Source organism: Magnolia sinica, chromosome 10 (genome assembly GCF_029962835.1).
Source record: "Magnolia sinica isolate HGM2019 chromosome 10, MsV1, whole genome shotgun sequence".
Lineage (NCBI taxonomy): Eukaryota > Viridiplantae > Streptophyta > Magnoliopsida > Magnoliales > Magnoliaceae > Magnolia > Magnolia sinica.
Window position 1 is genome coordinate 83,609,330 of NC_080582.1, and position 72,089 is coordinate 83,681,418.

The following is a 72,089-nucleotide window of genomic DNA, read 5'->3' on the forward strand; positions in this document are numbered from 1 at the left end:
TTGGTATGAATCATCTCGCTGTACCATCAGTGAAGTGTGAACTGACAGTGGGGTGTACTAACAAGCTAAAGAAAAAAAAAATCATCTTGCTATAATATTTGCCTCACTCTCGAAGTGAACAAATTATTATTTTGAAGTGAAATATGCGATCTTGCTCATCAGAATGATGTTCAGTCTGCTGATGCACATGATTTCATACATGTGGAGCCACGTCTGTGAACCGCGCACCAAACATTGATCAGATGGGCCAGCCCTCCATAAACAGTGAGACTCGAAAAATCTTCCAGATTGGAAGATTCTAGGCCGTCAATCAAAGGACTACAAATTCATGGTTAAGCAGACAATACAGCAAAGAATCGCTGACATTCAACATCTAAACAATTCAACGATCATAAGGCGGAGAATCTTCCAATCTGATATGGTTTGGGGAAACCCATCACAAGTTGATCGGTTTGGATGACCAAACATGGGCCGACATTAATGGAATCTCAAAATTCCTCCTGGCTACCCCCTTAGACCCTTTTCAGCTTTAGATGGGATCATGGGATACACTCCCAACTTTACTACTAAAAAGGCAAAAAAGAAAAGAAAAGAAGGAAGCAAAAAGATTTGCAAACATGTATATTTATAAACGACTAATACTTTCAACAGGGTCATATCAATGTAACAATTCAACTCTTCTTCATTGATATTTCAGACCTTGGGCTGAGTCCCAGCTCCATTTTCATAGTCGGTTGCAAGAACTTGCCCATACTCGCCTTTTGGGTCCTCCTCTTCTAAGTAGTCATCTCGGGCATTGAGTGTCAGCATTTGGCAAACCAACCAGAAGAGCGCTGCATCAAGGGCTAGAAAGGCAGCACCACCAAAAAGTCCAGTCTTTGCAGTGGGGCACCCTGTGTCAAGGTTGTGGTGGACATTCCGGACACGGTGAAGGCCTTCAGTTACGGATGCCCAGATCATCATCGCTTCAGCCAGCACAGAAACAGACCTGATCACAACATTGAGAAATAAACATAGTGAAAATACATAACAATCTTAGGATGTTTCAACATTTGTTGAAATCAATGAGTAATGTTCCTCTCGGTACAATACAGAATATAGAATGGGCTTTGAGAAATAATTAGATTTTTAGTGATAAGAAAAGTTTTTGCACAGAGCCCATATGCATGATAGTTATCTTTGGAAGGGAAATTGATGTCATCACAGTAGGAAGTTCAGCTAGTGAAGATGACAATTGTAACCTTACAACTCTAAAGCCTAATACCCGATTACTGCAGGGATAGACATCTTCATTACCATCATTGGAGTTGGCTTCAAGATTCCTCTTTCATTGGTCACATAAAAATAAGAGGAATTGTCATGGTTGCCTGGTGAAAGATAAATGAATGGATAGATATAAAAGTAAGGTAGTCAAATGATCTGTGGGTTGCCAACTGCTTGCACTACCTGACCCCTACCTAGTCACAAATCTTCTCCTCTCAACAACCCACAACTAGCGATCTTTATTTACCCCCCAAAAAAAATTTCTAATCTTTTGTATCTATTTCTTTCTGTGCTACTATTTTTAATTAATCACTGAATTCTCCAAAAAATTCATCGACATGGAAGTACAACCAGGGAATACAAATAAAAGTTACCAAGACGAAGCCAAGTTGGTCAGCTTGAAGAATTAGATGAAAGCACTTACACTGCAATAACAAAGAACACAACCAAGGTAGTGCTCCTGAACAAAGCATCAGTTGGAACAGATTTGCCTTTGTAGGGGTAGAAAATAGAAACCAAGCCAAGAATTGTAGAAACAAAGAGAGCTACAACAGATAAGCTCCCCAAAGCAACTGTTGGATCAGATGGATATTTGCAAATTACTACATCTTTTCCATGGATTGGAGTTCCAGCGGCAGGCTGCCAAGGAAAAAAAAAAAAGGACAATCAGGAAGCAAAAAGGAAAGAAAAAAAGGACAACAGTTCACGAAAGGACAAGTTACTGGAGTTCATTGATAAATGAAGAGCATTCCCTTAATAATTCAATATGCCATAACAATCCAAAACACAAATGTATATTGAAATCCATTCACAAACAACTCATGATCAATGTGATTCTTATTTGATAGAATTAATATGCAAATGAAGAGTACAAAAGCCCATAATATTCCTCGATAGAAGCATAGCATAAAATTAGTATTAAGTTTACAAAATCTAAAGCTGCACAGGAAGGACCATCCCTTCCGCAATTTATAGTATGACATGGATTTATGTGGTGGACAATGAGTGATGGCATCCACTTATACAAGGGACTAAGAATAAGATGCTTCAAGGAAGCTAACAATGATCCAAATGTTAGTAAAGAATTTTCTTCTTTGGTAAGTAAAATACTAGGAAGATTGATCCCCGTTCGGTAGACACCAAAAAATGAGTTCATCTCATTTTAGTTAACAGTAACTGTGTATTAAATATATTGATCCACAATACATAATTAAGAAAGTTAAAGACTATATGGCAAGGATATTATACAGTTTTAAAGAATACAATGCCAGAAAATTTGTTGACACAACATCTTTAACAAAACCATGGGGAAGCTTTTCTTTCTTGCCTAGTGGGAGTGCTCATACAATATTCATCAATTCAATTTATTGCGTGCTATGTTAAAAATACTTCATACTTACAATATTTACATAATAATACACTTCCAATAATATCTTGTACCTGTACAGAGTAGTTAGCAGATTGGATAACGCACCTTTTAAAAGATTCATGATCTTACACTTCTACTCGTAGCTTGAAAATTGAGTAATACACCTTTCAAAAGATTTCTGATCTTTTACTTCTACTTAAGGCTTTAGCTATACAATTTCGCATAACTCTTAAGGATAAAAATCTTCTCCACATAGAAGAGTATAAAGGCTTTTCAGAGGAGTTAAGAAGTAAAAGGAACTTCAGAAGGTATGACACATGCATGATACAAAGTTTAATAGTGCAAGTTACTAGCCATAAATAATTCTAGACAAACTTTCATAGGGCCAGTTTGGTAGACGCCTAAAAATGAGTTCATCTCATCTTGGTTAAACGTAATATGTATTAGAAATCATCTTGAGAACCAGCAATCAAGATCTCTATTCAAAATTATGATTAACTAAAATGAGATGAACTCTTTTTTCTTTTCTTTTTTTCTTTGGGAGGTTCTACCAGGCAGGACCTCAGTAATTTAGAAAATTACCTTTTTATTTTCAGCAATTACTCCAAGAATGAAGGCCAGTGAGCCAAATGTTGCCACAGCAAGAGAAATCTGCGCGGTCCGGCTAATAGCCATTGCTCCAGCAAACCTTCTACAACCACCAACATAGAAGAACTTATTGATATTAAAATGGAAGCAGCAGTTTTTCTTCTTCATCTTCTTCTTTAAGAAGAGATGGTATGACAATTGAGGCTATGATTAATTTCTTATGGTCATTTAGTTTACACTTTAAGGTGAAACACCTAGCATTAAAGAAGGCAATATTGGTAATATCAAGTAAATAATATCTACTCATGCTTGTATTTGCTAAATTTTCTGCTATTTATCAAATAAAACTAAACTGATGAAGGATGGATTTCATGATGATGGAGATTTCAGGAGGTGGGCATATCAAGCAACTAAAGAATCTTATATCGACAAATTAGTACAAAGGAAGGCATCCTATGTACAGTGAAAAGCTAATAGATGTGATGATTATACAACTAAACTTAGATGCTCTGGCGTTTATGCTACTTCTTTACCCACTGATTATAAGTCATGTTCATTAGATAGTTTAAAGCTTTTTAACTATAGAATTAGCAAGTTAAACTTTTGATAACATACAGAATTTCCTGCATGCAAGGCCCACAGTTCAGTGATCCAAACTATTGATTTGATTCCACATTCTCATTGGTTTATGGATGCCCTAGAAACCTCCAAGATTGGACAGTCCTGACACTTGGATATTTGGCACCCAAAAGTCAAGAACCAATTGAGAAAGCCCAAATTTTGAAGGATTATGATCATCCAAGGAGGTTTGGGGGGCACCCATAAACCACAAAGATAGCCATCAGAAAATTTATTTCCAAATGGAGGGAATTCTGTTTACCAGCAAACTGGATGAATGCTGATGAGCAGGGCCCCATCGTATATTCTTGTTTATTAATCTTCGACAGGGATGCAAGTACTTACAATTAAACTAACAAGAAAAAGAAGTAAAACTATGCAACTGTACACTCTGAAGCGATAGAAAATTGTAAGAACCAGTCACCGCGGCACTAGAAAAATACAAGCATCCCCAATTTTTGAAAATGGTATATCTAGAAGATATCCTGATGCAGGGATGAACATGATGAGGTCGATCACTGTCTTCCTGAAGGATAACTACTCGGAATCCCACGGAGCTTCTCTAGAATCCTCACAAACACTTCTCGAATCCATGAGGAAAGAAGGTAAGAAAGTAGAAATAAATTCTAATAAATTCGTAACTTGATTGATTGATGAAATAAACGAGTTCACAACCCTTTAAATGGGGATACCAAGTAATGGAAGAGAAATCAGAAGGAAACTATAACTAAAACTTCTAAAAATCGTTACTATTTATAGATGGTCAGCCAAAAATAGTAAGTGTCCTATTTGGCTTCACCAAGCTTTTCTCCTAATTATTCTAAGCTCTTTTCACGTTGGGTGAAACTCCTAAAGCCCAACCGATGAAGAGCAACCCAGCATAGCGGGGTTGGGTGGCTAAAGTAGCTCGTTCTACCCCAAAATCATATATTATACACCTGATAACTGATTCCGGATTACGAGATACGCCCAATCTAAGGTCTGAGGTCTGGATCACTTCTGTCATCGACCGGGCCTTTTCTGATCCATCTTGGCCATGAAACTGTCCGCGACCCGCTCAACATCCTATCCCAAATGGAAATGCACACCTACTTCCAAGCAAAGGTTTAAGTGACGAAATTTTCATTACAGTTGAAGATACCATGCAGCAGTGAAGTGATTAAACATGAGATTGGTGAGAATACAGAATTGCAACCAACGAAGATGACATACAAATAGCCTATAAAAACAGCAAAAAAACTAGGATTTCTAACTTAAAGATACAAGTAGTGTCATTAATTAATTAATAAATAACAATCCACTTAGATTTCTCTAAAATAGAGAAATCTTTAAGATGAATATTCAGTAACTGGCCATTCATCTCCAGACAACATTTCATCACATGAGGAATCCAACGGCACAAACACATCCTGCATGAGACAATCCTAGCCTTCACATCAGAGGCATGAAAGCATATGGTTATCACAAAGCAAAAAATCAATAGCAACGGCTATGATCAACCATAGGTGGTATCCACAAAATGAACGATCAAGATCACTAAGCCAAGGCACCACTTGGACAGCATATGCATCTTAGGGCGGAAGAACAAAATTCTACAGGAAAAAAAAAAAAAAAAACAGATCTGCCGTGTGGTGGACAATAGATCAATGGCCTGTATTGCTACTATCGATGGGACCCCCTTCGATCAGAGAATCCAAATCAGTTTATATATATATATATCAAACAAAGAAATCAAAATCAAAACCAGATTACTTTGAGATGATCAGACGAGGAGTCCTCGCTCGCTGTATCCTTGTCCGTCGGCCTTGGAAGGATAGATAGATACACGGAGTAGTAATATGGGAAGCGGATTGGCTGGTGTACCACCTATATAACTGGTGTAGATACGTGTCATGGCTTGTACGAACGGTTCAAAGGAGATCAAAGTTAGATGGCCCCAAAATGATGTATTTATTATATCCACACCGTTCATTCATTTTTCGGGATCATTTTAGAGCATTAGAAAAAAAAAATAATCATATCCAAGTTCAAATTGGCCACACCAAAAATAACAGCGAGGATAATGATTTTCACAGTTAAAATATTCGTAAGCCCACCATAACGTTTATTTTCCATCCAATCTGTTAATAAGGTCAAAAATACACGGATGAAGAGGAAAACAAATTTCATATTGATCCTAAACTTTTGTGACCTCCAAAAGGGTTTCAACGGTAGATGTTCAATCCCTTACTGCTTTTTGTAGTGTGGTCCATTTGATTTTTAGATCTGTCTTCTTTTTCGGCTCAAGCATTAAGACGAGCTCACAAAATGGATGGACGGTTTGGATAGAAAAAATACCTCATGATGTGACCCACAGAACTTGCTGCCAGTAATCTGATACTCGGGCTGAATATGATGCAGTACTCCCAACGGAGCAAACATATAACATGTTAAGTCAAATAAAACCGACTCACACTCCCAAGATCGGATTGGTTGAGTAAACTTTATCACTGATTGTAGCGGCCTCTTTTGGAAATATGGACCGTTGGATATTTTTCATTTCTGACCGTCCATTAAATCTCTACCAATCTGATAGTCAAATAATCAAATAAGCTTAATTTTTCTTTGACGACACATCTACACTGGTTACCATAATTTGGACTGTCTACTTTTAATAATCGTATGCCACGTGTGCAATTTCTATGTAATTTCAAAGTGCCTGTGTACCATCTATAATACTCTGCTAGACTATCAAAATGACAGAGGCAGATTCTGGAATCGCCTCGAATCATCTATTGTAGGCTGGGCTTGCCTGCCATTTTGATTTACGAAAGTGCCACCTCACATTCCTTTTAATTTTCTTTTTCCTCTTAAAATCGTAGCGACGCATCATCGCATGCTGAGAGATCCAGACCGTCCGTGTCATGGTTTTTCTGAGAATAACATGTATTGGAGAATCTTATCCATCCAGATGAATTTAAACGGCTTATTGTTTTATTCTTGATTTTTTGTTGGGTAGCTTCCAATTGGATATTGGAATCATTGGGTGAGTATGATTTTACGGTTGTGGACCATCTACAGTGGGTCAAGTGTGTTAAAAGGTCGGGATTGTTGCACCTGTATGACAAGTGTGCAATGGATGAGTCACCATTATTTGGGAATACGGACAGTTGGACAGCCATGATTACCGCTCACAGCCACACGTATGGCATGTGTATGAAACATCATGCACTGTCAGAGTATCGGAGAAGAGCGGGTCCCACTAGCCTAGCAGACTATTAATTAACGCCCTTTACCGTTTCTCACTTCCCTCTGAGGTTTCGATCTGTCTCATTTTTTTAGTCCATGGGGTAAAATTATCCGGCAAAGTGGATGGATGGTGTGGATGAAATATATAAACCATGATGGAGCTAGCAGTGGGCCCCACCTCGTCAGATACATCATAACCTGCATTTGTAGCCACTGCAAGCCATTACCATAGTAACTTTCAAGACCATGAATTATATTTGCTTAAATGGGCATTGTATAGTGTGTTGAATTAATGAGAATGTCTGTTTACTTCAACCAAGCAAACAATCCAACATATGGAAAGTTCCCATTCAGTCCAGTTTCCATGAAGACCAGTTGTGGACTTATCCAAAATTCAGGTGAGCCACACGATAGGAAACAGTGTAAAATCAACACCTAAAACTTCCAAATATTCACATGTTGTGGCCCACAAAGGTTTTGGATCGAGCTGATTTTTGACGTGTCACTTCATCCTTGTCAACTGCACCTGATGAACAGTTTGGATGACATATGCACACCATAATCGGGCCACATGCAAACATAAGAGAAGAAGATTCTTCCATTTAAAAATAAAATAAAAATACAATAACCACATAATAATCAAAGCTCTCATCAATTTTGATGTTATGAGTCATACACCCTACCTGTGCCAAAATGATATTGCATAAATACTAGCACAAGTCAAGTAGAAAAGATAAAAATGTCCCAAATCTGTTGGACCTTTTCTGTTTATTAATTTTTTTTTATATAAAAATATAGCCTTTTAAGTAATTTAAGGCGTACATCATTTATAAATTCTAGAATAGATGTTATAATCCCAACCTTACAATTTTATTTAAATAAAAAATGACTAAAATATCTATTTTTACTAATGATATACATAAGCAATGAAAAGTAAATTAAACTTCATCAAGAAATAAACAAAAAAATCATAAATTAAGGAAAATTAATACCACCAAAAGAGACATTTGTGCACCCAAAATTGAATTGCGGGTGCCATATTGTGTGGTATTTTGATGGGTTTATATGTTTGGCTCATTATAGAACATAGTACATCAACGTTAGGTAGTTCAGGTCCTCATCGTCTTTCTCTGGTTGGGAAATACTTACTTCGAATCTTATCTGTTGTATACTACCTTGTAAGGGGTAAGATCTTGTCTTTCTCTGGTTGGGAAATACTTTGAATCTTATCTGTTGTATACTACCTTGTAAGGGGTAAGATCCGCAGCATTGAACACATTAGAAGTGTTCACTTTAGGTGGTGTTGTTTCCGCTTTTGGATATTGCACCGACCAATCTTTTTATTCTTAACTTGTTACAAGTATCTGGTGCATAACTTTCTTTCTGCATGTAAACTACATTAGATCTTCCTATTCGAAAACCTAATATTTTTAGGTCGAGAGAATTTTAGCATGTGGTGCATCTCTTTGAAGATGAATCAACGAATGGTTGTGTCGTTCGGGATAACACTTAATTTGTTTAGGCCTTGATGTGTGGCCACATTAAATGTGTTGCATATCCTTGTCATCCGTCTATTTTTCCAGCTCATTCTAGGGTGCATGGGCAAATAAATGAAGCAAATCCAAATCTCCGGTGGACCACACTAAATAAAATAGTGGTCACTGAACACCCACCATTAAAATATTTCCAAAGTCCACTGTAATGTTTATTTGCCATTCAATCAATTGATGATGTGACATGAGGCTGGGTGAAGGGAAAACACAAATATAAGCTTGATTCAAAACTTTTAGAACCCAAAAGGATTTTTTAATGTTCTATTGCCACTATTGTGTGTTATACCTAAGAATTGAATCTTATTAACTTTTGAACTCATGTCGTAAAGGAGTTCTGAATGCTGTAACTTCTTCATCTTATGGAGTCACTCTTATCCAGCATAACTGTTCATGAAGTACATAACTTTGCAATAGGAAGTCGTCTTTTGGGCAAACTTCGTTTAAGTCTCTGAAATCCACGAATACCTTAATTTGTCCACTTTTATTTTTCATCGGGACAATATTTGATATTCGTTTAGGATATTTGACTTATCTAATGAAACCAACTTTGATCAATTTGTTTACTTCTTCCTCTATTAGAGGGTTTAAATGTGGATGGATGGAAGCTTTTGTGCTTGTTTGATTGGCCTTTTATCTACATTGCTATTGATGGTTTAAACCTAACATTTCTATGTATGTCCAAGTGAATATGTCTTTATTTTTTTTAAGAAGTTTACTGAAATTGGTGTCACTTGACTTGACTGAATTCCTTTACCTGAAATAATAAATTATTCTATGAATTCTTATAGTGGGCTCCCTAGATTTGTATGGAATGGAGACAATACATCATGATCTAGAGGTGGGCATCGGTTCGGATCGGAGCGGATTGGGTTCAACCCGATCAGATCCAAAATGGTAATGGTTTGACCCGAATCCGATCAGATCCGGAATCAAATCTGGGTCACTTGACCCGAATAGATCCGATACATGATTTGCCTGACCCGAACCGAGTCCGACTCGGTCAGAGAAACCGAGTCGGATCGAGTTGGGACGATTCGGATCTATGTGAATATAATTAACTTTTCATATAATGTGGTCCACTTCAACCTTTAATATATGTTATTTTTTAAGTCAAGACCTAAATTGATATGTCAAAATGGATGAACGGCTTAGATAAAATATATACATCAAGGTGGGCCCCATATGGCTCTGAAAGAGCATTTCACGTGCATATTCATATTTTCACTGGACGTTAAGACTTGCTTCTCACGCAAGCACATGCATAGTTTTGGTTTTTATATATATTAGTGAGTTGTGTGGGTTTAATCATGGGGTTTGTGTTATATCCAAACCGTTCATCCATTTGGTGACCTCGTATTGAGGCTTGAGATGAAAAATAAGACAAATCTAACTATCAAGTAGACAACACGAATTGTTTAACGGCGAAAATCATTCTCTGCTGCTATTTTTAGTGTGGTTGAGATGATCTTTTGATATTATTCATTTTTTTTTGGATAATGTCCTATAATGATATCTAAAATTATATTAATGGTGTAGATATAATAAATACATTACTGTGGGGCCCATGTAACTTTGACCTCCTTTGAACCATTTGTACAACTCGGAGCTCGAGGAGCATAAGTGCTCGTCTTCTCATGACACGTAACTACAGCAGCTCTGTCAATCCCCTATTTTTCTCAAAAAAGGAGTACTTCGATACTCTGGCGGAGTGTGATTGTTGATACGGAGACAGTAATAAATTACACAGGTGTTATATAGTTAAATAAAATCAAGCCATTTAAATATTGGCTCTAATTTAGATGGACCTTAACTTAAAATTACAGCTATTTATTTAAATTAATTTGTGATCTGAATGGAAAACAGGAAACGCCTCCTATCTAACGTACAAATGAGTGAATGACCACTAATCAGAAGTTATAATTTTTAAATGAAGTTATTTTTTTCCTGACAACCTATCTGCAATAGGTTCCAGAATTCGAACGGTTAGATTGACTTTGTATATGCCACCGTACACTTCCTGGACACCTACATATCAACCATCATAATGTGCCAGCGTATCAAATAGCTCCCACTCTTTATTCCTTTTTGAGAGATTTACTACTGTATTTCGGGTCGGGTCGGTTCGGACCCCGGACCGGATCTGGTCGGATATAGTGTTATTTGAGCCTGACTCGAAATAACATTGAATCTGGACGATCAGAATCGATCAGGTCCAATCAGACCGTCAATTCTATTTGAAACGGTACCGAGTCGAGTCCGGTTGGGTCGAATCCACCAGATCGGGCCCAAGTTATCCACCTCTATCATGGTCCCATGCCGTGAATGTGGGATACACAAAAAAGTCCAGACCATCTACAACATGAATGACTATTGTTTTCTTGCGAGGCCAACCATGTTGTTTACATGTCATCCAAACCATGTATTTTGAAATCCGACCACGGAAATGAGATTTTTTTTTTTTAAAAAAAAATGCTTCTATCATGGTTAAGTCAGCAATACCATATAAAAAACAATGAACATAATCATATGTGAAGAAACAACTTATATTAAATAATTTATAAAATATAAAAAATATAATAAAAAATAAATTAAATAACATTGAAAGAATCACCAATTTTACCTTTTTTCAGTTTAATAAATCACGTTGCATGTATATATATATATATATATATATATATATATATATATATATATATATATATATATATATATATATATATATATATATATATATTGATATATTTATATATTTATATATTTTCCTCTTTAAGATATATATTTGAAATTGGTGTTAAATAAGTTCTAAATTAATAATGTTATTGTATATATCTTAAAATTAATATAAGTTGTTTCGTGTTGGATAATCATGAGATATTTTGCATAAAAGAAAATAAATATTATGAAAAAGAAATGTCTGGAAAACTTCTAAATGAGAAGAAGGAAAAAAATGTTACCAAACACATCTCTTTTCAAGAAATTCTTAGTTCACATTCTTGATTTTTGAGGTTTTTATAAGAAGCAAACAAGCTTTTTGTTTAATGATATGTATTTCCGTAGCCTATTTATAGATTTCAAACATCTGCCTTAGAAGAAGTTAAAACTGCTTTGAATTTAGTGGAATTAGACAGGGAAAGTAAAGATGGTGACTATAATAAATATTCCTAATATAAGTTTGGAAAGTAAACGCAGGAAAGTGAATATAAGTGTGAAAAACAGAGATAAGCAAGGAAAGTGAAGGTGGGTGAGGTAGACGTGGAGAGTAGAGGTTGGTAAGGAAAGTGGATATGATCAATATTTCACTAAAATCTCATCACATTTTCATTCTTAACTCATGTAGTATCTTCGTATACATCTCAAACCCATGACTTCAGTATTAAAACACAATGTGGCTGTCACAGCTTACTCATGTATTTAGACCCTCAAAAATTCATCGTGCGGATAAATATATTTGATAAATAATACATATATCCACCAAAACTTATCTTTGGATTCCAACATCACGGGTACTTATCTCTCAAGTTTCTTTGGCCCACCCATAATATCCATCATCCAACAAGTGGGGCTAACCTTTAATACAGACTGTTCATTATGCTGGGTCCACCTTGGTCTTATCTTCAATGTGAACCGTCCACCATGTGGGGCCTACCTTCAATGTGGAGCATCCACCTTATGATGCCCAACTTTGATGTGGGCTATCCGTCATGCGGGGTCACATTGGATGTGGATTGTCCATCATGTTGGACATTGGACTGTCTATCTAGTGGATCTTGTTTGTAGATGGCAGAAAATCTCACAATGAGTAGATGCTCTGCATCACTGATGTAGAGCGGGTCGCGGACACTTTCATGTCCAAGATGGACTAGAGAAGGCCCGATCGGAGGCAGAGGTGATCCGGACAGTCAGAACCTTACAACTGATGTATCTCACAAACCGGAATGAATTACTTGACATACCATATATGATTTTCGGTAGGAGAAGCTACTTTAGCCAACCAACCTGGCTGTGTCGGGTTGCCCACACCGAATTTCCGAGATTCCATCAAATCGGTCAAAAGTTCCTTTTATTTTCATTTTTACTATTTATATTAAGTTTTAGTTTAATTATAACTATTCATCCTTTGAGCTCTAGGAGTTGTGTCCAACATTAAAAGTGCTTCAAAAAATTAGGAGACTACTATAAATAGTAATTTTACTATTTATAGTAAGTTATGAATTTTAAAGAAGATTGAGTTGAAACTTCTTCCAAATTTTAGTATATGGTTGTAAATTTGTTTTGATTATCTATCAATTAAATTTCAAATTTTTTAGAATTTAATTTTATTTTTATTTTCTTATTTTCTTCATGGATTCCAAGTATCTTTATGAGGAGTCCAGGGAAGCTCCGTGGATTCATAGTAGTTTTCCTCTTGACCTCACCACGTTCATCCTTGCGTCACTCACCCACTTTATTATCAAACAAGTTATCATCTCAAACATCTTTTAGAAGGTTACCTCTTCTTCTACTTTTCGAAATCTAAACTCTGTTCCCTGCGACTTACCTGCACCACAAATTACCCGCCCCCGCTCCATGACCACTCGGTCGATGAATAACATCTATAAACCCAAACAATTGCATTCCACAACCAAACATCCCATTCCAAATACCATTGAACTAAGTTGTGTGGGCCAAGCACTCCGTGAAACACACTGGAGAACAGCAATGTCAGAAGAACTCACTGCGCTCATGCGCCATGGTACATGGGAACTGGTTCCCCCACCAAATAACTGTAAACCAGTGGGTTGCAAATGGGTATTCCGTGTAAAACGCAAAGCTGATGGGTCTGTTGATCATTTTAAAGCAAGGTTTGTCGCTAAAGGTTATCATCAACGTCCTGGATTGGACTAGAAGGAAACCTTTAGCCCCATTGTGAAGCCCGCTACTATTCGCACTGTTTTGACAGTTGCTGTTATGCAAGAATGGCCCTTGAGACAACTTGATGTCAACAATGCATTTCTGCATGGCGAGTTAACTGAAACCATATACATGGTCCAACCCCCGGGATTCAAAGATGCCTCAAAACCTAACCATGTTTGCAGGTTAAATAAGGTCATCTATGGCCTCAAACAGGCTCCTCGAGCCTGGTACTCGACACTAAGATTGACAATCATGAATCTTGGTTTTCAAAATTTGAAAGCGGACTCCTCCTTGTTCATTTATCACCACAATTCTGTCTTGTGCTATTTATTGGTATATGTGGATAATCTAGTTATCACTGGCAGTGACATGCACTTTGTGTCTCATATCATTGACCAACTTGGAGTTCGATTCTCTTTAAAGGACATGGGCCAACTTCATTTTTTCTTGGGTATGGAAGTCATTTCTACTCCATCAGGTCTCTTCCTCTCACAACAAAAATATATTCGGGACCTCCTATCTAAAACCAACATGACAGGTGCTAAAGAAGTTTCTACTCCGCTGTCCACAAGCACAGCTCTAAAGTTGGTTGACGGTACAACATCTTTTGATAGTACCGAGTTTCGAAGTGTCATTGGCGGTCTTTAATATTTATCTCTCACCTGTCTAGACATTTGTTTCTCCGTAAATAAACTCTCATAGTTTATGCACCGCCCCACAGTAACTCATTGGGCAGCTGCAAAGAGACTCCTCCGCTACTTGAAGCAAACTATCTTTCATGGCATCCACATCACCAAAAATTCCAGTTTTGCTCTCACAACATACTCTGATGCTGATTGGGTAGGCAATTTTGATGATCGTACATCCACATCCGCATACATCTGCTTTCTTGGATCAAACCCCATATCTTGGAGTTCAAAAAAACAAAGAGCGGTAGCAAGATCGTCGACCAAAGTTGAATATAGATCCCTTGCAAATGCAGCTTCAGAAACTGTGTGGCTGCTATCACTATTCACAGAACTCGGGTTACCAATGAAAGATTCACCGAAACTGTTGTGTGATAATTTGGGTGCAACTCACCTCAGTTTTAATCCAGTGCAGCATTCTCGGATGAAACATATTCAGATTGATCTACATTTTGTTCGTGATATGGTTCAACGTGGCATTCTCAATGTTCATCACGTCAACACTCAAGATCAGCTTGCGGATTTACTGACAAAACCATTGTCACGACACCACACAGATTCTCTCAAACACAAGATTGGCTTAGCTGATGGCAGCTCCATCTTGCAGGGGCGTATAACGGAGGACTCCTCAAATCAAGGAAAAGATCACTCCTAGCTGATTATTAGGCTGAACATTTACTTGTAACAGTTACTTGATTATTAGGCTGAACATGGCAAATCACGAGTCAAAGTTTTTGTAACAGTTATGCTTATTTTTAGTAGTATAGATTCTCTATTCTTGTATATATTCTTCAAAAATAACAATAAGAAATGTAGGGTCAATATTTTCAAACTTCTTCGGTAGTTATCCTCTTGGCCTCACCATGTTCATCCCTGCATCACTCACCCACTTTATTATATAACAAGTTATCATCTCAAACATCCTTCAGAAGGTTGCCATCCATATTGATAGGATCGTCCGCAGGTCATTCATGGCAAGGCCCCACTAGATTGATGGTGGTGATCCATTGCACCATTTACCCCATGTCAGTTATTGGGCCATGAAAATCCTTTCCTGATCCTAGCCGTCTATTTGTAGGCCACCATATCAAAGGGTTTGTATCTTCCAGTTTGAAGGATTTGTGGTGAATCCCACATCCAAGGTAGGGCCCACCAACTTAACAGTTTCTATCCTCATCAACAAGGAAAAATGAAATTTCACCCAAGAAAATCTGCAGCTTGATTGGGATTTCAGTCTGCAAGAGTGGAATTCGTCAATCAACGATACAGATCATAGATCTGTTGGGTCCCATTGTGGATGGACTCTGCCCAAAGTCTCTCTCTGATTGGACAAATCTAACCTTGCTATTTGCGTACTGCAAACAGATGGTCAAGAAGAGAAATACACCGACGGTCGACATTCAACTGAAAACGGGAACGTTGTTGTATTTAGTGAATAGTTGGGACACAGTGCAACAAGGCGTGGGCTCCACCTGTTGGAACTTGACGTAGAGTGGGTCGCAGACACTTTCATGTCCAAGATAGATCAAAGAAGACCCGATCGGAGGCAGAAGTCATCAAGACCGTTGTAACCTTAATGTGGGCATATCTCGCAAATCGGAATGAGTTACTTGACGTGTCGCAAATTGGAATGAGTTACTTGACGTATCATATATGATTTTCGGGTAGGACGAGCTACTTTAGCCAACCAACCCGCCGAATTTGCGAGATTCCATCATATTTACGGTCGAATTCCATATTTAATTTTGTTTTTACTATAAATGGTGAGTTTTAGTTTAATTATGAAATATGTTTAGAAAAATAACATGGTTAAGTCACATAGGAAACTTACATTCAGGGACTTTTAGTTATAGTTTTATTTCTAAATTTATTCCAAAGTTTTGGTATCCCTATTTAAAGGGTTGTAGACTCATTTATTTAATCTATCTATATTCAACAAATTTATTGGAAAAGTCTGAGGAGTCTAAAGAAGTTTCGTGGATACGAAGCAGTTATCCCACCATGATCGACCTCATCACGTTCATCCCTGCGTCACAACTGAAACGCCCGCATACACCGTCAAAAAGACAGGTCATGTGCTGCACAAGGGCAGAACTGGATCTGATGAAGGCTTGTAAGTTTCCAAGCACAGGGCCAGTTCACTCAAACTTTTGATGTGGGCCGTCCCTCATATGGGCCCCACCTTTGATCATGTGGGGCCTCCTTTGATATGGACTGCCCATCACATGGAGATTTATTATTATTATTTTTTTTGGCATCACCCATCCACATTAGGCACCCATCAAATCAATAATTTAGATCACCAAACCATGGGCCCCACTTATAAAGCAACACTATTTTACACCTTGATCCATTAGGATTTAGGACCTCACGATTCATACCCTCTCTTGAACCTTGATGTGTACTGTTTCTAAACTGAGGTACTATCCAATGGCCAGGCTGAGATTCGGGATAGCTCCGTTCTGTTTTTTCAGTTTGCAGATTTGCACAAGTGGGGCTAATGGTTCTTTGATCCAAGCCATTGATATGAAGAACCCGTAATTCTAAATTAATATGAACAGATCTTTTTAGTAGGATACTTCTGGGCATTGTATATGGAGTCGAATTGATGAGAACTTATGTTATTTCAATAAGGTGAATAATCCAATATATGGGAAGTTCCATTGCAATCTAGCTTCCATGGGACCCACTGTGATGTTCATGCATCATCCACCCTGTCCACCAGTTGTGACCCGGGCCGACCCAAAACTCGGGTGAGCCACACAATAGGAAACAGGGTAAAATCAACACCCGACCCAAAACTCGGGTGAGCCACACAATAGGAAACAGGGTAAAATCAACACCTAAAACCTCCAAAAATTCACATGTCGTGGCCCACCTTGATTTTCGATCAAGCTGATTTTTGTTGTGTCGGGTGCACCTGATGAACAGTTTGGATGGCATATGCACACCATGGTAGGCAACACAAATAAATAAATAAATAGTTTCTATAGTGGTTGCCCCCCTCTCAATTGTTCCACATGGTGTGACCCACCCGAATCTCGGATCACGCTAATTTTTAGGCTCGGGGCCTAACATGGCGGTGCAACTGATGGATGGGTTGGATGGCAAACAAACATCAGTGGGCTCCACAGCTAAAATGTGTGAGAATTTCCAATCCAGTCAACTATATTCAATGAGAGATACTTTGATACTCTGGCAAAGTGTGATAGATGATATGCAGGCAGTTCGAAACCACCGAAAAATTGCAGACTTAGAACACAAATAATTCCAATTAAACTAGTCTAAGTTATGAGTACCAGTTTAGATTAAACCAGAAATTACTCTAATTTACTCGTCCAAATATTACATTCCTGGACATTTATTAGGAGGTTAATTATCTCATTTTAAAACCCAAGCGGCCATGAATCACAGAGTTACTCTGTGATAACTGTCTTGCATAATTTCGTTTGTTAATTTGATTTAATATTTGCCACATGTACCATTTCTAAGTGCTTGCATATCAAGTATCGTACATAGCCAGAGTACCAAATAACAACCCCAGTTGGATAAAGACTAATATAAGTAGTATCAAGGTAATGTTGACATGACGGCTACATATAACTACTACACCCATCTATTTAATCATATGAAATCATCATCATCAATTCATCATCATCATCATCACCATTAAAATAATACATGGTGAGGGCTTTATCAAATTGCATGGATGCAAAAAAGAAAAAGATGGTTTTATGAAGAATTCATTTCATTGAAGGATCTTCAAATGTAAAATTGTGTTTTTCCACTGTTTGAAATAAGAACAAAGCATTACAAAGGTTCTTACAGCTGTGGTTGTGGTTTATTTCATATGCGAAGAAGAACAACGTTATGCTATGTACAAAGAGACGCGAGGGAGAGAGAACACATGCCGCCATTGTGGACATGATTTGTACAGAATATGCCAGGCTCCACCAGCCGTTGGTTTAAGAAGGGGGTGATGCCGGAGCTTTGCAGATCGGACACCAGTTCTTCTGCCGAAGCCACTGATGAATGCAGACCATGTGGTATCCATGTTCGCACCCCAGCTTGCCCACCTCATCTTCCGCCACGTACTCTTCCTGAAAACAGAACATCCTGTCCATCAGTTTCTGAAGAAAACTAAAGAGAACCACATTTAAAGCGAGAGCTTCAAGCGCCATGCATGTTTTAAGGGGTGTGCATGCTTGGGGAATGATCGCATGCATTCAGATGTTCGAACTGGCTGGGGCCACCCGTGATGTGTATGTAGAATCCACACTGTATATCCAGCGCACTCCTCATGAGCACCATACATCCTGAGAATCATCCTTATCAGAAACTCAAGCATGACAGTGCAGGAAGCAATGTACAATCATGCCCAAAGCATCCATTGACTAGTTGTCGCCGACCTAAATTCTGTAATTGCTTGACTTTCCATGTCCCTTTCTCTTGGTGGGGCACACCTGATGAATGGGTTGGATGACATATACACAACACAGTCGACACCATAATCCAGGAGTTTCAACACCCGGTCAAGGGTTCAAGTATCCATAGGTGGTGAAATCCCACTGCGGTATGAGTGTGTGGGGGTGTGTGCATGTGTAACAAAAAAAAAAATCGACACCATAATCCATCTAGAAGTTTATATGGTGAGCATCCCCTTCCCCATGCTCCCTATTGCTCCCTTTGGTGTCGCTCACCTGAGTAATGAATCAGGCAGCATTTTCATTTTGAGATCTAGGCCTAACACTGGGAGACACATCTAATGGAAGGTTTTAGGGCACTTGCACATCACAATGGGCCCCACACAGCTCGAATGGATGGCATGTGATCACTCCCTTGCATGTTTTATGGATGCATCAGTAATTCACATCAACATGTGAGGGATGATTACATACAAGCATTCTATGCTGGCTAAGCATGACACTTTTTTCTGCTATCATGTAACAAGTGTAGGCATTTGATTTGTGCAAAAGGCAGAAACCATAGAGAGGATGATTCAATCATCAGATGGGCCGTACCACTGAAACCGAATGGTGGCTTGTGAACCGATCCGATGTACAGGCATGGATCAACAACGATCAACCTTTCTCGCTAGGCGATCTTCATGATTGCCCGCACCTTTTGCAAGGCTCAATGCCATGCACAAGAGACATGGGCCAGAAAACTGCACGTTAAGTTAGCATGCTACGGTTGTTGTAACTGACCATTCCTCTATGGTCGGCTTAGGATACAAGGGTTTTGTAACTGAAATAAGCAAGTCAGGACAAGTTCAATGCCCCATGCGTGTGCATACTCCGAATCTTCTCGTCTGTGGATTGGAGATTTCCAACCAGGTGAAGAAAATCGAGAGCATCTACATCGAAGCACTAACCACCAACCCCGTATAAAAAGTGGATTTTATAGCCAAATGATCAATTTTGGCAACATAGGTACCTATGTTCAAAGGGGAACTTTTGCAAAGAACCCCAAGAACGAAGGAAATGGAGCTTACCGCCTTTTTTGAAAATTACAGCTTCCCTGTGCATTCGAGCACTAATCTACCACCAAGGAATTACTGGTTCATAATGCATGAGAACATGAATAATATCCTAATGCACCATTCAGTACAAATAGGGCTCATGGTATGGCGATGTACAAAATCAATCTAATGGCTGTGTCTCGGATGGGGGATTCCCCAAGACTTCCAGATTAGACATTCCTAACCCTTCAATTAGAGTGGTCCAGAAATAGATGGTCGAGAGAAAAATGCAGCAATGGACAACGAATAAGGCTAAAAATTGGACACTGTCCTAGTGCACCAGTAAATACAAATGGACCCATGGTTCAGTGATCTAAGTTGTTGATCTGGCTCTATCTTCGATCAGGGATTGTCCTTTTATAAAATAATAATAATAATAATAATAATAATAATAAATTTAGCGGTTCCAAACTCTTCAATCAGTGCCCTAGAAATAGAAGGTTAAGAGAAAATTAAAGCAACAGTCGAGTAAAAAGGCTAACGGTTTGATCACTAGGATCTTCTGGTGTGGAAGAGTTTCAGGCAAGGATCCCATCAGATAACGGTTTTGGTCAAGGAACTGATCCCATCAGATAAACAGTTTTGGTCAAGGAACCACGGGCCCCACTTGTATGTAATCAGTGCATACGCTACTCACATTCCGATGCATTCAGCTAGACTTCCTCATCTACCGCCACCTTTAGAGTTACAAGTTGAAGGGAAATTTTGAATGTAAGATTACAAGCATGGCCTACTCAGCAAAGAGGGGAATAAAACCTGACAAATACTGCACTTGATATCATCATTTCCATGGCCCACAATCCCAGAGAGGGTAGGAGCAGGAGGCACATAGCAGCTTCTCTTTAGACAGCTAGACAGTGCTTCTTCGGTCAGGGCTGTGCTGACGGTGCCCATTTTCTCCTCCAGTGCTAACAATTCCTGATACATTGGAAACATATAGAGGCAAACATAAGATTTTACATTCCTTAGTGTCACACAATAGAAATTCAACAACATCTAGATTATAATTTAAATACTACATTGTAATTATTTACTTGCATACCCAAAAATTGGTGTTACCCGTCAAGCATACATGTAGGAATTCAACAACATTCAGAAGAAGGTAACAAAAGTGTTCGTTTTGGGAAACTTCTTAGTCAACAATCTGAACTAATTCCTCGTTTTCACTCCTATTGTATTTTAGTAGTATATTAATTATTTATATGTAAAAAAAAAAAAAAAAAAAAAAAGGGTCTTCCTCATCAATTGTAAACTGAGTATCGGCATAAGCGCCCTCACCTTGTTTTGGTATGTCCAGCTATTGTCTATATTTTGACCGGGAAAGGATAAGATGTAACACAGCAAGTACCAGAATGGTGGTTTGCCTGATGCATTGCTGGAAGGGACATTGAAATGGTGGGAACACCCCATAGGAATGATGGGTCCCACAGTTTTCGTCAAATGAATCTGATAGCGGATAACCAGCCAATGCACCAAAAGCTCCAAAGCTGATGGGGAAGGGCCAATTTATCCACATATGAAGGCCCTCCCAGGCAAACCCAGGCGAGACCTCTCAGTGGGCAACCCCCACTTTGCACGGGTCCCCGAATCACACGGTCCCACAGTGGGCCCCACCTAGTGGCCATTCTACAACTCACATACCCCATCTCGTGGGCTACCTCACCCTAGTGTAGAGATACAGTGCATTATTGGAATCACACCAAGATGCTCCTGCATCGTCCACTCACGCTGATGAGGAAACTCGAACACTCGGCTCCCGCTTTGATATTACTTTGATAGCGGACAATTGGCCAATGCACCAAAAGCTCTAGAGTTGATGGGGAAGGACCAATTTAATCTTATATGCAAGCCCTCCCAGGCAAACCCAGGCGAGACCAATGTTGTCGAATCGCATATGCGATCATGTGCGATCGCATATACCTATGCGCATATGCGATCACACAATCGCATATGCGACCGTATATATATAAAAAAAAAAATTTAATTTATACATATAATAGGAAAATTTTCAAAAAAAAAAAAAAAGAAACTGAGGGGAAATTTTCTAAGTTAGTAGATAACTAATTTTACATATTTAAAAGACATTTGAGAGAGAAAAAAATCAATTAAACAATGAATTAAACATCAAATCATTGACATTCAACAATATAGTTAACAAGAAGTAACAACAAAATCAACAAGCTATTTATTTATTATTATAGAAAATCAACAAGCTATCTTCCTTGAAACTTAAAAGTGCTTGAATCTTGATCTTCCAATTTTTAAGAGAGAGAGAGAGAGAGAGAGAGAGAGAGAGAGAGAGAGATCACTTGGAACTAGGAAATATGAGAGAGAGAGAGAGAGACCACTTGTAATTAAGAAATGTAAGAGAAGAAGAGAGTAAGAGAGTTTTGGAGTGAGAATATTGCAAATGGAGGAGATTTGGAAGCCTTTTTAGACGCAAAATGTTGTTTTTTTTGTGCAAAAAAATAAAATAAATGTGCCATGGCCAATATGCGATCGCATACATTGCATATGCAATCGCATATTTTCGCATATGTGGCATGATTGCATATGCCATGATCACATATGCGATTTACATATGGATGATCGCATATGCGGTCGCACATGACAACACTGGGCGAGACCTCCCCGTGGGCAACTCTCGCCTTGCACGGGTCTCCGAATCACACGGTCCCACGGTGGACCCCACCTCGTGGCCATTCTTCATCTCACAGACCCCACCTTGTGGGACACCCCACCCCAGCATGGAGATACGGTGTATCATTGGAATCACACTAAGATGCCCTCGCATCATCCACCCACGCCAGTGAGGAGACTCGACCACTCGGCTCCCGCTTTGATACCATTTTGATAGCGGACAACTGGCCAATGCACCAAAAGCTCCAGAGTTGATGGAGAATGATCGATTTATATGCAGACCCTCCCAGACAAACCCAAGCGAGACCTCCCATTGGGTAACTACTCGCTTCGCATATGTCCCCGAATCACACAGTCCCACAGTGGCCCCACCTAGGGGTATACATCGAGTCGAACCGAGTCGAGCTAGCCTTGGCTCGACTTGGCTTGGCCACTAGTTGACCTCAGCTCGAACTCGGCTCGGCTCGGCTCGGTCCTCGAGCCTGACTGGCTAGCTTGACTCGGTTCGGTGAGCAGCTCAGGCCAGATCGAGCCAAGTTCGCCATTGCAGCATTTTCACAAACACCTGGACTACACCTTCAAAATCTCACTGTATTTGAGACAACAGCAATGGTTTCACGGGTATTTTATCAAACACCTTCTAAGCAACATAAAAATCAGGAAAAAAAGGGTGTTGGTTTCATATACATACCTTCCTTGCTGCCAACCACACTTCTTTGAGTCATTTCATCAAACACTTGGTGAGCAACATCAATATCAAAGTAACCGAGTCACCGAATTGGTTCGATCCGAGTTCGATTCGAGTTGGGTTCAATCTGAGTCGAGTCGAGCTCGAACTCGGCTCGAACTCATTTTCGAGCTCAAAAAATCAGCTCGACTCGGCTCAAACTCAGCTTCGAACTGAGTCAAATCAAGCTTTTTCGAGTCGAGTCGAGCGAGCTAACCAAGCTAGCTTGGTTTGTGTACACCTCTAGCCCCACCTCGTGGCCATTCTACATCTTAGAGACCCCACCTCGTGGGCCACCCCACCCCAACATGGAGATACAGTGCATTATTGGAATCACAACAAGATGTGCCCCCGCATGAGACTCGAACACAATCACAGCAAGATGCTACCTGCATTATCCACCCACGTCAGTGAGGAGACTCGAACACTTAGCTCCCGCTCTGATACCACTTTGATAGCGGATAACCGGCCAATGCACCAAAAGCTCCAAAGCTGATGGGGAAAGACTGATTTATTCCTATATGCAAGCCCTCCCAGGCGAGACCTCCTCTTGGGCAACCCTCGCCTCGCACGGGTCCTCGAATCACACGGTCTCATAGTGGGCCCCACCTTGTGGCTATTCTGCATCTCACAGACCCCACCTCGTGGACCACCCCACCCCAACGTGGAGAAACGGTGCATCCTTGGAATCACACCAAGGATCTTAAAAACTATGTCCACTGCAAAGGATGAAATTGTCCTCATTTTAGAAAGTCTGCAGTCTAAAAAAGGAAAATAAAATTGGCAGGCTGATTGACTATAGTATAAGGGAATAAATACTTTGTCAGAGTGATGGTTGATATGCAGGCAATCACACATTAACACACTAACCTGACTAAATTATGGAACCCACTACCGCTAAGCCAGTCTGGTAATCATACTGGTTGAACAAATCTAACCTCTGATTTGCAAACACTTGTTTGTTTAAACATGGCCAGTGGATATTTTTCATTTTTAACCATCCAATAAATGCACACCAATCTGATAGTCAGGTGATCCAATAAGCCTAATTTTTCGGTTCATGTTACCTCTAAACTGGGACTAGTAACTTGGCCATTTTAATTTGAATTAGCTATATGCCTCCTATGCAAGTTTAAGTAATTTCTACGTGCCTGTGTATCAACCATCACACTTGGCCAAGGCATCAAAGTTTTTCTCCTACAATCTAAATGACTAAAGTCCTTGGTATGGGTGCAACACGGGCAGGTTAGGTCAGGCTGAGGATCAACCCAAGCCTGACTCTACCTCAAGAGGACCCAACCTGCAGCACAACCCGACCCGAATTCCACACTGAGGTGCCCAACTCTAACCCAAACCGAATTCATCCATTCTTGACCCAACCCGAATACGTTTGATCATTCCCAACTCGACTGAACCTGACCCAAGCTTGCTCAACACGAAACCAACCCAATTGCAAATCATGTTGGCCTTTTCCAATCCGAACCCAACCTGAGGACAACCAGAACTTGGGCTAGGTTAATTGGGTTCATGTTTACCTGAATTCAAGTTGCAGCCCTAGTCCTTGGGTCCTGCGCTTGTTCCAACTTTGGTGGAATCGATGCTTACAAGTATCAAAATGGAAAAGAAAGAAATGCTAGGAGCAATAAACAAACAACCAAACAACGACAACTAACTCCAAAAAATTATTTAAAAAAAAAAAAAAAAAAAAAACTCATTATGAAGAATCACATACCTCGTATGACATATGATCAATATCCAATCTCATATCTCTATGCTGATCGTGAAAGCTAAGGCCACCCAAGAACAAGTTCGACTCCAGTACCATTAATTGCTGCAGAAAAGAAGCGAATAAGAAAGAAAAAAGAAATGGAAAAAACTTTTTAGCCAATGCACATCAGAGCGAACCAATCAAAGAGAAAGATCAACCACCTCATAGGTTAACTCTTCATCTTGTTCTATCCTCTCTAGTGCCAATAACACCTGCATAATGTCAAAAGTCAGGTTTCACTAAAGGGATCGCCAGCATATTATCAAAATAGTGCAGCACTCAAATCAGACGTGGCTCAAAAGCCCATCATCTGGGACATTCGTTGGGTGGGCCCCACCATGAATCAGCAACCGTTTAGAGCTTGCATGAAATTGGACAACCCCACCCATCCAATTGGTGGACCGATCATCCTGTGTCGAACACTGACATCTACCAATATTCTCTTCTACCACCCATTTGTAAGGTAAGATCACAAAATGGATGGATGGTATAATCAGTTCTCCTATCATGGTCAATCCATGGCAGGACCCAGCTCACAAAGGATCTGGATGGTGGCCTGCAGTGCCATGCCCAAAAAAAAAAAAAAAAACTACAAGCATGGAGAAATCTAACTATATATAAGCTTTCCAAAGACAATACCTCTGCTATTCCTTCCATGTGAAAACGTCGGAAGCCATCTCGATCAACCGAGAGACTGTGAAATGGGCGTGTGTTGCTATCTTCAGAACGAATGATTGGCCTAACCCGCAATGTCCCACTGCTAGAACTTGGTTGTCCATAAGAGATCTCACAAATAGAGGGAGGTTCTGTCGGGATCGACCGTGATGAACTGCCTGGAGCAGATTCACTGTTTGAAAATTCCGTCTGTGGGAGCAATTGAGGAATCACAATGGGCTCAGGTATTGGTAGACCATTTGCAATGACAGCCTCGGAAAGCCTTGATCTGGTGTCTCCACTAATCGTCCTATGTGTTCTAACTGAGGCAACACTACTACTGCCTGGCGACCAATTTCTAGCCCTTCTCGAAGCAGGTTGGGACACCGAACGGTCAATAAAAGAAATATTTGAGCTGGTGAGACCACTTCTCTGCGAACTCGAACTTCCCCCGGCAGTAGGCCCACTCATGCTCTTTCCTCTAGCTGAAGAACTCTCTCCATCAGGAGGGCATCTCTTTTTTGTAGCATCTGCCCGCCTACCACGTCCAGAATCTGATGAGCAACCTGAAGGAAGAACATCAGATATTGATGCGCAGCCAAGATTTCTGAGACCGTATCTATTCACGTCAGCACCCTGGCTTTCAAGGGTGGATTTTGCAGCCTGTATGGTGTGTCTGGATGAGAAAGAACGACGGACAGAGAGACCCAAAGGAATATCCTGAGTGCCTGATCCTGACCGTTGATAGACCTGCCTCCGAGGCCTTGTATTTGATGATGATACAGTGTAGAGACCCACTTCCTCCGCTGTATTTACAGAAATTCCATGGGGAACTGCATCTTTGGCATCTTCAGGTTCAGGCTGCCCTGTTTGAATTCCAGTAGCTGCGGGAAGCGGAATGGATTCGGAATCTTCTGCCTCACTGTCTCTGCTGCTGCTTTCAGCGAGAACCGTTTCTTTGGCTGTTGCGTTTTGTTGCTCCTGATGAGGCTTTCTAAGGTCGCCGCTAACGCCAGCAAATGGTTTGGATGAGCTTCCAATATTGGCCTTGCTGCACGATGAACGAAATGAATGCCTTGAATATCTGGTCCTTTCAGGGTTACCCACTTGAGCACCTTTCATGGAATTTAGTCTGGTGCTGCATCCTATTCGGTTACAGTACTGAACAGTTCTATCCTCGTGGTTTGAATCTCTAAAAGAGAGGGCAGGCCCCCTTCTAGCAACGCTGAGACCACCAGCAGCTCTTTTACCAGTGTATTCATCCATGCGAAAATTGCTATATCAATGAGTAAGATGAAAATGGGAATCTGTCTGACAAAGGCAGCTTCTTTATTTCTGCAACAACAATATGAAAATAGTGATCAGCTATTGAATGCCATTACCCAACTACAATTAAACTATGGTTACATCAGAAGGAGGAGGAGGAGCATTCAAGCTACATTATAAAAAGAAGGTTGGGTGCAAGGCAAGGATCATGGGGTCCAAATCAAGATAGGTGAGGCAAGATCATGGCCACAACCACATCAACATCATCATATCGGTCCTTGAATCGACACCAATGTTTTTTAAAGTGAAAAGTAAGGCAGGAGGCAATCTCAATTTATACAATAACCTGTAACGTGGAAGAAAAAAAAAAAAAAAGAGTACACATGCAAAATTAAAGTGGAAAATTCAGCCTCCACTACGGTGAAATTTATATTGAAAATTGCTGGATTTGATGTATCAGTAGGAGATTGTGCACGTATCAATGGGAGGGGAGGGAGTCACACACATATGCACGCACTACTCTACCCATACACACACACGCAATGCTCCACCTACATACAATCTCCTGCAATATCAAATGGTGGTGAAAACAAAACATGGTTACTCCCCATTCATGTTTTGAATCATAACAGAACCTTAGAAAGTCAAACAAAGAATCCATCTACAAAGTCGAGTTGAGGTAGAAGAACACAACCTCACAACAATCACATAGCCAGTAAATAGGTACACGGATACAACATAAATTACTCATTACTAGTAACATCTTTAGAAAAAGTAAATGCACAAATTACTTGCATAAGAAATAAGATGCATCACATTCTAAATTCCTCTCATTGATATAAATCCAAACAAAGAGAGATGTAGTCCAAAACCCATTGTGAAGGCATATCTAGCTCGTCAAAACAACTTTAGTTGATTCTTATTTGTAGTACATTCCAACTAGATTCCAACCAATGATATATATATATATAAAAGCAATGCATTAGAGAAACTTTTTTGGGTTTATAGTATCAGAGGGGTTAACACATCTTGTAAAGCATGAAACAGGCCCTCCTTTTCAACTAGTAATCCAGTCAAGCTCATGGTTCGAAATGTAGGATATTGGTTCTTGGATGAGTATCAGAGACAGATCTGCAACAAATATTAGAATGGCAGGTTGGTCTCCTATGTTAAGTTCAAAGAATTACTCAAGCAGGCCACGTGGATTGGCCAGGGTCTTCTTCGGCTAATGAGACCTCGATCCCGAAGCCTTCGGAGTATCTTTTTGATAGGCGCCTCTATCTGTATGGGGAATTCGCTGCTGAAAGCCTAGCGTTTTTCAGCTGTATCCTGTGATCTGAAGTGTGCTGTCAGAAGATAGCACGATACCCTTGCCTGGACTTTTTTTATATACCTAAGAAGCTGTGACATCTGCAGGAACGGTCGGGAAAGAATATAGATAATAAAGAGGCCTTTCATCTTGTTAGAGTTCCCCCCATTGTGATAGTCTGACTACTCCTATTTCAAAGCATTCCTCTTCCTACCTTTGAATAGAGAGAGAATAACCAACTGGAAGTTGTTGATTTGACTGGTAGTGCCTGGTCATGTTCATCACTTATCCCTGTAAGTGAAGTGGAGTGCAAGGCCAGAAATTGGAACACATTGATTCCCTTGTTCCCGTCCTTCGCTTCAAGGTCTGTCCCTCGGTGTGGTCAGTACTCCATAATGTCGGGCAGCGAAGCTTACACTTGTTCACTTATTATGACGGTTCACCAGGGCTGTCGGGACACAACAAATAAAAATTTTTAAAATTTTATTGTTGACTGGCGGGCGTACTATCTACGCGCGCAGGCGTACGTGCGTGCGTAAGTCATGAAATCGCAACTATTTTCCTTATGTTTGTTTTGCTCTATCTGGGAGGAATACAATTTGAGGATGTTTTCAAAAGGAACCTGAAACTAGCAGCATGGCAGCCATTGGATCTAAAAGGCTGGTATCAAATATCTTATATTGCAATTTAACTTGAAGTCATATAGGGTACATATCCCAATGCAGGTGGATCTGACATTTCTAATTGTCAATGTGGTTTGAAAGAAGGCAGCAACTCCCTGATCATTGCACACCAACCTAAGAAGAAAAATAATTGAACTGTTCAACCACAAATGCATTTCCAAAAAGTTTCAAAAGAGAAACTAAGTTGCAATCGTCATTTCATTAGCACAGCCAACTATCAGAGCTCTCAAAATCCAATTCCTTAATCCTTCTTCATCAAGCTACACCAAATGGCAAATGGGCATTGTTGTAACTCATGGGAAGGTGCTTCTCTTACTTCGATTACCTTCAAAGTCCCCAAATTACCTCTCTATCACCTTCTTTCAAGTTTCCAACTCGTTCACCGTGCTAAGCCGAATAAGAATTAAATAATGAGCCATTTCTCACGATGAAAGAGTTGACCTGCCATCGTGTTCTTCAAACAACAGTGCACATTCTATCAAAGATATTCTCAGTGATTAACTTGGTTTGTGATAAAAAAAAGATGAGAGATCCACAAAGTATTCTATCTATCCACTCCAAAAATACAACAATTTGTACCAAAATCATTGTGTTGCCATTTTTCCAGCTTTGGATCGACTGATATGCATCCAGATGTACTCTGTCATCCTTAAAACCCCACATGTTTCTATAGAATGAATTGAAGAAAATCCAAGCAACTAAACAATGCTATACATTTCAGTATGTGATGAATTAAACGACAATGTTATCCTCCCTACAACAATACAAGATACCCAACTGCCCTCGACAAGAAAGCATCTGCAATTTTCCAACCAATGGGGTCATGATAAGATGGAAAACTCAAGGAGGCCACAACCCAGACTCGAAATATCTCACGTAACATCAACACCTAACATATGACACCCTGATACTTCCATTAGCCAACATAGCACTTAGAATATGATTAGTTAATAGAAAACCAAGAGAGCAGTATGTTTATACAGTTGGATTGCTACATCTAACTACATATCATCATGATCCAACAATAATAACCTATTCGTAGCTATTTGGGTCACCTTTACAAATCTTGTGTTGCCAATTATATTTTGAAACAAAAACTCTCCTGATTGGTTGGCAAAAGTTCCATCGCCAGGCCGTCCACCTGACATCAATCCTTCTCCTTTACCTGGGCCTAAGGCCTGCTGGCGCATCTATTCAGATGTGCCAGATATGGGTTTACATTTTACTATAACAGTCAGTAAAAATGTTACAAGATGTTTACATACCTAATCTCCATATACGTATACGAGCATCATACTAACTACAACAGAAATTCAATCATACTGAGGCACTCGGATACACAAAGAAACGTGAAACACATCTCGGAAACAATCATTTGATTGAGGGGAGAAAACAAAAGTGAAATTGTTATCACCATCAATCCATATTTGTGGATTACTGCAACTATACAGAATAGGAGTTCCAATCATAAACAGATACAAGGACTGAAAATGCAAAGAACGGGTGATGCATATCATGCAAACAATCATTTCAGATCCTATCAATTCAAAAGGAAAAGCGGCAATTTCTTATCGCCCTGAACCCAATGGAGTACATGAGCAAGGGGGGCTAAATTATTATTATTCTTTTTTAAATGTCAAACTCTTCCATCATGACCATCTGAATACCGAAAAAAAAAAAACAAAAAACAAAAAACAAAACAAAACAAAATCAGATGAACTAGAAAAACTCTCACAACAACTGGTTATAGACGATTTTCATTTGTCTGATCCAAAAACAAAGACACCCATATTGGTCAAACAAGAAAAACCGCTTTTTCGATCAATCCCGTTGAATTGAAAAAAGAAAAAGAAAAACGAATATCCAATACCTTTCTGATAAAAAAGGAAGACATCTATATTGCTAAAACAAGCTTTTTCCATCGATTCCGTTATCAGATAGAAAAGAAGAAGAAGAAGAAGAAGAGGAAATCTAATACCTTCTCATTCAAACTCTAGTACTTAGGATATCAAACCCACACCGAAACAAATGAAAATCATAGACAAAAGAATCCCAATCAAAGAAGCATTAAAATCTAACATCTTTCATCAGTACCACTGATTGCATACACATCTCTCCCACAATCAACAACCACAAAACCGAAAGGAAAAAAACCAAATTCCTCTATCAACGATCAAAACAACCCAAAAAGAACAAGACCCACTTCCTCTTTTCATCCAAAAAACCCGTCTTTCCCTATTTATAGAAAACTTTGAGCTATTCTCACTACTCCCACAATATTCTCTCCTTGATTTCAGCAGATACAAACGCTCAAACCCACCCAAGAGAGAAAAAAAAAAAAAAAAAGGCTAAATTTTTTTTACCGTCGTTGCATCTTCTCACCAAACCAAAACCAACATTTACAAAAATTAAAAAAACCCAAATAATCTAATAGCAGAAATTTCAATTTTCAAACCAAACAAACAAATATAAAATAAAACCCAAATAATCAAATAACAGAAATTCCAAATCAAATAAAAAAAAATTCATAAAAACCCAAGTCTTTAGAAAGCTAAAATTCTCAAAAACAAAGAGAAAGAAAAACCCAAATCATCAAAAAAAAAAAAAAAAACCAAAGAAGAAGAAATTTCAGACACATCACATGAAAGAAACCGAAAACCTCAAAAGAGAAAATTCAAAAGACAGCTGAATCTCGAAATAGGGAAAACACCATTTTTTTTTTCTTTTTTTGTTGTATACCTGAGGCGAGAAAAACAGCAATCTTGGGAGCAGCCAAACGTGTCTCTGTTTCAAGATCCCAGATTTCTAATATACGGCAGATATCCAAAGGGAATTTGAAGGAAAACATCTGCCGGACTCCCACTACTGATTCTGAACCGTTGGATCGATGGAAGATGAAGGAATGATGTGGTTCTTACGTCATCTGCGTGACCACGCTTTCGTGGAGTAGCGCACCCAGACACGCACAATAGCACAGACAAAGCCCGCCTACGGAGTCTGACTTTCAACATTTAGAAAGGTTCATATACAACGGTGTATGGAAACTTTAACATAAAACGAGTTTTGTTTTCCGACACTTTATCAAATCTATGTAAAATCCGATCCGTTAAAGTTGTGGGTCATATAGCGAATATCGTATTGGAAGAAAATTGCATCAATCCGTTCACTAGATAGGTCATATTCATACATTAAGTTGGACTATCTCCTGTCCATTGATTTTAAAAGATGTAGACCACTTGATGAATGGACGATCCTGGATTTCAAATACAGTGATTTTATGATCTATGCATTAGTTGATGGCTTGGATGTTATAAAAAAAAAAAAAGTGGCACGTTGGCAGGAAAGAAATCGTTGGGATTGGGTGCTGCCCCACCTATCCTAGCTGGGCACAGGCCGTGGCTCTGAGTGGCCCACCGTGATGTACGGGTTTATCCACACCGTTCATCCGTTTTTTCGTATCATTTTAAGGTAAAAGCCCAAAATAGGCAGATCTAAGGCTTGAGTGGACCATACAGTGGGGATTGAACGCCTGTCATTAAAAAACTGTCAAATATAATATTTGTGTTTTGGCTTTGTACAGGTTTATGTGATATTATGAAGAGGTTGGATGGCAGGTAAACATCACGGTGGGCCACGTAGAGGTTTCAACTCTTATTGTGCTTTGGTCCACTTGAGCGTGGAATCTTCCTTAATTTTGGGTTTATACCCTAAAATGACATTAGATAATGGATGGAAGGTGTAGATTAACCCATGCACCACGGTAGGCTCATCAGAGACCCAGCCCATGCTGAGTTTGCGTGGATTGCGTCCTACCCGAGCCAAAGTCCATGAAGGGGTCATTCGAGCCTACCGTGATGTATGTGTTTTATCGGAACGGATTATTTTAAGGCATGAGCAGAAAAAGGAGGTAGACCATAGGAGACAGGGGAACCCTCACCGTTGAAAACTTCTTGCATGCCACAGAAGTTTTGGATCAAGCTTAAATTTGTGTTTTATCTTCATCCAGTTCTACGTGATCTCATGAATAGATTGGATGGTAAATAAATATCACAGTGGGCCTTAGATGGTTTCAACGGTGGCATTATTATCATCACTGCTTCCCGTGGTGTGGCCCACTTGAGCCTTGAATCTGCCTTCCTTTTTTTAAACATGTCTTAAAATGTTATTTTAAGATGGATGGACCGCGTGGATAAAATGCATACATTATGGTGGGCCCAGTGGATAAATGCCGTCTTGGCCGTCCGTGGCGGGGTAGTACCCAATCCGCGTCCGAAAGAAGGCACTGTAATTCCCGTTCAATGCGTGATAAAGCACGGAAACGGATTGGCAAACGCCCCCGCCACCTGCCCGGTGGCTGATGGTAGGTGCTCTGGGGGCCCACCATGTTGTATATGTTTCATCGATTCCGTTCATACATTTTTACTTATCATTTTAGGACTTAGATACCAAAATTTAGAGGGATATAAATCTAAGTGGACCACACCACAGGAAAACAATAGTGATTGGATATCCACCATTAAAATCATCCTCAGGCCCACTGTACTGTTTATTTGACATCTAATCTGTTGATTAGGTCATACAGACCCAGATGAAGGGAAAAAGCAAATATCGCTTGATACAAAACTTTTATATCCCTATAAGGTTTCATTCAACGATGTTTCCTATAATGTGGTACGTTTGAGATTGGTATATATCTATTTTTTTGTCCCATACAATAAAATAATTTATAAAAATACATGGATTGCATGGATGAAACACATGCATTGTTATGAGTTGCATGGAACACCGACCTCAGCCATTTGCTGGAGGCAGGGGAGTAGATATCCGTTTCCATAAAATACACGCAACATAGTGGTGTGGTGGACTACACAGAGCTGCAGAAAGGACGCCGTCCTAGGACGGCGTGTCCTGGGATAGTTGACCGTAGGACCCACTTTGATACATGTGCCTTAGATCTACGCCGTCCATCCATTTTCAGAAATCATTTTCGAGTATTATTCTAAAAAAGAAGCAGATCCAAATCTCAGATGAACCCTAATACAAAAAACAGTGGTAATCAATCATTTAAAACTTCTCGTGGGTCATAAAAGTTTTGGATAAGTTGATATCCGTGTGATCTCTTAATCCAGGTCTTTGTGACCTTATCAACACCTTGGATGGCAAATAAACATTCCGGTAGCCCCCACTAAGCTTTTAATGGTGGGAACTAAATAACTACTCTTTAGTCCACCTAAAATTTGGATCTGTTTTATTTTTGTAATCATTTAGTAAATGAGCTTTCAAAATAGATGGACGGTGTGGATAAGTCAAGTACATCACAGTAGACCCAAAGACCCAGGTGGATCCGGGATCCATCCAACCACGGAAACGGATTGGATACTCCCCTGCCACCAGCATGGTGGCTGATGGTCGGTGCTATGCAGGCCCACTAGGAATTGTGTCTTTTATCCATGCTGTTAATCCATTTTTACAGATCATTTTAGGGCTAGAAATCAAAAACGAGATAGATATACAATTAAGGTGGACCACACCACATGAAAACAATAGTGATTGGATATCCACCATTAAAATCCTACTAAGGCCCGCTGTACTGTTTATTTGACATCCAATCTGTTGATTAGGTCATACAGACCTAGATGAAGGTAAAAAAACAAAGATCAGCTTGATCCAAAACTTTTATGTCCCTCAAAAAGTTTTTAATGGTCGATGTTCAATAACACTGTTTCCTGTAATGTGGTCCACTTGGGATTGGAATATACCTCATTTTCTGGATCATATCATATATGGACGGAATGGATGAAACACATAAATCATGGTGGGGCCCACAGAGCACTAACCACCAGCCATGGCAAGGGAGTAGCCGATCCGTTTCCCAAACCACGCCCGTCCTAACTAGGACAAAATCCTCGTCCGTGCCGAGCTCGCTGCGGGCGTAGTACCCATTCCCGTACATCGCATGTGGACGGCGTACCATTATATCAAGAACAACGAAAACAAGCTCTCGACGTACCAACCTTGATTGGAAAATCGACACCGTTCATTTAGAAGTCCCCATCGTAGATGATCTACTTGAAAAAGTCTGCCGATGATTGGAGATCTTACCATCCTTTTGATGTGACTCAGAAACAACGGTCCTTGAAAGCAGTTTCCAACTCGCCTTCGCATGAAAGGTTAGTATGGTCAGAAAAATTCAATTGAGACATGGGTTTCACCGACTGCCTTGTGTTGGGGGCCCACGTGATGAATGGTCCAAAGATTGCACCTTTGCCGGTACAATCAATTTGGACTGGTCTGTCCATTTTTCTTGTCGTTGAATGTATGGTTAGCCGCGTGTGAGATGAGAATCACGGGACGGCAGTGGGTTGAACAGTAATGGATGGTCCAGATAAATAATCAAACCTTTCATATATACTATAATTGATGAAAACCGTTATTATTTTTGCTGATTGTCCCAACAAAGCTATTCACAATGGATGCTGATTTTATTTTAAAAAATAATAATCAAGAAAAAGTAATAAAAAATTATTTTATTAGTTTTTTTATTACAAAAATTGCTAAAATATGTTCCACGTCCAATAAGGAGAGGACAGACGGGTACGGTTCTTGAAAAGAGACTCGTACTGAGTGAACTTGTGGGCCCACCCTCATTTATGTATTTTATCTATTCTGTTCATCTGATTTACTGGATAATTTTAAAACTTGGGCTGAAAAATGAAGCATATCAAAAAGGTAAAGTAGACCGCTCCATGGGAAATAGTGTGAGTTGAATATCTACTGTTAAAACTTTTTATATACTGGAAGTATTGGATTAATCTTAATATTTGTGTTTTCCCTTCGTCCATGTTTGTGTCATCTTATGAACAAGCATGGCTATTCCCGCTGTCTCGCGTGGTATGGCTCACTTGAGCTTTGGATACGCTTGAATTTTGGGCTCACCCTCGAAATAATCTGAAAAATGGATGAACGGTCACATACATTTGCAGTGGGCGTAACAAAGTTTACTCGGTATGATGAAATCATACTCATTCTATTTCACCCTGATGTATGTATCTCATCTACGTCATCCATTCACTTGGCTAGATATTTTAAGGATGAGTCAAAAAATGATAGATCTGACACTTTTGTAGCACATGGGAAGCACCAATGATATGTGTTTGATCCCCACTGTTTCATGTAATGTAGTCCACTTGGGCTTTAGATCTACCTCTTCTTTAGGATCTTGCCTTAGAAGTTAGAATGACCTTTAAAATCAATGGCATGAATATAACACATATATTCTAGTGGGGCCCACCTATTACAAGGTTTTAATCAACTTAGTGCACCGGTTATAATTGCTTATTTACCATTGTTTGCCTTTATAGCTAACTAAATAAAGGTTGTGTTGGATACCTATATTTGCCTGTAAAAGCTTAAGTGGCTATGAACACTTTGGAACCTATTATGGGGAAATTTGCGCAAGGATAATCGGAGTTGGCCTGAGCTACCTGAATCAGTTAATAAGGCCTCGGAAGGAAGATACCACTTCGAGCTGACTCCTAAGTTACGACTGAAGGTTAGTTGAGACTAGCTCTCCATTAATGGATCCTGACTCGGGACTATAGTCCTAATTAGTCGATCCGATCCCTTGTCCTCATCCGAAGAAGGATGGCTGAGTCGAGCTCTGATCATCGCCCTCCATTTCGTTCAGCAAACTCTGACCACTAAGTACTCAGTCTCCGGTCTATACAGCCTGAAGTCGAGCTTGGGTGAAGATACTCCGTGTGCCGAGCCTGGAAACTAAGCTAAATACGAATGTGACCGAAGATCTCGCCCAAAGATACGTGCCCTTAAGACACGATATGCCGTACGACCCAAAGATTACGGATAATATCTTCACGATCGCAATATCTTGCTCATTGAGCAAATCATGTCGAGATTGATGGACGTGGATCATTCAACCCCCAAATATAAATACCAGGGGACCCCATTACTACAGGTACGCAAGATCTCACACCCTCTCTCTACATACGACTTAAACTCAGATTCTCTAGCTTGACTTAGGCATTGAAGGGTCCCCCGGCTTAGCCAAGGTCTCCTTTACTTACCCTTTTGTGCAGGACCAAGGTTCGTCGAAGGTCCACTGCATTGAGTGGAGGGTGATCCGGATTTTGACCTCAACATTTTTTGGCGCTGTCTGTGGGAAAGGCAAACGAAAAGCTAAAAGATTTTACCAGAAATGGCGAGAGGAAAGAAAAAGGCGATAGTAGTGGAACCCGAACCTAGCGGGTAACACCAGTCCTCTTCATTACTGCACATTGAGTCGGCTCCGATAGGACCGTCTTAACGGACTCGGAGCCGAGGAGGAAAATTTAAGGCATTGCAAAACAAAGTCCAGATACTAAAAGACGAAGTCAGCCAAATGAAGGCGTAGCAGAATCAGCAGCCGCCATTAAACCTAGTGGAAACCACCCCTGTACCCGAAGTACAACCGCAACCAGTCAACTCCCAGGCCAAAGAATCTCAAGCACGGTCTGCACGTGCTCCCAACCCTGCACACAACACGGTGCCCCAAGAGCGATCCGCCCGAATCCAGAACCCGCTCTGGACGTGGAACAGTCTTATGTATCTACCACTTCTGCTCTAACACCTACCGACCTCCGCCATCGGCTAGAGAAGAGCAGACATGGCAGAACATCCGAGGTGATGAGTGCCTCCCAAGAGACAGTAACCGAGAATCAGAACCCTTTAGAAGCACAACTTAAGGAACTCCGAGATCAGTTTAAGGCGTTTAAAAAGGACCAGCAATTTGCGTCTGTCCCAACTGCAGTTCAGACGATGATGGAAGAGACCGAGCCTCCTTTCACCTCTGCAATCATGGACAAGGTGATGCCATCAAGGTTCAAGATACCCCCTATCATCCAATTCTCCGGATTCGAAGACCCCTCAGAACATGTGGAATCATACCGTTCGTGGATGCAGATCTAGTCAGGCATGGATGCCATGATGTGTCGAGCCTTCTCGATAACTCTCTCCGGGTCTGCTCGGAGTTGGTATCAACAACTTAAACCAAAATCGATCAGCTCCTTTGTGGAGCTCGGCAGATTGTTCCTTACCCAGTTCATCTCTAGTAAGAAGAGTCGAAAGCCAACGACTCATCTGTTCACCCTTAAACAAGGGAACAAAAAACCACTGAGGGATTACATTACCCGCTTCAACCAGTAAGTGTTGTTGGTGGAAGATTATGATGACAAGATGGTGCTCTCAACCATGTTCAACGGCCTCAAAGAAGGAAAGTTCACCTTCTCAATAGGGAAAAATCCACCGAACACCTTGGCCGAGCTCATCAATAGGGCTTAAAAGTACACCAATGCCAAGGAAGTCTCCAACTCCCGCAGGAACATCCAAGTTATTGAAACATCATTAAAAAAAGGCAGAGGAACGAAGAACCTTAGTCGTCCAACAAAAAGCTCGACGACCGAGCCCCTCGTGACAGTTGGCCAAGTTAGAGACCTGAGGGCAAATTCTGTTCTTATACCCCTCTTAACACCTCCGTGGAGCAGATCTTGTTAGATATTAGGGGTCAAAGACTCCTGAACTAGCCTGTCTACATGAAGACCGACGCTAAGAATCGGGATAAACGCAAATACTGTCGGTTCCACCGTGATCATGGCCACAACACAAGCGACTATGTAGACCTCAAAGATGAAATCGAGACCCTTATCCGCAAGGGTCACTTACGCAGATACACTAAGGAGGAGAAGTCGGCATGGAAAGAAGAACGGCAGAGGCAAACTGCAGAAGAATCAGTTGAAATCCGAACCATCTATGGCGATTCATCTGGTTGAGGCGATTCGAACAGGACTCGCAAAGCCCATTCTCTGAGTTTAGACCCCGAGCACTATGTTCATTTAACCGAAAGGTCAAGGAAAGAGCTCTGTCTCAGCCCCTGCAGCCTGACCTTCACAGAAGATGACGCGCGCGGAATCCAGCATCCACACGACGATGTTCTTGTGGTGGTTATGACTGTAGCTAACCGCAAGGTCTTCCGCATCTTGGTCGACACGGGAATCTCAGTCGACGTCATTTACTCCGAGGCATTCGAGAGAATGGGTATTGACGGGTCATAACTCCGACCTGTGAAAACCCCCCTACACGGCTTTGTCGGAGATAGGGTGATCTCCGAGGGAGCCATTACTCTTCCCGTGACAGCCGGCGAAGGACAGCGCCAAGTCACACTTCTTGTGGACTTTCTTGTCGTCAATGTGTCGTCGGTGCACAACATCATTTAGGGCCAACCTTCCCTTAATGCGATGAGGGCGGTTGTGTCCACAGACCATTTGATGATGAAGTTCTCCACTGAAGGAGAGGTCGAATACCTCCGAGGAGGTCAACGTGAAGCCCGAAGATGCTATGTGATAACTATGAGAATCGGTAAAACAAGCTCTCACCATCAATACTCTCAACCTTACGGAGGATCCCCCCGAGGACTTGGAGACCGTCCCACTCGAGGAAACCAACCCGAGCAGAACTGTTCAGCTCGGATCTTCGTTAAATTCCGAGCAGAGGTCTCAAATGCTAACTTTCTTACAATAGCACAAGGATGTCTTCGTGTGGTCGCACGGGGATATGTCAGCATTTCTCCCGATGTCATGGTCCACAGGTTGACGTGGATACGGATCATAAACCGATGAAACAAAAGAGAAGAGCGTTCGATGCTGAAAGATACACAGCCATAGCCGATGAAGTTTCCAACCTCCTAACGTCGGCTTCATCAAGGAAGTACATTATCCGAACTGGATCGCTGACATGGTCCTGGTGAAGAAAGTAAGTGAGAAGTGGCGGGTCTGTGTTGATTACTCGAATCTGAACAAAGCTTGCCCTAAAGATAGTTTTCCCTTGACTCGAATCGATCAACTGGTCGACAACACGGCTGGTCATGAATGCCTCTCCTTCTTAGATGCTTACTCCGAGTATGATCAGATCCCGATGCATCCCTCAGACAGGCAGAAGACGACCTTTGTCACCAACAAAGGGCTCTATTGTTGCCGAGTCATGCCTTTTGGCCTGAAGAACATTGAGGCAACATACCAGAGATTAGTAAATCAGATGTTTACCAAACAGATCGGACAAACAATGAAAGTTTACATCGATGACATACTCATCAAGAGCTTCAGAGTTTCAATCCTCCGGAAGTATCGCATGAAGCTGAACTCGGCTAAATGTGTCTTCGGAGTCGGTTCTGACAAGTTCCTTAGGTTTCAAGTCAGCCAGAAAGGCATCGAGGCGAATCCTAAGAAAATAAAAGCATTGTTTGACATGAGCTCCCCGCGAACAACGAAGGAAATCTAATGTCTAACTGGCCGAGTTGCAGCGCTTGGACGGTTTATTTCCAGAGCTACCGAGAGGTGTCTCCCCTTCTTCCAACAATTGAAAGGTCATAAGAAGGCTGGGTGGACCTTTGAATGCGAACAGGCATTCCAAGAGCTGAAGCAATACCTAGGTTCACCTCTCTTGTTGTCAAAACCAGAAGAGGGTGAGCCCCTACTATTATACCCGGCGGTCTCGGTCTCGGCCTCGGCTATCAGCTCTGCACTCATTAGGGAGGTAGGAAATAAATAGTATCCCGTTTACTACACGAGCAAAGCAATGGTGCCCCCCGAGACCAGATACCCGAGTATCGAAAAGTTGGTACTCATCTTAGTTTTTTCACCACGAAGGCTTCGTCCATACTTCCAAGCGCACACCATCGTCGTTCTAACCAACTCCCCCCTCAGGCAGGTCCTTCAAAGACCAGATGTCTCTGGACGACTCACAAAATGGGCAATAGAACTCGAAGAGTTTGACATCCAATACCATCTGAGGATGGCAATCAAGGGTCAAGTTGTGGTTGACTTCATAGCTAAATTCACTATCCTGAATGATGATACCAAAGTAAAAGCAGCTACGGCGACCCCACTAGTTCCATCGCCAGCCAAAGATCTGGAATCAGAGCGGAGATGGGTCCTTTATGTCGACGGATCTTCAAACGCCAAGCGAGCTGAGGCGGGAGTTGTCCTAGTCGCGCCCGACTCTACAACCATCCAATATGCCATCAGTCTCGGTTTCAAAGCCTCCAATAACGAAGCAGAATATGAGGCTCTGTTGGCAGGACTTAGGCTGGTTGCGAGTCTGGGGGTTCAGTCCCTTGAAGTGTGATGTGATTCCCAACTTGTGGTGAACTATATCTCTACCGAGTACGAAGCTAAGAAAACCAAGATGGTGGCTTATTTGGCCAAAGCCTGAAAATTGATCGAGAGGTTCTGGAGTTGTAACATCAACCAAATTTCGAAGGCAGAAAACTCTTAGGCCGATGCCTTAGCAAGGTTAGCCTCAGCTATGGAGGGAAAGATTCCTCAGATCATTCCTATAGAATTCATGGAGAGCCCGAGCATCGACCAAATGGAACGAGAAGTGGTCAACCCAGTCGAGACCACACCAAGTTGGAAGGACCCGATCTACGACTACCTTGTATCTGGTGAGGTCCCCCAGGACAAGTTGGAAGCTCGACGCCTGAAGATTAGAGCAACTCGATATACTATCCTGGAGGGGGTCTTATACAAGAAGGGGTACTCGCAGCCCTACCTCAGATACCTTTGACCCAAAGAATCGGATTACGTGATACGAGAAATCCACGAGGGCATCTGCGGTAATCACTCCGGTGGCCGAGCCTTAGCTCTAAAGATACTCTGCCAGGGGTACTTCTGGCTGACCATCTGAGAAAGATTATGTCCGAAGGTGCGACAAATGTCGGAGGTTTGTAGTAATACTGAGACAACCCGCGGAAGAAATGACCCTTATGAGTGAGCCGTGGCCGTTCGCTCATTGGGGGATCGACATCATTAAACCTCTGCCCACAGGGAAAGGACATGTGAAGTTTGTTATTGTCACAGTCGATTATTTCACCAAATGTGCCGAGCCTGAACCCGTGGCTAAAATAACTGAACATAAAGTGGTCGACTTTGTCTGGAAGAATATCATTTGTCGATTCGGAATCCCATGCACCATCGTTTCTGACAACGACAAACAGTTCGACAATGATAAGTTCAGGGGCATGTGCAGGGGGCTCGGCATCTCGAACGCTTATTCCTCACCTCGGCATCCGCAGTCCAATGGGTAGGTGGAAGCTGTAAACAAGGTCATCAAGCACCAACTAAAAATGAAGTTAGAAAAAGTGAAGGGCAACTAGGTTGAGGAGCTCCCATTCGTCCTGTGGGCATATCGGACCCCGGCCCAGTCATCTACTAGGGAGACCCCCTTTTCGCTATCCTACGACTCGGAAGTAATCATCCCAGTCGAGATCGGCCTCCCAACAGCTCGGGTTAGAAACTATCAGGAAGATCAGAATGCGGAGCACATCACAGCAAGCCTCGACTTGCTCGAAGAAACCAGAGATTTCGCACGACTCCGAGTCGCTGCTAGACATCACCAAGTGGCATGATTTTATAACTCAAGGGTCAAGACAAGGGGGTTCCGACTAGGGGACTTGGTCCTCCGTTGCGTCTTTCAAAACACGACAGAACCGGGAGCCGGAGCACTCGAGCTCAACTGGGAAGGGCCCTATCGTGTGATCAGATCAACCTAGCCGGGCTCTTACCACTTGGAAGACCTCGAGAGACGTCCACTTCCTCATCCTTGGAACGTCAAATACTTGAAGATATACTATCAGTGAGAATCTACCAGCCATTGAAGGCCTTCAATGAATGTACTGCCCAGAGCTACTAGCCTTTTAAGGCCTCTAATAAAAGTATCTCCCTTTCTACATGTGTAATCTACAAATGGAAGAAGTTACCTCTTAATGGACCAATCCCTTCAAAAAGGGGTCGGGACGTTAAAACCCATGAAAATCTACTTGAGGATCCCCTCACACACAGGGAAAAAGCCCAAAGATGACTCGATTCCCTGAGAAAAGGTTGGCTCGTTACGCAACAACTGATCTACAAAAGCAACTAAGCACGTCATTCATGGGGGATTGGCCCCTCAAGGGGTCGATCCTTGAAACAATAAACATCTAAGAATTATCACGACAATCAACACATGCAAACAAGCCGTTTGCCAGTAATCGTCATTAATATCAAAAAAATCCATTTACATTGCAAAAAAAAAAAAAAAAATCTTTTCATCATTCCCTCCAAGTAGAGGGACCAACTACCAAGCTGGGGGGCTGAGCGTCGACGGTAGCTTTCGCGGCAGGAGCATGTGCGGCGATTTCCACAGTAAGAGGGGCATTCTCAGGCTCGTCTGCCATAACAGGCTTGGCGTCGTCAGCAGTGTCTGCCGTGAAGGAGTCAAAGTTAAGAGTAGGATAAAGCCTTTTAACCTTAATGTAACATTCTGAATTTTCACTGTTTTGGATTTCCAAAATTCCTTTATTTTTTTTAAATTTAATTAACTTATAATATTACTTATTAACCATTAGCACTCCATGTTAGTGTATACAGGGGTGGTGCCAGTAAAGAACCGCACCAGTCCGGTTAATCAGCCATAGGAAGCCAATGAATCTGCCCGATCACTTGAACATCAGGTGTAGTGTAACGACCCGCCCAACCATAACAGTGTCCTGGGGCGTCCACGTAAGATTTGCCACATGACTGTTCGTTTAAGCTACTCGTAGTGAGGTATCATAAATAAATTAGACCAAGATTTATCTAATTGATTAAGCCAGACGGGTCTTGATAGAACCTGGTGTGGGCCTCCAAGCCAGATGGCCGTTTACACCTAGCAGCAGCCCGTGTGGGCTGTACCGCGACGTGGGAAGGTCAAAAAAATCTAAAAATTTAGCGAACCATAGAGCTCACTGGGCTTGTGGACCATCGCGGACCACGGACCCAATGGACACCCAGAAGTGGAATCTTGCACTGACCAAATGCACCCCACTTATGCCAGGACCGGAATCTGGCGCTCGCAAATGAAGCTGAGATATAAGGCTATCCAGCCGTCGGATCTCTTCTACATTTTCAGGGGAGGTCTAATGAATTTTTCTGCACCCGTCCACCAACTCTGGGACCCGATCGTGGAATGGTGACCGTCGATCACAAATCGAACCCGTACGACCAAACCCCAGATCCAATCGTCCCCAAATTTTGCATGGCCCTTCATCGGGCTATGAAGCATCTATCTTATAAATTTCATAGCCAGAGGGCCACCAGAACTACTCCAATCACCAGAATGGACCCCTCAGGGCCGTCTAAAGATCAGAACCCTTGACTCAAACCCCACAACCGTCCATCCGTTTGTTCCCAAATTTTACTCGGGCCCTAATCGGGCCATAGGGCACCGACCCACCAAATTTGGTAGCCAAAGGAGTATTAGGGCCACACCAAATCTAAAAGTGAGTCCTAGTTGGCTATTTTGGGAATTTGAGGAAACTTAAGGCTAAAGGGCCCAAGTCTAGGGAATAAACCCTAGTTCTCATAACTCTCCCTCATTTGCCACAACCACCAAGAGAGAAAGAGAGTAAAGGAGTTAAGAGGAGAAGATGGTGTGTAAGGGGTGATTCAAGGTGGACCTTAGATCGAAGTGGGGCCCAAGCGAGTCAACCCTTCCAACTCCCTACCTCTCTTGCAAGGAGAAACTCCTCTCCTTAACTTCAACAACCGTCCGTGGGTTGTTTAGGTAAGGTTTTCACCCATTCTTCTTGAAATCCATGTAGTAAGATGGGATTGGCTTGGAATTCTAACATGCAAGAGCTTGTTTTAGGGATTCCGGCCGATCGACCTGAAAGTCCTCTTTCCTAGGGCATTTTTCGATTCTCCAACGAACCATAGGTGCGGACTATTACTCTTAGGTGGCCTAGCACCAATTTTAGTACGAGCTTAATAATTTTGATTGCTATGATATTGCATTTGAAACTCTAGAGATAACCCTAGGAGTTATATATTTGTTGGAATTGTATGGATGTGCATGTTAGCTCTCAAATTGGTGTTGATCTTGTCCCTCACATGAATTGATGTATGGATGATAGTGTGCCCATGTTTGTTTGATTCTTTTTCTCACAAGTGGTATCTCATGGTGTGTATGATTTATTACCCTTATACACATGATTTCTTGAGATGAAGAAGTGTTTAACTTCCTCACAAACCCACACATTCACACACACCGTAGTTATCGATAATTGTTGATTTGCTTATATGAATATCTATTTTTGTATAGTTGAAATGCATGAGGATATGATATTATTATACTTGATGATACTTGGGTAGTTGTCATGCCATGGGTCCCCTTACCCTCCTTGGGTTGGTCAGGAACTTGAGAAGAGGTGGTAGTCCCATCGGTTGGACTATGCTATGGCTAGACCCGTGGGTTTGGATGGGTGTGTTCGGGTGGCTGTAGTTCGACTACATGGGTCCTTTGTGCCCGAGGTCACTCGTCTTACGCTCGCCTGACTCATGCGGTCTAACCTACTGTCTGACCAACCTTGTTTGTTAACCCTGGTTGCTCACACATGTATGGAACCTGGAACACCCTGCAACCGTTGTAGCTCATCAATAACCCACTTGAAATTGGTCCACAGCCTCGTGAGCCGGGCATGGTGGAATGAGACACTGTGTCCGAGCTGTCGACCTAAGATGGGGTACCGCGCCTCCCCGTAGTGACCGCGAGCAATCCCTTTCTCACGACACTCCTCATGTGCTTGAAGTCGGGGATGAGGAACCCGACGGGATCACGGACCGCGGGGCCACGGCCTCACGCATTGGGGGGTCTTGGCCTCGCACCCAGTTTAGGGCATTAATACGTGGGGTGTACCAGAATCCCCAACCTGCTGGATGAAAGGACCTAACTAACAACTCGGTTAACACGAATGCATTGCATCGCATTAGCTAGGGTGGCGACTCAGCAGTTGAGGTCGCACTGAGGGAGTGTTGTCATACGCGATCATCAGATGGAGTCGTTCGAGGGAGCGTTGTGGTGAGGGCATACATCATATCATCCTACATACATGCTCATTAATAAGATTAGTTAGATGTTCATAATTGACTGTCTTTCATTAAGATCTTACTATAATTGATGCCTGCGATAACTTAAGATTAATAGCACCCACTGAGTTGATCACTCACTCCCACTCTGGGAAGGTGTTTTAAAATACCAACCAGACTCATTCATAGATGCAGGTGACTCAGGACTAGAGGAGCCTGACGAGTCAAACTTGGACGAGGACGAGCTATCATACTTTCAGTTGATGGAGGGTTCTCCGCTAGCTTGATTGGCGGGATTGGGTCACTGAGCAGGGGCCTCAGTCCTATTCTTTTGGACTTGATATTCTTTTGAGATTTGTTGGGTAACGTCATATGCACCCCATTTATACTTTTGGACATGTATATGAATGTATGTTTGTTTTTCACTCATTTTAGTAGACTGGTGAGGTTGTGTTTCATGCTCCAGGAACTTCCAGGCTGCGCAACTAAACCTAATTAAACGCATTAATGAAATCAGTTAAAAGTGACTCTCGGGAACTCGAGAGTCGAGCGTATGTGCGACCCCCGATTTTCAGGGCGTTACACTCAACCAAGCAAGCATTAAAGCCAGTGTCATAGCCGAAGTAATACAATTTATCCAGCTCCTTAGCCCTTTCAGCCAAATCCTTGTATTCGGCCACTGCCGCGGCTGCCTGCGAGACTGCTCGAGCCTCAAGCTCTGCCCATAGAGACGCCTTGTTCGCTGACGTAGCAGAATCGAGGACAATTCGTTGCTAAGCCAACTAGTTCGCCACCATTTGCCCTCCGTCTCGAGCTTCTCTTTTTCCACCTCGAGCTGCGACTCAGCTTCCATAACCCTGAACTCCAGGTCGGCGTTAGTTAGGTGTAAACACCTGACTTCGGGTTCAGTCATATCCAAGCGAGCTTAGAGTTGGTTGACCTCACCCTGGAGCGCAAGTTCTCTTACCCGACACTCAGCAACAGCCTTTTCAGCTCCTCCTGCTTGGTTATTGAAGCCTTCAGCTTCTTCTCGAACTCAACCCACAATGCGTCTTACTTTGCCATCTCGATCACAAACTTGGCCCGCTCTGCTTCGAGCCGCTCAATCTCCTCCAGCCTCTCCTTCACCTCCACCATCATTAGCAGCGACTAGTAACATACAACCGCATAGTCATTCATGAAGCTGACGTGGCGGTGGGAGAGCGTGTCGGCTATCCGCGTCTCTAGCGCATGCTTAGCCGCTTAAGAGTTCAGCTAAGCCATGTGAAAACCAGGAGGTAAGACCCTTGGAGAGGGTGAGGAAGCTCCTCCCATTGGAGAGGGTGCGGAAGCTCCTCCAACCCCGCTGGCCACGGAAGCTTGGGCAGCCGCTTCAGGAATGTTCGCATACTCGACGAGGATGTCACCTTAGCCAATAAATGGCTCGACCTCGATAGCAGCAGGGGGGACTGCAAATCGTGCAGAGACAGCCATGCCAGGGGTCTCCCCTATTACTTCTCTCCTCATCCCATAAGGACCAGCGATTGCCAAAGGGAAAGCTTTGGGGACTAGCTCCTCCGCTGAAGGTGACGAGATGGTGATAGGCTCGATTCTGGCAGGAGCCTCAGTAACTGGAACCTCGGGGGCAGGGGTCGGAACAATGGCGGGAATATCATCAGAGGGGGTTATGGTAGGCCCAACTCTAGCTAGTCTTACAGCTGGGGTAGCCTCGGCCTCGACTTCAGAAGCCTTCCTCCTCTTCGTCATTAGTTCAAAGGAGAGGACGACGTCCATCGGAGGGCGCGTGGCCTTCTTCTCTGTGAACCGCCTGCGTCCATCCCTCTAAAAGAAAGAGAGATCAACACTAGTAAGATCCACATAATGGATAAAGGTCAGCGAAGTAGTCTCTGAAAGCCCTAACCAATCTCACCCAAAGCAAAGAGGATGGGCTGAATTCTACAAAAGCCGGAAGATACCAAGTTCTCCCGACTGATGAGATCGAACCAGGCATGTTGGTTCGCAGGGAGCACTCGGACTCGGTCGACTTGTCGCTTCTGGAGGACAGAGGTCAGGGGTCCCCTTCGGCTGGACTGCAAACAGAAGCAAAGAGCTAGTTAGATATAGAAAATTGAATCAAGTATATAAGGCAATTAGAAGAAATGTCCAACCTGGATGGCGAATCGGGTAGGGACTTGGATCCGCAATCGGTCCAATTCAGAGGCAGGAGCCTCCAATTCTCCCGAGGCCCAGAACCACTTCCCCTTCCAATCTTTGTTGGAAGAAGGGAGTTAGGTTACCAGACCTAGAAGGCATGGGGGCCTAGCCGAGAAATACTATCAAGCCTTATCCGTGTTATCATACTTGGCCATGTACAAAAATAAAAACTCATCTGGCGTCAATCTCTGGTTCCCCTCCAGATGCCAGAGGATGAAAGTGGAGGCTAAGATCCTCCAGGAATTCGAGCCCAGCTACCTCGGCGCGATTTTCAGCTGCGCTGTCAGCTCGGGCAAGAAAGTATGGATGGAGAATTGAAGCTCGCATTGGAGGGCGCAAACGAAGAAAGCAATCTCCCCCTCAACCGGAGATCCCGCTTGATCTGTGGGGGCAGGGGCTCGGATGTGAACCGAGTCGGGGATCTGATAATCTTCATGAAGTTGGGCCATTTGGGACTCGACCATGACCGATCCCCCAGGGACTGATGGTTTCATTCTACCTCCCTTGGGGCCCGCCTGCAACCACCCCTTGGGATCTCTGAGGACCCTTTTCAGCCCTTTACCTCGACTCTTAGTCCTCTGACTTGCGGCTCCTCAGGCTAGGCCTGGAGTGTAAAGGGGTACGACCTCAATAGGGCCTTCAGATTCCCGAGGCTAAAGTCTCTAATTCAGACTTTGAACCAGCTCCTTAGATCACGCCCATCTCGTCAGAGTCGCTCGACGTGAAGGAAAAAATGCGTTAAAGTATTGGAGGACTCACAGCGTTGCAGGTGATTTCCTCCGATAGAAATTTTTCCAACTTTGACATCTTTTGCTGGGCTGAATCTCCCCTCCGATGATCGGGAATCCTCTATCTGGTGATAAGAACAGTTTTTCCAGTGGAAGGGGATTTTCGGCGAAGGGCGATTTTCGGCAAAAGGCGATTCGAAAGGAAGGGGCAGAGAAAATGAGAACGCGAGAAGTGTGAAAGCAAGGGAGGGAGGGGTTTATATAGCCACCTCATTGCTCGGCGCCATCATTACAAGCGACCGTCCTACAAGCCGATGTGACTCAACACTGGTGCCGAGAGACAGGTAGAAGAGTGCGATACATCCGAACCCATGCTTCGAGATCAGAATCTTCTCAACATTTAATGTCATTAAAGACGCAGTCGCCTCCTCGCTCCTACGACACATGTGTCGCTATTTCCTTCGCCCCATCGTCTGTAAATTATAACCGTCGCCATGTGTCCTTTACCGAGAGGACAAGAACCAAAGAGTTGCGACCATTGCGTCGCACGCGGAATCGAAGGTGTACGAATCGCATTAAATGCGCCCCGATCACTCCAATCGTCGTCATGAGTTAGGGAAGGGAGACGTCGTTTCGTTTCCCCGAGCATTTACTCTCTAAATCCAGGCTCGGACCTAATGAGTAGGGGGTTTCTGTTATGGAGAAATTTGTGCAAGGATAATCGGAGTTGGCCTGAGCTACCCGAATCAGTTAATAAGGTCTCAGAAGGAGGATACCACTTTAAGTATGAGCCGACCCCTAATTATTACTGTAGGTTAGTTGAGACAAGCTCTCCACTAATGGATCCCAACTCGGGACTGCAGTCCTAATTGGCTGATCCGAACCCTTGTCCTCATCCGAAGAAGGATGGCTGAGTCGAGCTCTGATCCTCGCCCTCAGTTTCATTCAGCAAACTCCGACTATTAAGTACTTAGTCTCCGGTCTACACAGCCTGAAGTCGAGCTTGGATGAAGACACTCCGTATGTCGAGCCTGAAGATTAACCTAAATATGGACATGACCGAAGATCTCACCCAAGGATACATGCCCTTACGACACGATACGTCGTATGACCCAAAGATTACGGATAATATCTCCACGATCGCAATATCTTGCTGATTGAGCAAATCATGCTGAGATTGACGAACGTGGATCGTTCAACCCCCAGGTATAAATACCAGGGGACCCCATTGCTACATGTACGCAAGATCTCACACCCTCTCTCTACATACAACTTAGACTCAGATTCCTTAGCCTAACTTAGGCGTCGGAGGGTCCCCCGGCTTAGCCAAGGTCTCCTTTACTTAACCTTTTGTGCAGGACCAAGGTTCGTCGAAGGTCCACTGCATTGAGTGGAGGGTGATCCAGATTTGACCTCCACGGAACCTATGTTTCAAATTATAAGTAAAGCCTTTATTGCTATAAAGGCATTATAACTTGTAGAACACAATAATTGAAATAAGCTCACATATGTGGGGCTCATCATAATATGTATGGTACATCTAATCTATCCATCATATGCTTCCATTAATGCTCTTGTATGACTCAAAAAATAACTCATTGATTATCAAATGAAACACATGAGTGAGGCATAAGACATCCACCATTAAAAACCTCTAGATTACATTTGGGGCCCACTCTGATGGGAGGAGGACATCCAATCCATTTAATGTGTGCATGCTTGAATACTCTCTTTGGACCTAAAAACACAAGTCCTTCCTACTTGGTGGTATGAATACATACTTTATCCATTATAAACACTTTACAAGTTAGCAAGCACATAATCCATTTACCTATAAACAAATTACCACTTAAAAGCTAAATGAAATTGCATGTCATTTACATTTGAAATTCCTTTCAGGTGTAAAGTATTTACAACTAAAAACTTTACAGCCATCCAAACAACCCATTAGAAAAAATTGTAAATTTTCACCCTCTATATATAACTAATCATACAAAGAAAGGGCAGTGGTAATTTTGGATTTTTTTAGACTAATGCATGCCAAAAAAAAATCATCCACCGGATGATGTTTTCTGAGAATTTATTATACCAGTCAAATCAACCAAGGGACAAAATATTTTCTTAAAAACAATTATATATGCACCTCATCCTAATAGCAATTAAGATTCGTTGATCTTGTTTTGCCAAGTGAAGAGTCAGGTGTGCGGTTCCACTTCTTCCTTGAATTGTCTCTTCAACTTGGTATATTACCCATACATCTAAATCAACAATAGACATTACTAGATGGATTGTTTTGTATGTCGTGTAGTGGAGACGTACATTCAACTCAGGAATCAGGTGGGCCCTACTATTATTAAGGGACACACCAAAGCTCAAGCTATTCTACCCATGCTGTACAGTAGTAAACTTTTGCCGCAATCAGAGAGGGCCCAAGGGATGATATGTCAACAGACATGTCACATCCGAGGGATGTGGCTTCCCGCTGGAAGCTGGTTGGTTTCCATTGCGATGTTTGCAGGAAATCCATCCAGTCCATCCATATTTTCCCATGTTACAGCATAGACCAAAAAATTGAGTTAGATCCAGTACTTAAGTGAGTGAAAAAAAAAAAAAGAAAAAAGAAAAAAAGAGAAGGAAATCCCTTCCATTGAAACCTTCTTGTGGTCTACTAATTTTCATATTACATCTACTGTACTTTGTTCTTGACCGTTCTTGAAATATATAACTGATAAAATTAAAAAAAAATGACATGCATGGTGGCATAAAACATATATAGATTGCGAACGACAATCTTTAAAGATATTTGAAACACTTTCTATGAAAATATAATTAACGCCAAGCTAGATGATATATATCAGTTGATGATGAGGCACGGCTGAGAAGTCTAAAAGGCGAAAAGCAATCGAGCGTAAAAGAGCAATTATGAAAGGACATGAGCCAAGACGAGAAGGAAGAATATGGAAGGCGAACATGACAATGATTCAACTGTCATAACCATCAAATAAAGGAAGCAACACTTGAAAAGAAGCTGTAACAGAAATTTATAAATAGAAAAGAGTTTAACCAAGAAAATCATCTTATACCAATTCAAGAAACTAATCAAAATTGAATTAGGATCCTCTGCTTGCTACAAACAATAAATTCATGTTTTTTTTACATTATAATTGGTCCATGTCATCACCGACGTTGTCAACACTACTACATTAAAAGTATTGTGTGATGATGTGGCCCAATCAAATTGTAACAAATAAAAATTTTCTATTTGTAGCAAGCAGAGGATCTGGATTCATCAAATTTATCTTTCTTTATCATAGTTAAGCTCTATCATAGGAGTAGCAATAATCTTTAGTTGTAATCCAAGTCTTTACTTTTACGATGGACTATTTACGATATCACTCACTTCATCTTTTAGAAAGGCATCCCACAGTTGCTCCCTGTGATCGACCGTAAGTATTTTCCTTTTATTTGATTATTTTCACTTATAAAAGTCATTTCGTGTGAAAGGCAAAGTGTAACCCATCTTTAGAGGAAGAACCCCACCCTCCAATAATGTCACTCCCCGAAATTCGACACATGAGTACGGAGACTAGAGTCGGGTATCGAATCAAGTCGAATCGAGTTAGGGATAACCCGACTCAATCCAGTTTTGAAATAGGCCAGACCTGAACTCGACCCGACTCGGTATCGAGTCCAGCATGCCTAACCTGATCTGAGTCCGAGTCTGGCCTGGACTAATCTGGACTAAGTCCAACCCGGTCACAATGACCGAGTCAGGTCGAGTTAGGACCAAGTCAGGTAGAGTTAAGCTTTTTTTCCCTAGCTAACCTGACCGCACTCGAGCCAGCCCAACCACACCCTCCCAAATTAAAATTTTAAAAATTAAAATATAGTAAATTACCTTTAAACCCTGACGAGCTGTTAAGATCGAGTGGGCGTGGACTGCTAATCGAGCGGTTAAGCTGGGTGGGTGTGGACAACTGATGGAGCTACTTCCAGGGCCCGGGCTTAAGAGATTAAGGAGGGAGGGAGGGAGTGGAGAGGAGAGGAGAGGAGAGGAAGGAGGAGGAGGAGGATGGTGGTGGTGGTGGTGGGTGGTTATCGGGCTTGGAAGAGGAGGAAAATGAGGGAGGGAGATAGTGTTTGGGATCGGGTCGGGGTTGGGTGCGGCGGGTAGGGTTAGAGATAGTTAGAAATTAAGTTTTATATATATATAGAGAGAGAGAGAGGAACGCTCAGCTACGCACCGATTCACACGTCATTATATGCGAACCTTCCTATCAACCGTTGGATAAGGTTGACAGTCTGGATGAAGGCGCTCGTAGCGCGAGCTTGAAAAAGCGAGTTTCCTTCTCTCGCACACCTTTTCACCCTCTGAAGGATGCGCGAGAAAAAGAAAACATGAAATTCTTCCGCTAGGATGCTAAGTGTCCCACCAAGATATTAGTGATAAATCCATGCTGTCCATACATTTTTAACAATAAATTTATGGTATGAACCCAAAACTAAGGTAGATCAATCTCAAGAGGGCCACACCATAGGAAGCAGCGACGATAATAATTCTCACCGTTGAAAATTTTCTAGGGCCCATCATGATTTATATTTGCCATCCAACTTATTCCTAAATTTACACAAATCTGAATGAAGAGAAAACACAAATATCAGCTCCATCCAAAACTTCTTTGGCCCCCATGAATTTTTTAACGGTAAAGGTTTAATCCCCACTGTGTAGCCCACATCTATCTTGGATCTACCATATTTTTGGGCTAATGGCTTAAAATGATGAAAAAATGGATGGACGGTGTTGATAAGACCATAGAAAACATCGTGGCTACTCAAAGCTCCTCCCTATTCCCAGAGACCGGTAGAGGTAGGATGTAACATGCATCCCTCACCTCCCCCGCGCGCGATTAACTACCGGCGGGTTGAGTAAGGACGCGGAACCTATGTGGGGCCCACCATGATGTTTTTGATAAATCCGCAATGTTCATCCTCTTTTTGAGATAATTTTAGGACAAGAGGCCAAAAATGATCCGGATCCAAGACTCGAGTGGGCCGAAGTAAAGGAAAAGGTGGGCAGGGAAATTCCTACCGTTGAAACCTTCCTAAGGTCAACAATGATGCTTACATGCCATCCATACCGTTCATAACGTCATTCCTACTAGGATGAACTGAAAACAAAAATACTAGCCTGATTCAAAACTTCTGTGGCCCCATGAATATTTCAACTGTGGACATTCAATTCTCCCCTTTTCGGCCTACTTGAGTCTTGGATCCCTATCATTTTTTGTCTTTGTTTTTAAATGAGCTTGCAAAATGGATGGACATGGTGGATTTATCAAAAACATCATGGTGGACCCTACATAGGTTACCAATGCAAAAAGTTTCTGCGAAAGCCTTTAGTAGGAAATCCGCGTCCGTCGAGTAACCACGCTCCCTAAGAAAGTGACGTCACCAAGTTCTATGGGCCACACCATGATGTATGTTTTGTATTTGCACTGCCCATCCTTTTGGAGAGATCATATTAGGGCATGATCCAAAGAATGAGTTAGATCCAAAGATCTAGAGGACCCCACCACAAAAAATAGTGGGGAGACGCCTGCCATTAAAAAGTTCTAAGGGTCATAAAAGTTTTGGATCAAGCAAATATTTGTGTTTTCCCTTCTTTCATGTCTGTGTTAACACATGAACAGATTGGATCTTAAATAAAAATCATGGTGGACCTTTTAAAGGTTTCAACGATGGGCGTCACTCTCACCACTGTTTTCTATGGTGGGGTCCACCCCAGCCTTGGATCTACCTTGTTCTTTGGACCATATCCTAAAATGATATCTCCAAATGTATGGATGGTGGGGATACAACACATACATCATGGTGGGGCCCACGAAACTTGGTGAAGTCACTTTCGTAGCGAGTCTCGCTACTCAACCTCTATCAGTATCCAATCCATGTTAGCTACTCAACCTCCTTCAATGCCCAATCTGCGTCAGCTACTCAACCTCCATCAATATCCAATCGGCGTCCACTAATGACGCACGCAATTTGCTAAGTTCACTCGAAATCTAGGTGGGGCCCACCAAGATGTTTGTGAGAAATCTATCCCGTCCATCTATTTTTTGAGCTCATTTTAAGACTTGAGACCAAAAGTGAGCGGCATACACTACTCAATTGAACCGTACCGAAGGAAAAGGGGTAGGGAAATTCCTACTATTAAAACCTCCTTAGGATCGACAGTGATCTTTACATGCCATTTATACCATTCATAATGTCATTCCTACTAGGATTAGCTGAGAACACAAATATTATCATGATTCAAAACTTCTGTGACCTATGAATATTTCAACTGTGTAAGTTCAATCTTCACTTTTTCGGCCCACTTGAGTATTGGATTCGGCTCGTTTTTGTATGCATGTCCTAAAATGATCTCATAAAACAGATGGACGGATTAGATTTCTTGAAAACATCACGATGGGTCCCACTTAAGTTTCCAGCGCAGGAACTCCATGTGAAAGGCTTTCGCATAAAATCCGCAGGGCTGTTTTTCCGAACACGGATTTCCTGCGAAAGCTTTTCACATGCCGGAAACCTAGGTGGGACCCACCATGATGTTTTTGAGAAATCTACCTCATCCATCCGTTTTTCCTTATCATTTGAGGGCATTATCCCAAAACTGAGACAAATCCAAATCTGAAGTGGACCACACCACAGGAAGCAGCGGTGATAATGATTCTCACCGTTAAATTTTTTAGGGCCCATCGTGATATTTATTTGACATCTAACCTATAGATTAGATCATACAGACCTGGATGATGAAAAAAACAAATTCAGCTTGATCCAAAAATTTGGTAGCCCCAGCAAGTTTTTAATGGTGAGAGTTCAATCAACACTGTGTGGCCCACTTGAGATTTTGATCTACCTCAGTTTTGGTTCATACCATAAATTTATTTTTAAAAATGTATGGATGGCGTGGATTTATCACTAAGATCTTGGTGGGACCCACTTAGCATCCTAGTGGAAGAATTTCATGTTTTCCTTCTCTCGCGCATCCTTCGAAGGGTGAAGAGGTGTACGAGAGAAGGAAACTCACTTTTTCAAGCTCGTGATATGAGTACCTTCATCTAGACTGTCAGCCTTATTCGATGGTTGATAGGAAGGTTCGCACGTAATGATGTGCGAACCGGTGCGTAGCTGAGCGTCCCTCTCTCTCTCTCTTTATATATATATATATATATATATATACCTGAACCCTGTTTGAACACGATCGACTTGGAGGACCCCGGGCAAACTGGCATTGGATGCAAAGCATCTTGTGTAGTTTCAACTACTGTCGATCGTCCATGTTCAATATTAGTTGGCTATATAAGTTTGTGATATCCACCCCAAAGCTGGTCATCTGCTTATTTAAATAATTTGAGGAGCTTGATCCACCATAACAATAATTTAAATTTAATAACTACATAAACATAATCACAAAGAAATTCAACATCACACTAAAGTATACCAATTGAACACACATATGAATTAACACAATCCAACCAACATCAACACAATCCGATCTGTATCAACACATAAGAATTGAACACATACAATTCAGTACTATTCAATCGACATCAGCACAATTCGATTTATATCAATGTTTCTTAACATTCGACATCGAAGAGTTCTAATGTTAGAAATTTCATATCACTCAAGCATTTCATCAAGCATGTTATTAATCAAATAAAAAATAGACATATTTAATCATTTAAAATACTAGGTAGAAGCTTAAGGGTAAATATTCACTTTGTAATCGAAAATCTTTGATTCGGATGCAGACCTAGTGTCGAAAATTTAAAGAAAAAATGCCCCAAACCCTAATTCATCGACAATCTCGTCATTACTAACGTGTGTTCTAACCTATTTATACTTTAATTAAGGGTTAACGATTTTACCTAACTTAATTCGATCAAACCCTAACCTGATTCGACGAGTTAGGGCCCGGATTGGTGTACAATAGCGTCCACATGGGGCTGCGCCCAAATACGGCTCCAATAATAGCATGAGCCACTTCAAATCGATGAATGGAGGTTCAAGATCTAGCATAAAAAACCTTATGATTTTGAATTCCTAGAAACAATGAAAATAAAAGGGGGGTTTCCGACCCTAATGGCTCAAAAGGATAGAAAATGAAAGGAAGAGGTGGAATGATAACTAGGGAACCTCTTACCTAGCAAGAGGTTAAGGGTCTGTTTGATTTTTTAAGTAAGAGGTAATTACCTGGTAAATGGATAATAATTACTTACCAGGTAATTACCGCATCATTTCTTACGCTTATGTTGACAGCTTAATTTTTCGGCATTAAAACTGAGGATCGCTGCCAAATGAATATAGGGCCCACTGTAACACCCTGGAAATCAGGGGTCGTGCATACACTTGACTCCGAGTTTTTTGGAATCACTTTTAACCGATTTTAGTAATGTACGTTTAATCAGGTTTAAATGTACAGCCTGAAATTACTTGGAACATAAATCACATCCACAATACGTTTACTGAAATGAAAAGAGGTCAGACATATATATATATATAAGTCCAAAAATATAAAAGGAGCGTAGATGTCGTCGCCCAACAAAATCGCAAAAAGAATAGTATGTCCAAAAGAATAACGCTGAGTCCACTACTCAGCGATCCAACACCCCATCTACCGAGCCGGTGAAGACCCGCTCATCAACTGGAAGTAGGAGAACTCATCCTCCTCCTCGAGGCTCGCGCTGTCAGGGCTCTTATACTCTGCATCACCTGCATTTACAGGCGAGTCTGGTTGGTGTTTTAAAATACCGTCCCAGAGTGGTAGTGAGTGATCAACTCAGTGGGTGCTATTAGTCTTAAGTTGTAACAAGCATCAATTATAATATGAATTTAATGAAAAACAACCATTCATAAATAACTAACTATTCTTATTAATGCATGTGCATGATGGATGATATGATGCATGCCCTCACCATAATACTCCCTCGAGCGACTCCATCTAACGATCGCATATGACCAACACTCCCTCAGAGCAACCTCGACTGCCGAGTCACCACCTTAACTAGTGCGATGCAATGCAATGGTGTTAGCTGAGTTCTTAGTTAAGTTCATTCATCCAGCATGTTGGAAAATCTGATACACCCCACATATCAATACCCTAAACTGGTTGAGAGGCCAAGACCCCCCAATGTGTGAGAACAAGAGCCACGATCCTTGATCCCATCGGGTTCCCCATCCCCGACTTCAAGCACATGGGGAGTGCCGAGAAGAAGGGATCACCCGCAGTCACTACGGGGAGGCGCGTCACCCCAGCGTAGGCCGACAGCTCGAATACAGTGTCCCTTCCACCATAGCCGGCTCACGAGGCGGTGGATCAATTTCAATCTGGCTATCGATGGGCTGCAATGGTTGTAGGGTACTCCAGGTTTTATACATATGTAAGTAAACAGGGTTAATAAACAAGGTTGGTCAATAAGTAGGCTAGACCACATGAGTCAGACGAGCACGTAACGAGCGACATTGGGTACAGGGGACACATGTAGTAGAACTACTGTCACTTGTACACACCCGCCCAGCCCTACGGGTCTAGACCTAGCATAGCCCTACCGATGGGACTACCGTCTCTCCTCATGTTCCTGACCAACCCAAGGGTATGATGGTGATCTATAACATGTCAACCATTCAGGTTATCAACTAGCATATCAATATCATGTTTTCATGCATCTCAATCATACGAATCAGATACTCCTAACAAGCAAGCTATCGTTATCATGAAACAAAGTGCACGTGAGTGGTGTGGGTTTGTGAGGAAGTTAAGCACTTCCTTCATCTTAAGGACTCATATGCACAAGAGTAATGAATCATACATACTATGAAGCAACACCATATGGGAAAATCGAACAAGGCATGAGCATGTAATCATCCATACACAAATCATGTGAGAGACAAGAACAACATCATATGAGAACCAAACATGAGAAGTACATGCAATCATCCATTGGGACCAAACCATAGGAAAGGCAACAACATTCCATAACTATTTTATGTGAATCGATAGGATCAAGGGTAGGGTCTTTCCTAGGTTTGTCTAGATTTTTCCAAATGCATCATTCAAGCAATCAAAATCATTAGACTCATATCATAATTGGTGTTAGGCCACCTAAGAGCAATAGTCCGCACCTTCGGGTTGTTGAAGACTTAAAAAATGACCTAGGAATGAGGGCTTTGAGGTCGATCAGCTGGAATCCCTAAAGCAAGCACTTGCATGTTAGAAATCCATGTCAATCCCTTCTCAACACATGGGTTTTAAGAAAAAGAGATGAGGGATTTACTTAGACGATCAACGGACGAATGGGCGGTCGTGGCGGAGGGTTTCTTCTTGGAGAAGAGGTAGGGAGTTGAAAGGGTTGATTCCCTTAGGTCCCACCTCGATCTAAGGTCCACATAGCTCTCCTTCACACTCTCTTTCTCTCCTCTTTGCTCTCTCTTTACTCCTTTGGTGGTGGTAGTTGTGGTGGGAGTTATGAGATAAGGAGCTAGGGTCTTATTTAGTAGACTTGGGCCCTTTGGCCTCAAGTTTCAACTTCCCAAAATAGCCCTCTAGGACTCCCTATTAGTATTGGGGCGGCCCTAACACCCCTTAGCCACAAAATTTGGTGTGTAAGTGTCTTATGACCCGATGAGGGGTCATGCAAAGTTTGAGAACAAACGGATGAACGAATATAGGGTTTGATTATACGGTTCTGATCTTTAAATGGCCCTGTGGAGTCCATTCCGGTGATTGGAACAGTTCTGGTGGCCCTCTAGCCCTGAAACTCTTAGGATAGGTGTTCCATAGCCTGATGAAGGGCCATGTAAAATTTAAAGGCAATCGAACGCTGCAAAATTTGAAGGCAATCGGACGCTGGATCTGACCGTATGGGTCCGATTTGTGATCAACGGGCACCATTTCACGATCGGGTCCTAGAGTTTGTAAACGGGCATAGAAAAATACATTATACCTTCACCGTAAATGTAGAAGAGATCCGACGGCTAAAAAGCTTAGAATCTCAGCTTTATTTACAAGTGTCAGATTCCATTTCTGGCCTTGGGTGGGTTGCGTTTGGCAAGTGCCGCTGGAACGGCGCGGATGATAAGTTTCTGGGTGTCCACTGAGTCCGTGGTCCGTGATGGACCACAAGCCCAGTGAGATCTTTAGTTCCTTAAATTTTTAGATTTTTCTGACCCTCCTCGGTCGTTGAGTGGCCCACGTGGGCTGTCGTTAAGTGTAAACAGGCCATCTGGCTTGACGGCCCGCACCTGGTCCGATCATGACTAGATTGGTCTACTCTAATGGGCTAAATCTAGGTTAATTAACTTGTGGTACCCCACCACGAGTACTTTGAACGAACGATTCTGCGGCAAATCCTACGTGGACGCCTCAGGACACTATTCTGGTTAGACATGGCGTTACACCCACTATGATGTACGTGATGTATTAACACCGTTCATCCTATATGTCAGCCTCATTTAGGCCATGAAATAAAAAATGAGGCAGATCCAAAGCTCCAGTGGACCACACCATAGGAAACAGTGGAAATTGGATGCTTATCGTATAAAAATTTATGTGGCTCTCAGAAGTTTTCGATAAAGCTGATATTTGTGTTTACCCCTTATCAATATTTTTATGACTTCATGAACAGGTTAGATGACAAATAAAAATTAATGTGGGCCGAATAAACAAAATAACTTTCAATTACGGACGTTTAAGGCCATTGTTTCCTATGGTATGGGCCACTTGAGCATTGCATTTGTCTCAATTTTAGACTTAGGCCTTAAGATCTTCTGATAAAATAGATTGTAACGTCTTGCAGTTTCGTTATTTTGGATTTCCAAAAACCCTTGAAATTTTTCATTTTAATTAACTTATATTGTCACTTACTGACTATTAACACTTAATGTTAGCCTACACGCGAGTAGTACCAATAAAGAACCACACTAATCTAATTAATCAACCGTAGGAAGCCAACGAATCCAGCCGATCACTTAAACACCGAGTTTAGCCACATGATTTGCTCACGTAGGGTTCAAATCTAGCCGACTTATCAGTGACTAATCGAGACAACCGTAATTAAACAAAGGTCTACCCAAAACTGAGACTAGTGGGGGTCAGATCTTAATTAACAAACCAAATTAATCTAGTTACTCCTTTAGCCTAAAAACCAACGGTTAGGGCTATTAAGACCAAATCGCCATTTCTACTAATTACGAATAGTTCACACTATGAACATAGTTAATCTAAACCCTAATCATCGCGCATAAGAAATCTTGATACTTAATTCATTCCAGAAATGCCTCAATTTTTCAAACAAGCTCTAGACCACTCGTTAGTGGGCCACTAAACCTGAGGCTATAGAAATATATTCGTCTTACTAGGCTTAACGTCCATCGCGGGACATCGAGCCGAGATCGCGTCTCGAATCATTCAACTTGGACTCGTAAGGCGAGTACTTAAGTTGTGCGAATACCTTATATGAAAAGCTGAAACTTAAGTAAATTGGGTCGTCCACTCTTACGCAAAGTTGAGAATTTTGGAACGTCGGTTTATGACCAAACTTCACATGTAGAATAAGGATATTTTCCCACACATATCCATATATCCATGACCTCGATCGACCATCAAGGACAGTTGAACAGACTTCTGATCATACCCGTCGATCAACGCATCCAAATAATAGGCCGACTGTGTCTATGAGTAGATCATCGTTAGGGCCAACTATCCAACGGTGGGTGTCAACTCCTATGCCCCGTAGTGGCCCCCAAATGATAGAAAAATGCTCCCTTAGGGCTAGTATAGTAAAAACCCAGCCCTTAGGGCTATTTACACCAAATCTGGCACTATATAAAGGCCTTATTTGGGCATCCCTCCTCCCATACGAATTTCATGCCCAAGAGCAAAGGAAAAAAAGCGAGAAAGGGAGAAGAGAAATATGAGAAAGGAGAAGAGAGAGAGCTTAGGTTGTGGGTGTTGGTGCACCTCCACCCTCACATCCCACATTAAGCCGCCTCGCCGTAACAAGAATCATCGTCGGAGTTTTCCCAATAATAAATGAAGGTAAGTGTTGAATTCCACTTGTAATCTAGGGTTTCAATACTTGTTTATCTTCATTCTCACAAGCTTGTATGCTGCTTAGGTATTTTAATGATCTTTCTCAAAACTTTATCCCAAAGAGCGCCATGAGTTGGGTGAAACGTCACAAGGTGTGGACTATTATGCCCAGGTTTCCATTTATCGACCCTCAAGGGTCTTAGTTAATGATTTGTTGTGGTGAATGATTTGTAAATAGCTATCATATTCATATTTCGTGTTTGATTGTAATATGTGTCTGTAACACCCTGGGTTTTCAAGGGGCCGTGTAGGAACTCGGCCTCCAAATTCTCGGGTGTCGCTTATATTCTAATTATAGTGATTTGTACATAAATAAGTTTAAATGAGCAATAAAGGAATCGACTGGAACATAAACCACAACCACAACTAATCTACTGAAATAAATGCGACTAAGAAATACAAGTTTATAGGAATATCAAACAGGTCGCACAAGGCGTCGGCCGATAAAATTTATATAAGAAATGCCTAAAAGAAATGGTGCGCTAGATCCCTAGTCAACAACCCATAAACAACCCCCACAGTCTATGGTGATCCACCCATATGCTGGAAGTAGGAAAGCTCTTCTTCCCTATCCATGCCCACCTCGCTCGACTCATCGAGATCCGCCTCACCTGCATTTAGTAAAGGGTCTGGTTGGTGTTTTAAAGCACCGTCTCAGAGTGGGAGTGAGTAGCTAACTCAGTTAGTGCCATCAGCCATAAGTTACATCAAATAATAATTCCGTAATGAATTTAATGAAAAACACACATTCATAAATCATTAACTAGTCTTTATTAATGCATATGTATGAGTTATGTATGATGCATGACCTCACTCACAACACTCCCTCAAGAGACTTCGTCTCACCGCCGCGCATGACTAACACTCCCTCATTGCGACCTTAACTGCCGAGTCGCCAAATCCTACCTAATGCGATGCATGAATAATGTTATCCGAGTATTTAGTTAATTCCGTTCATCTAACAGGTTGGGAAAACTGGTACACTCCGACGATATCAATGCCCTCATACATTTGCAAGGCCAGGACCCCGAAATCCTTGATCCCATCGGGGTCCCCACCTTCAATTGCAAGCACGTAGGGAGTGTTAGAAAGCGGGATCACTCGCGGTCACTATGGGGAGGCTCATCACCCCAGCATAGGCCGACAGCTTGAACACAGTATCTTATTCCACCATGCCTGGCTCACGAGACTGTGGATCAGTTTCCAGCTGTTGTCAGTAGGCGAGGGGTTTTACAAGTTCCAAACAGGCATGAGAAAATATGGTTAACAAGCATGGTTAGTTAGTCGGTGGACTAGAGTGCCCAAGTTCAGGCGAGCACGTAATGCATGACATCGGGTGCAAACAATCCATATAGTCCCACTACCATCGCCCATTCGTGTCAGCCCAAATTAGTCAATCTGGTCACAGGGCGGTCCAACCAATGGGTCCACCCTCATAATTCTCAGTTCCTGACCAACCCAGAGAATTGGTTGTATTCAATATCACTTTTAAGCGGCTAAGGATTCATCTTCAAGTACAGATGAAATTTTGTGTATAATACATTAAACATAAAATTTCAGGATATTAAGATGAATGCAACTACTCTTAAAAGCATAAATTAATCGTGTGTGCATGCGGTGCCGAATTTCCTAAGAGGCAAAGGATAACACATCACTCATAGTACAAAAATCCAACAAGAAATAAGGCAATCATATATGCTACAGAGAATATCAAGCAAAAATCGGATGAGAAATGAACATGCAACACCAATTTCATGCCCAAACAAATTGAAAACCAATCAAACATCAATTTATCATCGCATGCGTGTTCGGTAGACCTAGCATGTAGGTTCTTAGCTAGATTTTCTCTAAATTACTCATGCACATCAACCTAACATCCACAATCATTAAATTTATCGTAAACTTGGTACTTGGCCACCAAAGGATAATGGTCCGCACCTATAAGTCGCTGAGGGCTTGCGGAATCGTCTTAGGGGTGTTGGACTTGCGAGAGGATTTACCGAGGTCCTGAGTCAAATGCACCCGCATGTTAGGATACGTGCAAGGGCCTAGCTTACAAAATGCATATATGGAGAAGAATGGTGATTACCTAGGAATCTTGCTCTTGTAGTGGTGGATACAAGGTTCCTATGGTTAGGGATTTGGAAAAAATCACAAATTCCTATATAAACACCAAGAACTTTATGAGATTCATGTAATCCATTTTAGAAGAACTTAAGTTAGGAAGTAGGTTTGTTTCTTACCTCCAAATCGCAAATGGGGTGGATTCGGCGAAGGAAAGTGATCGATGCTAGGGCTTTGATTGGAGGAAACCGATGAAGGAAAGCGCTAAAGCTTCCCCACTCCTACTCTCACTCTCCTTCTCTTTCTCTCTTTCTCTCCCTTGGAGGATGTAAATTCGTATGGAGATATGGGGTGATCAAATGAGGCCCTTATATAGTGACAGATTTGGTGTAAATGGCCCTAATGGTTGGGTTTTTACTATACTAGCCCTATGGGAGGGTTTTTCTAACCTTTAGGGCCCATTATGGGGTGTACATATCGATATATACTGTAGGATAGTTAGCCTTAATGATAATCTACGTATGGACATGATCGGCCCACCATTTGGATGCGCCGATCGATAGATATGATTAGAAGTCTGTTTAACGGTCACCAATGGTTGATCGGGGCCGCGGCTATATGGATATGAGAAGAAAAATATTCTTACTCTACGTGTGAAGTTTGGTCGTAAACCGATGGTCCAAAATTCTTAACTTTGCATAAGAGTGGACAACTCAATTCACTTAAGTTTCAGCTTCTTCCTTTAGGGTATTTGCACTTCTCATTCACTCGTCCTTCGGCTCAAGTTGAGCAGTTCTGGACACTACCTAGGTTCGACTCCCGCGATAGATGTTGAGCCCAGTAAGACGGACATTATTCTATAGTTTTAGAACTAGTGGCCCACTAACGAGCGGTCTAGAGCTTGTTCGGAAAGTGGGGACATTTGTGGAATGAATTAGGTATTGAGATTTCTCGTGGGTAATTATTAGAATTTGTATTAACTATATTCATAGTGTGGCCTATTTATAACTAGTGCTAGTAGAGATTTGGTCATGATTACTCTAAATCATCGGTTTTAGGCTAAAAGATTAACAGGGTTGATTTGGTCTATTAGTTAAGATTCGGGCCTTATATAACTCGGCTTCGAGTAGATCTTTTAATTTAGTTCGATTGTCTTGATTAATCAGTGGTAGGTTGGTTAGATTTAGGTTCTGTGTGAGCAAATCATGTGGCTAAATTTGTTGTTTAAGTGATCGGGCGGATTCGTTGGGTTCCTACAGTTAATTAATCAGACTTGTGTGGTTCTTTACTGGTACCACCTGTGTATAAACTAACATTGAGTGTTAATGGTCAGTAAGTGATAATATAAGTTAATTATAATTTTAAAAAAATTTAAGAATTTTTAGAAATCCAAAACAGTGAAAATCCAGGACGTTACAGTGTCATTTCTTGTCTATGCATGCTCACATGTTTGATAAAATGCAAAGTGATTAAACGTGTTATTCTAATGATGCTCACATGATTGATTGAACTCTAGATTGAATGCGTTGATTTGTTAATGCTCACGTGTTTGATTATATGCTCCAATGAATGTATTATTCTATGTTGCTCACATGTTCGATGAAATGCCTAAGTGAATGTATTGCTCTATTAATGCTTACATATTCGATGAAATACATAGGTCGTTGCATAGTAGTATGTATGCTATAATCACATGATGTAGTGTTTAGTTCATAGTGATGCTTAGAATTTCTATGATGCTGGGTCAGTCGGTAAATCGCCCAAATCAACGGGTGGCCCGAGTTAGGGCGGCCACCCTAGGCTTGTTCGATTGACCCGGGTTGAACACCTACAGTAGCTGGACTACACGGGCTGCTTGCACCCAATGTCGGTTGTGTCATGGTTCTCCTAGGTTAATCAAATTAGCCCACTAGCCGACTGATCATGTATGTTCACCATGTATGACACGACTAAATGGAATCTAGGAAACCTTGTTCCAAATGGATGTGTCCACTCATAACCGTTAGTGCGATACGATCCTACTAAGACTCATAAGTCGGGCATGGTGGTATGGGACACCGTATTCGAGCTATCGGCCTATGCTGGGGTGACGAGCCTCCCCATAATGACCAGTGAGCACTAATGGAGGTGATAGACCATTGTCCAAACGACCCCTGTCAAATTACTTGGCCGATGGTTGCGTGCTAGAGTACCGTTCGAACGACACGGGCGTGAATGGAATTGGGTGACGAACCATTTCCTTGTGGTAATTTGGTTTTATGTGACAAGCCTGCACCTTGAAACTGAGTGATCATACTCAGTTTGGGTGACGACCCATACCGGGTTGATTCTCATATATTTAGGCATCATACTGTACCCTTGAAATTGTTGATTTATGAGATAAATGGATGACACCTAAATTTAGATCAAGGGACACTGGTAAGGAGTCGCTACGTGCGGCAACGAGTCACGTGATCTGGATAAAAACCGTAATATAACGTTGGTATCCTAGCTTCACCAACATGCTGGATGAATTGAACTTAATAATTACTCGGCTAACATGATCATTCATCGCATCGCATTAGATTAGAATGTAGCGAAACAGGCATTGAAGTCGCATGTTTGAGGGAGTGTTGTCATTTGTGAACCAGGTGGTCGAAGTCACGTGCGAGGGACTGCTATTTGAAAAGGGCATGCATCATGTCATATCTTCATATGCACATTTAACAAGAGTATTTAGAAATTGTTTGATTTCTTGTATATCATTAATTGCGCCAATTGTGTCGATAGCATGTGTAACTTAGAACTAATGGAACCACTAAGTTAACTACTCACTCCCACCTGGGACGGTGTTTTAAAACGCCAACCAGGCGTATCATTGATGTAGGTACTAGTGAGACCTCAGATTGGTAGGCTTATATCAGGTTGTGCCAACGTCGTTATGTTTTGGAGAATTGGGTGTAAACTGAAGGCTTTACACTTTAACCGTCTTGGGTATGTATATTGTGGATTGTGGTTTGTATAATCCCATTTTGGACGATCATCACAATTGGAACTGTATTTTTAACTCTTAGCCCTATATTTCTGAATCTATTGTTATCTCTACCTCGCTTTGGATCCGCTAATTCGAATTGCGCTACTCTGATTATCTGTGTGTAAAATGAGTTTGAATCTGAATGAAAACACATGTGCATTCTCATTAGGTTAATACCCAGGAACTTGGGATCGGAGTCTTTGTACTCGGGTGCCGATTTTTAGGCGTTACACAGATGGACGGTGTGGATATGTCATGTACATCACAGTGGGGTCCACAAATTTAAGTCAGCTTATTGGACCAATTTTCGAACCGAAAATACATTTGAAATTTCAAACAGGGTGAAAAGGTAATAATGACCTTTTTCAAGGGTACTTCCCTGGTACACAAAAATCAAACAGGCCCTAAGAATCCGACCTGAAGTCGGTGGATTTCGATCGTGGAAGACATAAAATCAAGCATAGATGCAGGATCTTATAAGATTCGGCTAGCATGGGGATCGGACGGTGCAATCCAATACCGTACCCCACCATTTCTCTCATCCCTCTCTTCTTTCTCCTTCTCTTTCTCTCTCTCTTCTTCTTTCTCTTTCTATTTCTCTCAAACCCTAGTAAATTTAGATTTGAGGGAGGGAAACTCAAATAAGATATATTTATAGTGCCATAAGTGGTGTTTTTGGCTATAAAGACTAAGAAATCGATATTATAACCCTATGAGATGTTAATTCCAACTTTTGGGGCCCACTAGAGGGTGTACGAATCTATCTATGTCATATGTTAGTTTTCCTAAGTGGTAATCTACTCAAGGCTTTAATCACCCCACAAATCGAATACATCGATCAACAGTTATGATCAAAACTCAGCTTAATAGTTACCGATCATCGATTGGGGTTGTAACTATATGTATGTGTATAGGACATTACTCTATATTAGTGCCCTAAGTTTGGTTGTGATCTAATGGCCTGAAAGTCACACCTTCTTAAAAGATCGAAGGTGGACAATTAACTTAAGTTCTTACTAATTTCAATCTAGTCTCAAATGATACATGTGTTGCCCTTCGGCTCTGAATTGAACAATTTCGCATGTCACCTCAGCTCAACATCCGTAATGGATGTCAAGCCCAAAAAGACAAATGTTTTTTTATAGTTTCGGGTTTAACGAACCACTAACGAGCAATCTAAAACTAGTTCAGTTAATCTGAGCATTTCTAAAATAGGTTAAGCAACGTGATTTCTCTTATAGGATGATTATGATTTGGATTAGCTAAATTCATAATGCGGTCTATATGTAATTAACGGAAATGATAATTTGGTCCTAATCGCCCTAATCAAGAGTCTTAATTCGAATAGACTGATTTTTTTTAAATAATAAGATACATTAAAAATAAAAATAAAAATCATAATTCGACCATACAGAATGATTTCTGTTATAATTAGAAGCAATTCTTAAGAAGACATCGAATATTAAAACTCTAAGATGAAAAAAATATGTCCGGCCCATCGACGACATGTAATTGTAGAAATTTTTAGTTTCAATAGGTTTGTTGTTTGTAATGTTTTTGACACTTTTAGTTACTGAATTATTTTTATAATTTTTCTAGTAATTCATAATAGAGTCTAATTTAGTTAAAATTTCATTCTATTTCAAGTACTAGAAAAATTCTTAAAATTTCAGAAGTACCTATTGCTTGAAATTAATGGTTTTTTGTATAGTTTTCAAAGTGTCCTAAAATCATAATCATTTTATTTTATTTGTTTTTTTATATATAAAAAATAAAAATGATCAAGCTTTAATCTAAATTTTGAATCACCTCAATTAGAGTGGTAAAAAAAAAAAAAAGATATAAAATTTTAAAGTTAGCACATTGAAATTATCCGTTGTTGAATATTGTTGTCCATTGTTGAGCAAAGAGTGATAGTGGCACCGTAGATGCAATAGTAGCATTGTCAAATGTTACCCCAAAACGCCCATTTTTAAAAGTGGCATTGTGCCCCCCGCCCCAAAACCCTGGGTGTTTGTCCATGCTCCCCAAAACTCACAACTTTCACTCGGTCGAATGATTTTGGTGGATCCAAAATCGCTTTTTTTTTTTCTTTTTTTTTTTTTTTAAATTCCAAACACATGCGTAGATCAAGAAATCAAAGGTAAATGATCAGGAACATTCAATTCCCAAGTTGGCAAAAATTCGAGGCGTTATAGATAATTGTTTGATCTTCTTAATAACTATTTTTGCGAGTGGTTGAATATGGGACTAATCTTCATAGGTCTTGGTCATATATTATCGCAATCAATGTCTTTGTCTATCTTGATGCTTGGGGTCAAGTTGTGAAGTTTGAATCGAGTCACATGATGGGTTCTGACACACCACACACTACGTATTACAGAAAACAAACTGATATCCAACAACATCCATATTATTAATAAGGTCATACTTATAGGGATGGACTGAAAATATTAACCTGATACCAAATTTACGTGGCCCATGATTGTTTCATGTTCAATCCTCTTTGTTTTCTTTTCTGTCGTGTAGCCCGCTGAGTTTTGGTCCGCCTCATTTATGGACCTAGCAAAACGGATGGAGGTAAATATCTCACAAGCATCATATTGGACGACCCACCGAGCAGGTAAGCCACCCAACCAGGGTTGTCAGAATTAAGAAGATCAATAATCCATACTTAACCTATACATCTAGCACAACTGATGAGGTGGGCCATGAGATATTCTTGGCCAGAGCTTGTTAGAGAGAGAGAGAGAGGCGGCTTGCGTACAGAGTAACTCAGTACGCAATCCGATTGAGAGAGAGAGAGAGTCGTGCTATTGTATCTTTCTTAATGTGGTTTTTTTTTGACGGTGGAAGACAAAGGTTGGAAGAATGTCAGCTTGCGTTGAAAGCAGCCACTGATGCCTTTATTCAAAGAGATTCGGAGAACATGGAAATCGGGCAGCGATCACGGCGGGATTTCGTCCCTCATTCATGGCACGAGATGTGTCCGAAAGGATAGAGGGACTAATATTCTCTACGCCGTCCAAATTGTGGGCCCCATTTAGTGGATCAGCTGACTGATCAACATACAGCCGGATGCATTCCCACCAGTGTGTCACACGTGTATTGTGTAGCACATGCCTGCCAAAGGTGGGACCCAACATGATTATCACGTGTCTCTAAAAGTAGGCCAATCGACTTGTTAGGTGGGCTACACCCAGATCCACAGCTCAACTGGTAGACTGAGTGGAGATACCTCGTTTCAACACTTGAGGTCTTGGTATCGATCCCTAGCGGGGTGGCTAACATGGAGTGTGTGTACTGACATGAGTGTGTGCACTGACAAGCTAACCCCCGGAAAAAAAAACAAAGGTGGGCTACGCCTGTAGGTTGACGGGCCACTGGCCGTCCGTTGATTTCAAAGGCGCCCCCTTGTTGAGTATAACCGTCTATTTTTTCACACCTTAGTATCTTCATTTTGACATGTGGTATAGTGATCCAAGCCGTTGGTTAATGCGATCCACCATGATGGATGGCCAGATTGGAGTTTGAGACATGGCCCGTCCATGGTGGGTCTCATCAGACCAACGGTGTGGATCCATGATCTAGTAAATCCTTTGGATGGAAAAAAAAAAAAAAAAGAAACAAAAAAAGTGAAAATCACACCGTTCAGATGACCCTATCCATCTGAACATTGGTCAATCCGTCAGGTTTCAAGCCTTGGATCGGATGGTGAGGATTGTACGATTGAAGCTGTTCTTGAGAACCGTAGACAACTCGAGTTGGGGTACTGAATAGGTGGTTTGGATTGGTTTTTCGGACGTCATCTGTCCATATTTAGTTGGATGTATAGGAACCTACCATCATGGTGGTTTGTGGACAGTGATATGAAATGGACGGTCTGGATTAATTGACTACAATGTATCATCGTGCGGGCGGGGGAGCCTTTCTACGGTCAGCGCAACAGTGGTCCTGTGATCTTACCTGGCAAATGTGGGGCCACTTTGAAATTCAACGGTGGGATGTTCTCTCCAGCTCGTTCCTTTTTCTTTGGCCCACCTTAGTTTCGGATCAGGCTGAGTTTTGGATCCCACAAGTTTTCAGAGGTCACGAGTCTGATAGACGGGTTGGATCATATGATTATATCACGTGGGCGCCTTTGCTTGCGCTGTGGTATGGTACCACTCGAGCGCGGCCCTTTCTTTTACAGCGTAAATAATAATAAAATCAACAACATTCTTCATAGCTTGTGAAATAGCTAAAATGTCTCATCCTTTTCTTTTTCTGAATATTTTTCGAGTCCGTCCAACCCATCCAATAGGTACAGCCCAACGTTATGATTATACGAGAGAAAATCCAGGCCGATCCAACAATTACGTTGACCACACCATATAAAAAGTACGCCAATCAAAAACCTCCAAATTCGCAAGTTGCCAGCCTTTTTTTTTTTCTTTTGATCTGATCATCACGGTGGGTTTTACCTTTTGGACGGATTGGATGTCATACATACACCACGATGGCCCCACAATACATGATTCGACCACTGTTTAGAAAATATGAAAAAAAACGCAGCTGCCCGTAATTCAAAGAACTTGAGGCATTATCTGGTAAAATCGTAATTCTTGGAAACTTTTTAGGCAAATTTCCATCTTTAACTCTTTTTTTATTTTAGTCACTTTTTATACCTCGGGAGCACCGTTGCCTTTCTTTAACGCTGTCTACTAACCACACGCGCACCTTTACATGCAGCCACATGTGCTAACTTGACACACATGTAGGACATCTCAGCGGTGCATCAGTTAGGGTGAGATGGTCAGTAACGGCATTCATCTAGTGCTACTTACCATGGATGGCCCATATTTAGAAAATCATAGTTATTAGACAATCCTATCCATCGATTTTATTCACTTTCCTACAATGAATGTGTCCACAATCAGATGGAAACGATCAACGGATGGATGTGTATTTTGAACCTTTCGTCACTCACGGCACTGGAAATTAGATGGACGGTCTTGATTGATACATCACCTTGCGAAGCGCGCGCTGTGGAGAGACTAGCATATTATCATCTCCCGTCGGTGGGACCATCATACAGATGATCTGCCCAGAAAATCAGGACGTTCGACCATCAGATAGGCCCCACATGAAGGGAAATAAACAGACAGTCTAAAACCACTTGCAACAAACAAGTTTTTGGACCGTCCCTTGTTTTCGTGAATGTGTGGCCCACATGATAGTTCAAGGTGGTGAATTTTTGGTCAA

At 41.6% G+C, this 72,089-nt stretch overlaps 2 protein-coding genes across 5 annotated transcripts; both read right to left on the bottom strand.

Annotated features, from left to right (window-relative positions):
- Positions 1–596: 596 nt before the first annotated feature.
- LOC131217204 (uncharacterized) lies at positions 597–5,801 on the bottom strand. 3 transcript variants are annotated; one of them, XM_058212041.1, is made up of 5 exons: positions 5,590–5,801; positions 3,215–3,320; positions 1,688–1,902; positions 1,265–1,330; positions 597–988 (listed from the first exon to the last, which is right to left on the bottom strand). In XM_058212041.1, the coding sequence occupies exons 2-5, from the start codon at positions 3,305–3,307 to the stop codon at positions 694–696; spliced, it is 669 nt and encodes a 222-aa protein (XP_058068024.1). In that variant the 5' UTR covers positions 3,308–3,320; positions 5,590–5,801; the 3' UTR covers positions 597–693. The 3 variants fall into 3 exon arrangements, with proteins under 3 accessions (XP_058068024.1, XP_058068023.1, XP_058068025.1); XM_058212040.1 differs by having other exon boundaries at positions 3,215–3,323; positions 5,590–5,800; XM_058212042.1 differs by lacking the exon at positions 1,265–1,330 and having other exon boundaries at positions 3,215–3,323; positions 5,591–5,749.
- Positions 5,802–17,928: 12,127 nt separating this feature from the next.
- Positions 17,929–31,733, bottom strand: LOC131217207 (uncharacterized). 2 transcript variants are annotated; one of them, XM_058212051.1, is made up of 6 exons: positions 31,506–31,733; positions 25,494–26,843; positions 25,016–25,066; positions 24,819–24,917; positions 20,476–20,637; positions 17,929–18,298 (listed from the first exon to the last, which is right to left on the bottom strand). In XM_058212051.1, exons 2-6 carry the CDS (start codon positions 26,772–26,774, stop codon positions 18,164–18,166), a joined length of 1,728 nt encoding a protein of 575 aa, XP_058068034.1. In that variant the 5' UTR covers positions 26,775–26,843; positions 31,506–31,733; the 3' UTR covers positions 17,929–18,163. The 2 variants fall into 2 exon arrangements, with proteins under 2 accessions (XP_058068034.1, XP_058068035.1); XM_058212052.1 differs by lacking the exon at positions 31,506–31,733 and adding an exon at positions 30,745–31,329.
- Positions 31,734–72,089: the final 40,356 nt, after the last annotated feature.

Excerpts from the sequence above, each read along its gene's own strand:
- LOC131217204 (XM_058212041.1), bottom strand. The coding sequence starts at position 3,307 with ATGGCTATTAGCCGGACCGCGCAGATTTCTCTTGCTGTGGCAACATTT. Across the intron at positions 1,903-3,214 it reads TAATTGCTGAAAATAAAAAG|CCTGCCGCTGGAACTCCAAT; the intron begins GTAATTTTCTAA and ends TTTCCTTGGCAG. Across the intron at positions 1,331-1,687 it reads GTGTTCTTTGTTATTGCAGT|TGAAAGAGGAATCTTGAAGC; the intron begins GTAAGTGCTTTC and ends TTATGTGACCAA.
- LOC131217207 (XM_058212051.1), bottom strand. The coding sequence starts at position 26,774 with ATGGATGAATACACTGGTAAAAGAGCTGCTGGTGGTCTCAGCGTTGCT. Across the intron at positions 25,067-25,493 it reads ACATGGAAGGAATAGCAGAG|GTGTTATTGGCACTAGAGAG; the intron begins GTATTGTCTTTG and ends GACATTATGCAG. Across the intron at positions 24,918-25,015 it reads ATGAAGAGTTAACCTATGAG|CAATTAATGGTACTGGAGTC; the intron begins GTGGTTGATCTT and ends TCTTTTCTGCAG.